Below are 72,089 nucleotides of genomic sequence, written 5' to 3'. Positions count from 1 at the left end.
ATGACATGATTCTTTTTAAAACTGTATTTTGTAAAGTATTTCTAAACATTTGAAATTCCAATATTCTGTATCATTGTTACTACAACCCCGATTCCAAAAAAGTTGGGACAAAGTACAAATTGTAAATAAAAACAGAATGCAATAATTTACAAATCTCAAAAACTGATATTATATTCACAATAGAACATAGACAACAAATCAAATGTCGAAAGTGAGACATTTTGAAATTTCATGCCAAATATTGGCTCATTTGAAATTTCATGACAGCAACACATCTCAAAAAAAGTTGGGACAGGGGCAATAAGAGGCTGGAAAAGTTAAAGGTACAAAAAAGGAACAGCTGGAGGACCAAATTGCAACTCATTAGGTCAATTAACATGACTGGGTATAAAAAGAGCATCTTGGAGTGGCAGCGGCTCTCAGAAGTAACGATGGGAAGAGGATCACCAATCCCCCTAATTCTGCACCGACAAATAGTGGAGCAATATCAGAAAGGAGTTCGACAGTGTAAAATTGCAAAGAGTTTGAACACATCATCATCTACAGTGCATAATATCATCAAAAGATTCAGAGAATCTGGAAGAATCTCTGTGCGTAAGGGTCAAGGCCAGAAAACCATACTGGGCGCCCATGATCTTTGGGCCCTTAGATGGCACTGCATCACATACAGGCAGGCTTCTGTATTGGAAATCATAAAATGGGCTCAGGAATATTTCCAGAGAACATTATCTGTGAACACAATTCACCGTGCCATCTGCCATTGCCAGCTAAAACTCTATAGTTCAAAGAAGAAGCCATATCTAAACATGATCCAGAAGCGCAGACGTCTTCTCTGGGCCAAGGCTCATTTAAAATGGACTGTGGCAAAGTGGAAAACTGTTCTGTGGTCAGACAAATCAAAATTTGAAGTTCTTTATGGAAATCAGGGACGCCATGTCATTCGGACTAAAGAGGAGAAGGAAGACCCAAGTTGTTATCAGCGCTCAGTTCAGAAGCCTGCATCTCTGATGGTGTGGGGTTGCATTAGTGCGTGTGGCATGGGCAGCTTACACATCTGGAAAAACACCATCAATGCTGAAAGGTATATCCAGGTTCTAGAGCAACATATGCTCCCATCCAGACGACATCTCTTTCAGGGAAGACCTTGCATTTTCCAACATGACAATGCCAAACCACATACTGCATCAATTACAGCATCATGGCTGCGTAGAAGAAGGGTCCGGGTACTGAACTGGCCAGCCTGCAGTCCAGATCTTTCACCCATAGAAAACATTTGGCGCATCATAAAACGGAAGATACGACAAAAAAGACCTAAGACAGTTGAGCAACTAGAATCCTACATTAGACAAGAATGGGTTAACATTCCTATCCCTAAACTTGAGCAACTTGTCTCCTCAGTCCCCAGACGTTTACAGACTGTTGTAAAGAGAAAAGGGGATGTCTCACAGTGGTAAACATGGCCTTGTCCCAACTTTTTTGAGATGTGTTGTCATAAAATTTAAAAATCACCTAATTTTTCTCTTCAAATGATACATTTTCTCAGTTTAAACATTTGATATGTCATCTATGTTCTATTCTGAATAAAATATGGAATTTTGAAACTTCCACATCATTGCATTCCATTTTTATTTACAATTTGTACTTTGTCCCAACTTTTTTGGAATCGGGGTTGTATTATTAATTGAAATAATTTAATATTTTTGAATTTATTGATTTTGAAGTAGGGGCGGCACGGTGGTGTAGTGGTTAGCGCTGTTGCCTCACAGCAAGAAGGTCCTGGGTTTGAGCCCTGGGGCCGGCGAGGGCCTTTCTGTGTGGAGCTTGCATGTTCTGTCCGTGTGGGTGTGCTCTGGTTTCCCCCACAGTCCAAAGACATGCAGGTTAGGTTAACTGGTGACTCTAAATTGACTGTAAATGTGAATGGTTGTCTGTGTCTATGTGTCAGCCCTGTGATGACCTGGCGACTTGTCCAGGGTGTACCCCGCCTTTCGCCTGTAGTCAGCTGGGATAGGCTCCAGCTTGCCTGCGACCCTGTAGAAGGATAAAGCGGCTAGAGATAATGAGATGAGATGATTTTGAAGTACAAAAAAAATGCTTTTTAATGTAATTTGACTAATATATATTCCCCGCTCCTTCGGGCGGTATCGGGTCCTCTTCCAGAGGCCTGGGAGTTTGAGGGTCCTGCGTAGTATCTTAGCTGTTCCTAGGACTGTGATTTTCTGGACAGAGATCTTGGATGCTCTTCCTGGGATTTGTTGGAGCCACTCTCCTAGTTTGGGGGTCACTGCACCGAGGGCTCCTATCACCACAGGGACCACTGTTGTCTTCATCTTCCACATCTTTTTTAGCTCTTCTTTCAGCCCTTGATACTTCTCAGGCTTCTCAAGTTCCTTTTTCTGGATGTTACTGTTACTTGGTAATACCAAGTGACAATATACAGTGCCTTGCAAAAGTATTCAACCCCCTTGGCATTTTTTTGGGTTTTGGAATTAAAATGGATTGTTTGAGGGTTTGCATGATTTCATTTACAGAACATGCCTCCAACTTTGAAGATGTGATTTTTTAAAAATTTATTGTGAAGCAAACAATAAATAGGACAAAATAACAGAAAACTTCAATGTACATAACTATTCACCCCCTAATATCAGTACTTTGTAGAGCCACCTTTTGCAGCAATTATAGCTGCAAGTCACTTTGGATAAGTCTCTATGAGCTTGCCACATCTAGCTACTGGGATTTTTGCCCATTCCTCAAGGCAAAACTGCTCCACCTCCTTCAAGTTGGATAGGTTCCACTGGTGAACAGCAATCTTCAAGTCTGACTACATATTCTCAGTTGGATTGAGGTCTTCGCTTTGATTAGGCCATTCCAACACATTTAAATGTTTCTCCTTAAACCACTCAAGTGTTGCTTCAGGAGTATGCTTAGGGTCATTGTCCTGCTGGAAGGTGAACCTCCATCCCAGTCTCAAATCACTGGCAGACTGAAACAGGTTTTGCTCAAGAATATCCCTGTATTTAGCACCATCCATCTTTCCCTCGATTCTGACCAGTTGCCCAGCCCCTGCTGCTGAAAAACATCCCTACAGCATGATGCTGCCACCACCATATTTCACTGTGGGGATGATGTTCTTGGGGTGATGTGTTGGGTTTGCGCCAGACATAGCGTTTTCCTTGCTGGTCAAAAAGTTCAATTTATTCTCATCTGACCAGAGCACCTTCCTCCATACATTTGGGGAGTCTCCCACATGCCTTTTGGCAAACTAAAACATTCTTTCCTATTTGTATCTTAATGTTTTTTTTTTTTTTCTGGCCACTCTTCCATAAAGCCCAGCTCTGAGGAGTGTATGGCTTATTGTGGTCCTATGGACAGATACTTCAGTCTCTGCTGTGGATCTTTGCAGCTCCTTCAGGGTTACCTTTGGTCTCTGTGCTGCCTCTCTGATTAATGCCCTCCTTGCCTGGTCCATGAGTTGTGGTGGGCAGCCCTCTCTTGGCAGGTTTGTTGTGGTTCTTTCCATTTGATGATGATGAATTTGATAATGCGCTGGGGGATCATCAAAGATTTGGATATTTTTTTATAACCCAACCCTGACTTGTACTTCTCAACAACTTTGTCCCTGACTTGTTTGGAGAGCTCCTTAGTCTTCATGTTGTTGTTTGGTTAGCAGTGCCTCTTGTTTAGCGGTGTTGCAGCCTCTGGGGCATTTCAGAAAAGGTGTATATATGGTATACACACTGACAGATCATGTGACACTTAGATTGCACACAAGTGAACTTTATTTCACCAATTATGTGACTTCTGAAGGTAATTGGTTGCACCAGAACTTTTTAGGGGCTTCATAGCAAAGGGAGTGAATACATATGCACATGCCAATTTTCAGGTTTTTATTTTAAATTTTTTTAAATATTTTTTTCTCATTTCACTTCACCAACTTAGACTATTTTGTGCAGATCCATTACATAAAATTCAGATAAAAAAAAACATTTAAATTACAGGTTGTAATGTAACAAAATGGGTAAAAAGCCAAGGTGGGGAATACTTTTGCAAGGCACTGTATATACACACACACATTTTATATTATATATATGCTAGCTGTATGATTAATGGCAGCACAGTGGTGTAGTGGTTAGCACTGTCGCCTCACAGCAAGAAGGTTCTGGGTTTGAGTCCTAGGGCCGGCGAGGGCCTTTCTGTGTAGAGTTTGCATGTTCTCCCCGTGTCTGTGTGGGTTTCCTTCGGGTGCTCCAGTTTCCTCCACAGTCCAAAGACATGCAGGTTAGGCTAATAGGTGGCTCTAAATTGACCGTAGGTGTGAATGTAAGTGTGAATGGTTGAGAGGAGAAAACCTCTATAATAATCCAGTGGAAGGCAATGGGAAAACACTACTGTAATGTTCCCAGAGACTTTGATGGCCATGTCACTGTAGTGATATGCCAAAATGGATATGATTAATATCATGAGTTGGCCTTGTGGTTAGCATGTCCACTTCTTGATTGTGAGTTCTACTCGTGGTTGGGTCATACCGCCAAAGACCATCATAAAAATGGTACCTACTGCCATCTGGTAAGGCACGCCACAATACAGATATGAGTAGGAAGTCAAACTCTCGCAGTTACCAAGGACTGGCCCTCCACTGTAACCCTAGCTATGTAATAGGCGAGAGGCCGAGGGCTACTGAAATGGAGATTGGCACCACCCAATGCACCTTGTGGCATGGGAAGGGTTATATGACCAATACACTGCAGTAACTAGAAGGGCACTTGGTGGAGTGCATACCTCTGCCAAGCCGCATATTATAATATCCAGATGTTTACTACGTTTACATACATATCTGGATTTGCACCAAAATCTAATCAGTTATTCCTTGTTCCATGGCCCACCTTTCCTTGAAATTTCATCAAAATCCATTCACTACATTTTGAGTTATGTTGGGCACAGTCAAACAAACAAACAAACAAACAAACAAACAAACAAACAAACGGAGGTGAAAACATAACCTCCTCCAACACAGTTGATGGAGGTAATAAATAAAACCATATGCACGTGCCATTTTCAAGCTTAAATGATAAAGGCTTAAACTAAAGCTTTATTGGGTTTATATTATTTCGAGATTTGTCCCTTTTGAGCTGTTAGAATCTCCTAAAACTTTTTTTTCTGATTAACTTCATGCTTGGCTTCACCATGAAGCATTCCTCACCTAGAGAAAAAGAAATGCTAATATTAATATCTCATCTTTCTAACTGGCAGGTGCCTCCATATGTCTTTGGAATCACAGCAACCCAATTAGATCTCACATCTGTTCCATTAACAAATCAAGATCTCATCTATCAAACCTGTCACACCCGTCTCCACGTTCCTCATACTCCACATACTTCATCCACAAGTTTCTTTAATGTTATTACTGAACATTGGACACAAAGGAAGCCCAAAGTCATTGTAAAGTCATCCTGCCAGGCCGTGAGAACTTAATTCGTGAAGTGCACAACCTGTGGAACCTAAAGAGGAAAAACTAATCTAGAACATGTGTCAGCTGTCATATAGATGGCTCCCTGTTTTGTTCTTAACATAGCACCCATAACAAGTGTTGCCAGGCAAAACCAACCTCGCCCAGCAGCACTTATTTTATACCTATATGTTGATAATGGTAATATTTCTCAATCATCAGCTGTTAGGTTATAGTCCTATGAAAATCCATGACCTTGAGTTTGACATTTAAAAGTCATTCAAGGTTAAGGGTCATGGTGCCAACTTATAGGAAGCCCATATGGCACTTCCTATAAGTTGATAATGGTAAATATCTGTCTACCATCAACCGTTTTCAAGTTACAGTCCTCTGAAAATCCATGACCTTGAGTTTGACCTTTCAAGGTCACTCAAGGTCAAAGATCATGGTGCCAAATGAAAGGCCATATGAGAGTTCCTATACACTCATAATTGTAAACATTTCTTTATCAGCAACCGTTTTTGAGTTATAATGGAAAATGTTATTTTGACCCAAAGGTTGACCGTTCCGGTGACCTTGACCTTCATCTTGACCTAATAACCCCCAACATTTAATCAGGTAATCTACAGACTATTGGAGCGCAGGTGGCCAAGTGGTTAGAGCGCTTGACCGCTAAGCGAACGGTCCCTGGTTCGAGCCTCGGCTCGACGGGGATCTGGGGCTCGCTCCCTGTCCACCCAGCAGTGAATGGGGACCTGGTGGAAAAACTGGGGAAGTTAAAGGCGGCGAGGAAAGGAACTGGCCACCCTACCTCACTATGCCGATGGCCCAGGACAAGTGCGCTCTCTAACAGGCACTCCCCCAATGTACGAATCGTATATGGGACTCCCCCTTTGCTACAGACCATTGCCCACCTACCCTGAAAATTTGAAGTCAATCGGTCCAACTGTCTAGATGCTAACATAATATCTCATCTCATTATCTCTAGCCGCTTTATCCTTCTACAGGGTCGCAGGCAAGCTGGAGCCTATCCCAGCTGACTACGGGCAAAAGGCGGGGTACACCCTGGACAAGTCGCCAGGTCATCACAGGGCTGACACATAGACACAGACAACCATTCACACCCACGGTCAATTTAGAGTCACCAGTTAACCTAACCTGCATGTCTTTGGACTGTGGGGGAAACCGGAGCACCTGGAGGAAACCCACGTGGACAACATGCAAACTCCGCACAGAAAGGTCCTCGCCGGTCACGGGGCTCGAACCCGGACCTTCTTGCTGTGAGGCAACAGCGCTAACCACTACACCACCGTGCCGCCCGCTAACATAACATTATTATGTTATTGCCTTGTGGCTACGCTATTCTGTTTGTTTATGATGATGTTTTGATGATTGCATTTTTTATTTTTATTTTTTTGTTTTTTTAATATCTTCTTTACTGTTCAGAATAAAGCAATCAAAACAGACAGTAACATACAAACTGCACTGATTACAACACCTCGCCCTGCTTACTCCATCGTGGGCGAGGTAACAAATGACAGATTATTGATTGTTACATGGAATAGCTTAGAACTTCATCATAGCTGGCTTGTAGCTCAGCGTAATATTATGGTAATGATGTGATTAAGACTGCGGTCGACTTACCTCTGAATTGGAAAGTCAGAACTGGGAATTGTCAATTTTGGTTAGCTCAACAAATTAAAGGGGGAGGGCATCGATGTCTCCATATTTGTCTTTTGTTTGCAATAAGCTAGCCAGCTAATGTTTTTTTTTTTTACATTTTCAAAACAGCGAACTGTAAAGTCAATGTTGTAGATTTAACAAGTGAATATCTATATGTGTATTCATCAAACACAAACACACGTACCGTATAACACATTTAAATGCTACTTTGTTTACTGTTGATGTGTGAGCAAGCATGTTGACTTGACATTGCTTGCTGAATTCTAGGATGAGACCATCTCAAATTCCCAAGTAAAAATTCAGAGTTGTATCACTGTAGCAAGAAGTCAAAATTCTGTGACTAATCCATGACGTACAATTTATACAAATAATGATAATATCTTGAAAACCCTAAACTACATTGAGTTTAGTTTAGTTTGTTTTTTTAATCTTTGACATCACACTATTATTGACTCATACCAAAAATACACTGAGTTAGCTGTCATGGCATTAAGGTTAATCAGGGTAGAAAGCGTCAAGGGCCATCCAGACGACATCTTTTTCAAGGAAGATTATTTCAGCAAGACAATGCCAAACTGCATTCTGCATGTATTACAACTGCATGGCTCTGTAGTTAAAGAGTACAGGTGCTAAACTAGTCTGCCTGCAGTACAGACCTGTCTTCCGTTTAAAATATTTGGTGCATTATGAAGCTCAAAATGTGACAAAGGAGACCCCGAACTCTTGAGCAACCAAAATTGTATATCAGGCAAGAAAAGGACAGCATTTCACTTTTAAAACTACAGCAATTGTCTCCTCAGTTTCCAAACATTTACAGTGTTGTTAAAAGTAGAGGTGATGCAATACAGTAATAAACATGCCCCCGTCCCAACTTTTTTTTTTTAAATGTGTTGCTGGCATCGAATTCAAAATGAGCATATATTTTTCAAAAAACAAACAAAAAATTCTCAGTTTCAACATTTGATATGTTGTCTTTGTACTATTTTCAATAAAATATGGGTTTCCACCAATTGTGAATCATGCAAATAATTTTGATTGACATTACATAGCATCCAGGCCTTTTTTTTTTTCTTCTTTTGCAATTGTGGTTGTATTTGTCTCTCACGGTAAGAAACCAAAAAATGTAGGGCACACACCGATTTCAGTCCAAACATTTGGAAGACTTCAGAAACCTCAAGACAAATAAGGGTTACATGTTCATTGATTAATAATACTAATAAGACTAATTATAAACAGGTAAAACACAGATGCTAACAGTGATCGGGGGTGTGGACAAGTTTTTTTTTATATAATTCCCTCAAATTAGTCATAAATATTCATAACTTATGATCTGATGGGCCAGAAGGTTAAAAAGCACTGACATTAAAAAAAAAAAAAAACCTTCTGGGTGGCGATGTGGGGAAAAATATCATGGATGCCTCTATGAAAATATGTTTTGTTATTAAGTATTTACTTTCTCAAAACAGCAAACTGTACAGTTAATACTATACATTTATCCAACTAATGTGTCTATGTTGATTGAAACACAGTAGTAAAAGTAAATACTTCGATAAACTCAAGTGAAATGATATTTAGTGATGACAAAGCAACTGGCCACATTGACATGATCTCATGTGCAACTCAAGGAGGAATTCCAAGTTCAAGGGATGTTTTTCTGGTTTCCTAGTCGGAGGTTAGAAATGATCCCTGTGTCCGAAATCACTCACTACATAGTGGACTATATGAGTTTGCCATTTTGTAGTGCTGTCTGAATGTACAGTGAGAATTATTACACCCTATAAAGTGGACTCGTAGTATCCCACAATGTATCATGAAAAGTAGTGTACAACCGATAGTCACTAACCAAGCAATATATCCCATCATGCATTGCAGTTGCATGTATAAGTTGTGGTGTGAAAATGGCAATAATATTGTAGTGTGTTGGGGTGAACGGATGGAGGAAGAAACACATTATAAACAGACATTAAAGTACAATTAAAAATAGTAAGAGAGCAGAAAATAAGCTAAAATACAATAAGACAGATAAAATACAAGAATAAAAGTTACGGTGCAGAGTGAGGATTTAAAAGTAGACTGCCTTTCAGATTTTTCAAGTGTAGGTCATAAGAAGACATCCAAATATTTTTCTTTAGTGGACCAAAGGCTACTGAATTCAAATCACAGACTTCCAATTTTATTTATTTATTTTTTTAAATAGAACAATTTATTTATTTATTTATTTCCACATGGCCCGAAGTTCTCCGCTATTTTTTCCTGCTTCACCATGACCCAATTCAAGATACTATGTCACGCATCACGTGGTGGGCTTTCCTCGTTCACACAAGGCATTGTGGGATACAAATTTGAAACAGAAGAAAAAAATGGAGGACGTGAGCGTGCGAATGAAACGTGAAAGACCGACTACAGTAACGGAAAGCGAGAAGAAAAAACGTTATGTTACAAAGGAAAGGAAACACAGGACCAAACTAATAAATATCGGTGACAGAATGATGGAACTGTCAGTGCACGGCAGTGTTTCCCACAGACCAGGTAGCAATTTGTGGTGCTCCACTGTGCCGATGAGGGAATCGTGCGCGGTGGTGTCGTGGCGGTCGGTGGAGTCGGTCATTGGGGTGTATGCAAAGTGTTTACAGCGGGCAGTGTTCAAACACACAGTATTTTTCTTCAGAGTCACCTGCTGGGACTATTTTAAAGCTACAAGAAGCATTTGAGATTATTCAGTTCAATCTAAATTCTTTTAAGTTCTTTAAGAGAAGACAGCTAAAACAATTTTTACCAGAACCCTGCCTGGTTTCATTCCTCGACCCAACTTTACATTACAGGGCAGGCCATTAGTTTGCTGGGCTTGATGTTGGTGGAAAACCTGTCTTTTAAATTTATGAAAATTACTCACCAAAATTGAAGTTAAAGTTTAGTTTTTACTAGAGATGCACCGATTGCAATTTTTTGGGCCGATTCCGATTTCCGATTTTCCATGGAGTGTGACCTGCCGATACCGATTTTGGCCGATTCCGATTTCATTTTTTCAAACCACTTCACAGCACACACAAAGACTATTTCCTTTTTATCTTTTCTTTAATAGAACATTCTGCCAGATTTTCAGTAATACATTTTCAACACCTCAAAGGTTGAAAACAAACAAAAAGACATTGTTCTTTGTAAAATATTTCTTCATGTTTGGTATTAACATATTAATTCCTGAAATAGGAAATTCACACTGTGGTGTGTTATGGTCCTCTGGGCGTTCCGTACCAGAGGCGGGTAATGAACCTGTATGGTGTCTGGTAAAGTTCAGTTCAGTAAATATGCCTGCCGGCTAAAGACATGCTGTTGTCCAAGTCTTCCATGAATGGTCTACAAATTACTACACACACACAAACATTTTTTCTTTTCCCATCAAATATCTGGCACAAAAACAACTTCCCCCTCATATATTATTTGCCTACTGCTATGGAACACACTTTCATAAGCCTATTTAGATCTGAAAACTTATGCCTTATAGAACAACCCGTTTCTTCATTCAGTATCAAAATACAAAAATAATTTCCAGTCATACTTATACCATAGCCATTCTATCATCTTTGTCAAATGTGTATTTGTAGAGTAATTTCCTATGGAATCAAGTGCAACCAAGGTCGTAAAACAGACATTTTTTTCTCTCTCTCTTTGTACAAATCTAACTAGATGTTTGGTAATAGGCTAACGTATTAATTCCTGTAATGGAAAATTCAGAGCAACACAATCGCACTAGAAAGCATGTTCAAGCTGCCAGTGGAGCTGCAGTCTTTTTAGTTGCGAATTACGACTATTTCCACTTTCATCTCTATGTGATACACAAGTTTTGATCGGCAGAAAATCGGCATATTTTAATTTTGACCGGCCGGTCGCCGGTCATGGCCGATCACGTGAAATCGGCCGATTCCGATCGGCAGCCGGTCAATCGGTGCATCTTTGGTTTTTACCTTAGTTTTTTGCCTTTTTGGTGGCAATCTTTCAATCATTCTTTAGTTGACATTCAAGGAATAAATTGCAAAAAACAAGCTGGAGGTTTTTATTTTAAATATTGAACTCAACACTTACCTCAACCAATACTAAAATGAAATAAATAGTATAATGTAACAACAAAATAATAATAAAATATCATAATTAGATGTAAGAAACCACTTAAGGTAACACCAAGGCAACTAACAATAATGAAAAAGCATTACCCTAATTGGTGCAAAGCCTGCATGCCCCATCAGAACATTTAATTCTGCGTGGCTTCCTGAAAAAAAAAAAACTCAAGTGCCCTATCATAAGGGAAGTCACTGCTGAAGCGGGATAAACGGGATAATGCAGTAAGGCCGGTTCCTCGCGTCAAGCTGCTGCTGTCTGCACCAAATTGGTTTCTAGCCTGACTCAGGGATGTCCATTTCCTGTAAGCCAAGAAGGCTATGATAAAGCTTATCACGAGCACGACGTAGGCTACGTTTTAAAATAAGGGGTTGGAAGGCGAATCGGGAAGGCTGCGTTATTTTTAATTAGCCTAACAGGCCTACCTGCAGTCCGGGTATATGTGCACCGGCAGGCCTGTGGACACGCCTCTCTGTCTCTCTCTGTGTGTGTGCGCGCGCGTGTGAACAAGAAGAAAGAGCACTATGAATGAACGGAACAATACGCAGCGGAATTTTTTTTTTTTTAATCGTGAGTCTGATTGGGTGGTGATAGGAATCCATTGTGTGGCGCTGCGCCACACAATGGTCTATGTATGGGAAACCCTGCACGGTCAAAGTTAAACCTGTAGATGGCACTGTGATGCACTGTAATGAAACACTGTGGATGCCAGCTGCCGTAAAACCCAAAAGAAGAAGAAAAAGAAGAGGACGAAGAAGGTAGACCTGCACATGTGCACACCGGACTTCCTCTGTCTGCTTGATTGTGTGAAGTGAGCGATTTCATGCACATCATTTGCTCGGGAATCCCCTCAAATTAAATAACTTCCCAGCCACAGAATGGCCTGGATTTTTTTTAAATATTACAAAAATAAGCATATCACAATGACCAAATTTCAGAGGGAACTAAATTTCACTGATTTTATGAAATCGAAAGACCTTCTCAGTTTAAAAGAACTGAAAGATTCAGCAGACACAAAGTACTTTGTATTTATTAATGTGGGAAATATGTATTTATCACAAAAATACATGCATGTATTTAGTATTTTGAAAATCCACCAGATGACTGATCTGGCATGTTTTAATTGTGCAACAGTAATGATATAAATAACCACGCGGCGGAGTAGTGTCCAAAAGTGGTTTTTTTTTTTCCATTTTACCAGAGTTATAGACCCCTTCGCATGTTTGTAAACAAACCGACCGTTGCCAGGATGCCCGCGCAGCCTGGACCCAGAAACAATGGCGCTGCCCATAGACCGGCATTATGAGCTGTCAGATTATGCAAAACAGTTGTCATTACAAGATCGAGAATGCTACATAAATAAGTTAACTCTAACAAGTGGACATCGCCTACCGGATCCGTATTTAATTAAAGAGTGGACGGACGATGTTAGTAAGTTCCCTGGTATACAATGGCCAGATATATACTCGTACCTTATTGACAAGACTTCAGTGTACACCCACGAAAAACTTCGTGCCTACAAGTCTTTAGACGCATATGATTATGTTATGTGCGGGCATGTACAACTTGATTAACAATGGGACATTCATATTCATTTTGTTTTAATCAAATTATGCCAGTGATGTGATGGCAATGTGGCTTTAGCTACAACAGCAAATCCCAACACTAAACAGCAATTTGCAGGAGGTGATGGCATGAAAGGAATGATAGTGTAAAGAGTGCAGCTAAGAGAAATCGGAGCTGTGTAAAAAGCGAGAGGCAGAGAGCAGAAATGAAACTGAACGGGGCGGGAGCTAGGTTAGAGCAGTCACCGTAAGTTGGCATTTAGAGTGAGGGCACACAATTTTACCTTTCCATCCTTGCTTTAAAATTGTGATTTTCGGCAGACACAAATAATGATGGCACAAAATCTGGACTGCTTGAGTGAAGCGAGACCTCTCCTACAAACAAAACTGCATGCAAAGCTAAGTTAACATGCTAACAATATTCATTACATTGTGTAACTATGACCCAGCTAATCAGACAAACGTTACCAAAGTATTTTGCTACATCAATAAACGAAGACTAGAAAGAATAAAAAAGAAAGATTTAATAAATAGCCTGATCTTACCTGTGATGAAGTGGGCGCTGCAAACCCGCGCATTTTTGATGGTGCTTTCATCCCAGTCTACACGTTTGATGGCTTGTAGCCATAGACGTCGGCGATTTTTTTGGAATGGGTGAGATCCTGCTGGAATTCTGAACATTTTAACCCCATCACTGCTACGATTCTGACACCCGAAAACACAACAACTAGGCATTTCTGAGTCTTTTTTGGGTCCAGGCTGCGCGCGCAATTTCCGCTTACGTATGAATGACATTTACTGCGAAGGGGTCTATGAGCTCACTATATAGTTCTCTATACAGAATTCCCTAGATAGTGAGTAAGGAGTAGTGAATGAGTGAGTAATTTTGGACACAGCTTATCTCACTGTGGCCTTCAAACATGGCCGTCGCAGACTAACACCCAACCTGCACTTCACCATTCCCAGTCTCTGGAGCACTGATTGGTGCACACACCTGTTCCATATCACAGGCTCATTACTGTGCAGTATATAAGGACTCTCAATGCATGCACACACACACGGAGTGAAGTATACACTCTATTCCTTGTGTGTAATGTTACCAAGCCTGTCCTGCTTATCTGCTTTGACGTTGTTTAGTTTATTTGGTGTCTCCCTTTTGTCTTTGCCTCTGATATTCTGTTGGCGCCTCGCCTGACCATTGCTTGTTTTTTGACCGTGATTTTGTTTTATGATTTGGACTTGGCTACCAGTTTGCCTTAACAAACTCTCAACCGCACTGACAGCCGTCTGTCGCCTGGTGTTCTTGACAAATTACAAGTTTTAGTTAAACGCATTTTGGTGCATTAATCCCAGTGGATTCTTTAAGCAAGTTTAAAAGTGCCGTAAAGAAAACAGTGGCAGATTGTGCAAATGTAATATTTGCGATTAATATGAGTTAAATTACATTTTGATTTTTAATTTTAATAGTATGTCTTATAATACGTTCTTGATATGATATATATGATAGTCTTTATGAGTCTTTGACTCCATTGTACATATCAAAGATAAAGATTTAAATTGAATTGAGTGGCACCACTATTGGCAGCTGTCTTTTTGGGTAATGTACCGTAGGAAACCATGAAAAAAAAAATTGACATGATAATGTTGGCATGATTTTGGATGAACTGGGTGAGAACTAGAACAAAAATCATCTTACATCTCACCAAATTAGCAATACTGGAGTTATATCATAGTGCCAGAGTGCTTAGAACAGGAAAATATCTTTACAGAGCGAGAGAGAGAGAAAGAAAGAAAGAAATGAGTCATTCTGAGCCAGGAAGTGTGAATGCCATGCACGGCTGAAGAATCTCAAATCAGGAAGTTTCAGGGCAGATTTTGTGCACTGAGCCTCTTTCCAGGTCAGGGACAGGCGGATCTTCTCCTGATTTCCACAGTCTTTTAAGCCTGATATGAGGACGAATGAAGTGGAATGCACCATGTCCGTGTCAGATTCAGAGACCTGAAGTGGATTTTGATGTGTATTCTGGCTGAGGTTCAGGGACAAAGCTGAAAGCAAATAAAAGAAACATAATAATAAAAAAAAAAGTACACAGGACACACAAGCATGACGTCAACCCAGACAAATCCTGCAAAGGTGTTAATTGGTATTACTGTTAAACACAGAATTGATTTGCTAATTCAATTCAACTCATACGGCATGTAATCCCTGACGTCTATGTGCTCTGATTACCACCAAAAATATGGCCTCCGTGTATCTTCACCAGCAAAAAGAACACCAAATTGAATTTCCTTTTAGATCAGACAACACATTAGGACGGATTAGGCACATAGGCTGCGTCAGAGACGAGCTTCAAGTCTCAGATAGATGACCCAAAAGAGGCCGCGTGTCTAATCACGTTTATACTGCTAATCTTTTTTTTTTAAATCTTGTTCATAGTGACAAGTTCAGCAAAATTCACAAGTCATAATAAAAAAAAAAATCACTTCTTAGCTCGTACGAAGCAAAAATCTAAAATATTTTTCAGAATCTTCAGCATATCCAGCATTTACCTTGATGCTTTGCACACTACTGGCATGATCTTAACCAGCTTCATGAGGTAGTCACCTGGAATGCTTTTCAATTAACAAGTCTGTCTCGTCAAAACGTAATTAGTGGATGAGTTTCTTGCCTTCTTAAAAGTAGACGGCCTTTTGATTTCATAAAATCAGTGAAATTTAGTTCCCTTTGAAATTTGGTCATTGTAATATATGTTTATTTCTGTAATATTTAAAAAATATAAGGTCATTCTGTGGCTGGGAAGTTATTTAATTCGAAGGGGATTAAAGCAAATAATGTGCATGAACTCACTTGCTTTGCACAGTCAAGCAGACAGAGGAAGTCCGTGTGCGCATGCACAGGTTTACCTTCTTCTTTTGGATTTTATGGCAGCTGGCATCCAGTGTTGCATTACTCCCATCTACAGGTTTACCTTTGACCGTGCACTGACAGTTCCATAATTCTGTCGCTAAACGAACAGCTGATCACACTGAGGTGCTCGCTGACCGCCGATATTTATTAGTTTGGTCTTGCGTTTCCTACCGTTCAAAAGTTTGGGGTCACTTTGAAATGTCCTTATTTTTGAAAGAAAAGCACTGTTCTTTTCAATGAAGATCACTTTAAACTAATCAGAAATCCACTCTATACATTGCTAATGTGGTAAATGACTATTCTAGCTGCAAATGTCTGGTTTTTGGTGCAATATCTCCATAGGTGTATAGAGACCCATTTCCAGCAACTCTCACTCCAGTGTTCTAATGGTACAATGTGTTTGCTCATTGCCTCAGAAGGCTAATGGATGATTAGAAAACCCTTGTACAATCATGTTAGCACAGCTGAAAACAGTTGAGCTCTTTAGAGAAGCTATAAAACTGACCTTCCTTTGAGCAGATTGAGTTTCTGGAGCATCACATTTGTGGGGTCGATTAAATGCTCAAAATGGCCAGAAAAATGTCTTGACTATATTTTCTATTCATTTTACAACTTATGGTGGGAAATAAAAGTGTGACTTTTCATGGAAAACACAAAATTGCCTGGGTGACCCCAAACTTTTGAACGGTAGTGTGACATCTTTTCTTCTTGCTTTCTTTCCGTTACTGTAGTCGGTCTTTCACGTTTCATTCGCACACTCACGTCCTCCATTTTCTCCCCTGTTTCAAATTTGTATCCCACAATGCCTTGCACAAACAGGGAAAGCCCACCACGTGATGCATGACGTGATATTTTGAATTGGGTCATGATGAAGCAGGAAAAAATAGCGGAGAGTTTAGGGCCACATGGCCTTAAATTCATTAATTGTTCGATTTAAAAAAAAAAAAACCCTAATAAAATTGGAAGTCTGTGATTCCAATTCAGTAGCTTTCAGTCCACTAAACAAAAATAACTGGGTGTCGGAGAAAATTCCTTTTATGACCTGCACTTGAAACATTTGAAAGGCGGTCTCACTTTAATGTGTTTGAGATCAAACAGTAAATAGTAAATAATAAAAATGCTAAATAAATAAATAGCCCTATTCCACAACTATACTAATCTATACAGTATTATGTCAAGAACCAAACAACTAAGTAAAGAGAAACGACATCCATCATTACTTTAAGACATGAAATGACTTTAAAATTAATAAAAAAAAAGAAAACCCATTGAATTAGAAGCTGTGTACAAACTTTTGACTGGTACCGTACACTGGGCAGACACATGCCGGCAGAAACAGTTGATGCCGTTTGTTTTCTTCTGGAAAAGAGTCACAGGATCGGAGCATGAGGAATCAGGGAAGGACATGTGACATAAAACCCAATCGGAAAGCAAACATGAGTGTCTGTGTGAACGTTTCCAAAAGTATCCGGTTCTGCTCATCCATACTAAGACAAGGCCAGAAGCATTTCCAAAAGTCCCTGTTTTAGGGGCTCGAAAACTCCAGAATATTATGGACACCAGGTGTAAAGGGAGCAAAACCGATGCAATTTGAAACTAAAGCGTAGCCTAAAACTATGGTGGCTTGGTGTATGAATGTGTGTGCATGGAGTCTCATCCAGGGTGTACATAGAAAGTAATATAGATAATATAGAAAATCTATGTGAGTAAACATGTTTGTGAGCAATATTTACTTTTATCATTAGGTTAGTCTCTTACATAACTTACCTTATTTCTATTGTTAGAATGCTAACCATCCAGGCACTGTTTTGTGCATTTTCCATTTCCATCTTAATTTTCAGTTTAGCCCCTTATGTAACTTACTCTTGTTCTATTAGGTATTTTTTATGCATTTATTTATTGTACAGTTCTTATTTAATGTACAGTTTATTTTCAGCTTGTATTGTTGTATTTTAACTTTATACTGTATTGTTATGGAGCAATTTCTGCCACAAGAATTTCCTTCAGGATTAATTAAGTCTTATCTTATCTTATCTTATCTTATCTTATCTTATCTTATCTTATCTTATCTTATCTTATCTTATCTTATCTTCATGCAATAACCAAGACAGAAATACACGAGGTACAGAAAAACAAAGAACAAGTCACTAGATGGCTAACATTTAGCATACTAGCTGACAAAAGAATGCTTAAATAAATAAATAAATAACTCCGTGGATGAACCAAACACACCAAATACACGCAGAATTCTCAGTAACAGGTTTTATTCCAAGCTTAAAATACATGTAGTAAGAGAGAGAGAGAGAGAAAGATGGACTTACAGCAGCTCAGGAAAATCTATGTTTTACCTATTGTTTTTTTTTTCTCCTCTAACTCAAAAAAGTTGATTTCAACCCTTGTAGGCATTTAAATTTTTTACACATTGTAGCTTCAACCACTTCTACCAGTTACTGTATTTGGCTCCTGTAGTGGAGTTCAGTGAAAAGAAAGAAAGGAAGAGAATGATCATATTTGCCAATGAACGAGAGAAAAAAATATGGGGCGGCACGGTGGTGTAGTGGTTAGCGCTGTCACCTCACAGCAAGAAGGTTCTGGGTTCGAGCCCCATGGCCAGCGAGGGCCTTTCTGTGTGGAGTTTGCATGTTCTCCCCGTGTCCGCGTGGGTTTCCTCCGGGTGCTCCGGTTTCCCCCACAGTCCAAAGACATGCAGGTTAGGTTAACTGGTGACTCTAAATTGACCGTAGGCGTGAATGTGAGTGTGAATGGTTGTCTGTGTCTATGTGTCAGCCCTGTGATGACCTGGCGACTTGTCCAGGGTGTACCCCGCCTTTCGCCCATAGTCAGCTGGGATAGGCTCCAGCTTGCCCGCGACCCTGCACAGGATAAGCGGTTACAGATAATGGATGGGGATACAGTGGTGCTTGAAAGTTTGTGAACCCTTTAGAATTTTCTATATTTCTGCATAAATATGACCTAAAACATCATCAGATTTTCACACAAGTCCTAAAAGTAGATAAAGAGAACCCAGTTAAACAAATGAGACAAAAATATTATATTTGGTCATTTATTTATTAAAGAAAATGATCCAATATTACATATCTGTGAGTGGCAAAAGTATGTGAACTGCTAGGATTAGCAGTTAATTTGAAGGTGAAATTAGAGTCAGGTGATTTCAATCAATGGGATGACAATCAGGTGTGAGTGGGCACCCTGTTTTATTTAAAGAACAGGGATCTATCAAAGTCTGATCTTCACAACACATGTTTGTGGAAGTGTATCATATGGCACGAACAAAGGAGATTTCTGAGGACCTCAGAAAAAGTGTTATTGATGCTCATCAGGCTGGAAAAGGTTACAAAACCATCACTAAAGAGTTTGGACTCCACCAATCCACAGTCAGACAGATTGTGTACAAATGGAGGAAATTCAAGACCATTGTTCCCCTCCCCAGGAGTGGTTGACCAACAAAGATCACTCCAAGAGCAAGGCGTGTAATAGTCAGGGAGGTCACAAAGGACCCTAGGGTAACTTCTAAGCAACTGAAGGCCTCTCTCACATTGGCTAATGTTAATGTTCATGAGTCCACCATCAGAAGAACACTGAACAACAATGGTGTGCATGGCAGGGTTGCAAGGAGAAAGCCACTGCTCTCCAAAAAGAGCATTGCTGCTCATCTGCACTTTGCTAAAGATCATGTGGACAAGCCAGAAGGCTATTGGAAAAATGTTTTGTGGATGGATGAGACCAAAATAGAACTTTTTGGTTTAAATGAGAAGCGCTATGTTTGGAGAAAGGAAAACACTGGATTCCAACATAAGAACCTTATCCCATCTGTGAAACATGCTGGTGATAGTATCATGGTTTGGGTCTGTTTTGCTGCATCTGGGCCAGGACGGCTTGCCATCATTGATGGAACAATGAATTCTGAATTATACCAGCGAATTCTAAAGGAAAATGTCAGAACATCTGTCCATGAACTGAATCTCAAGAGAAGGTGGGTCATGCAGCAAGACAACGACCCTAAGCACACAAGTCGGTCGACCAAAGAATGGTTGAAGAAGAATAAAGTTAATGTTTTGGAATGGCCAAGTCAAAGTCCTGACCTTAATCCAATCGAAATGTTGTGGAAGGACCTGAAGCGAGTAGTTCATGTGAGGAAACCCACCAACATCCCAGAATTGAAGCTGTTCTGTACAGAGGAATGGGCTAAAATTCCTCCAAGCCGGTGTGCAGGACTGATTAACAGTTACCGCAAATGTTTAGTTGCAGTTATTGCTGCACAAGGGGGTCACACCAGATACTGAAAGCAAAGGTTCACATACTTTTGCCACTCAGATGTGTAATATTGGATCATTTTCCTCAATCAATAAATGACCAAGTATAATATTCTTGTCTCATTTGTTTAACTGGGTTCTCTTTATCTACTTTTAGGACTTGTGTGAAAATCTGATGTTGTTTTCGGTCATATTTATGCAGAAATATAGAAAATTCTAAAGGGTTCACAAACTTTCAAGCACCACTGTGTGTGTGTATATATATATATATATATATATATATATATATATATATAATAACTTAAAAAATACAAAAATTGCATGCAAGAAAAAGTAAGATAAGCTATGGCTGCTGCAACAGACTGACATTGGCTTGGCCCCATGTGAAAATAAATGCAAATAAGTAAGTAAGTAAATAAATAAATACATAAAAACGTGAAAACACAATATTCAAAGCAACATTCACTGCAAGTTAAAATGTGAAAAATTTATAATTTTGAAAAAAAAAATCATAAAATAACAACAATACATTCCCTTCAGGGCGGCACGGTGGTGTAGTGGTTAGCGCTGTCGCTTCACAGCAAGAAGGTCCTGGGTTCGAGCCCCATGGCCGGCAAGGGCCTTTCTGTGTGGAGTTTGCATGTTCTCCCCGTGTCCGCGTGGGTTTCCTCCGGGTGCTCCGGTTTCCCCCACAGTCCAAAGACATGCAGGTTAGGTTAACTGGTGACTCTAAATTGACCGTAGGTGTGAGTGTGAATGGTTGTCTGTGTCTATGTGTCAGCCCTGTGATGACCTGGCGACTTGTCCAGGGTGTACCCCGCCTTTCACCCGTAGTCAGCTGGGATAGGCTCCAGCTTGCCTGCGACCCTGTAGAACAGGATAAAGCGGCTAGAGATAATGAGATGAGATGAGACATTCCCTTCATGTGAAATTGCATGTGAAAAAATGCACATGTGAACACTGTGAAACATAACATTTGAAGTGTCTAAAAATGTACTAAATTCAAGCTTGTGTGACTTTTTCCTGTATAGTGTCGGATAAATTGGGCGATAGATGGATGTAAGTGTTGAAAGAGTTTTTGAAAAAGCATGTAAGCAAACAGTTCCAAAGCATCAGACAAAGACAGAGTTGAAAACCAGCTGATGGTCAAACAAGACACAGAGTGTATCAGAGAGAAAGACAGTGGGCAAAATCCAAAAATTTCAAAATAGTGTCGAAACCAGAAAATTAATACGATTTATTCAATCCACATGTACTGGGTATGAGCAATCGCATGCGCTGATTGGCTACTCTACTCTACTACAAGGATATCAACTCATATTGTGAATAGAGAAAAACAAAATGGCGGAGCGTGTTGCTGAACCAACCGAGGACGAAATAAGAACTCTACTCGAAGACAAAACCACAAAAAATAAAAAAGCAACAAAATATAGAATGAAAGTACTTGATGGTAAGAACACATCTTTTTTATTTTTCAAGAATTATTATTATCGTATTTTTCACAAATTGCAACTGTCATTTCGCCGGTTTGTTTACATTCTAAGTGGAAATGATTTTGTTGGACGTTTTGTATAAAATTTTTATTGATTGAATTTGCAAAAAATAAAAATGCTCTGTTTCTCAAAATCCAGTGAATGTCGGTAAAATAAAACAGCTACTCCACTCAATCTCATCATACATGGCTTATAGTCAAGTCGGTGCTACGCGCCTCGTTGGCTATCAGCTCATGTACGACTTGATTTTGTGGAATAACTGTTAAATATAAAGGCTTGGTAACATTTGAAATAAGGAACAGAGCATATACTTTGAGAAGTCTGTGTACTGTGAGTCTTTATAAGCGTGAGCTGTGATTGCACTCTGATCAGGAACAGGTGCATGGGAATTAGTCCTGATGAGCTTGAGCATGGCACTGCGCGCTTCGAGTGCCATCGCATACTGACGTGACATACAGACCATGATTAAAGTGATAAATAAAAGTCTGTGATGACATCCCATGACAAAAGGTTGAATGTTTCACTTGTGATTTAAACTGTGATGTTCATGTTCCATCTTCCATCCAGAAAATCCCTAAGCCAGCTTCCTGGATCTTACAAGCTAATCTTCAAATCAAACTTTATCCCTTAATACAACGTTCAAGACAAAGAGAACCTTCTCAGTAACGTATCAGCCAGAGGAGCAGTATTCATTTCACAATTTAGATTTCTGAGAAGCCAAAGGATGCAAGCACTTTATCTGATGACCTCTCTCACTGTGATAACCTTGAGACCTCTCTCTCTCTCTCTCTCTCTCTCTCTCTCTCTCACGGACTGTCTGAACGATCTGGGCTTTTTTTTTTACCATCTCTCTCTCTTTTTCCAGCCCATCCACCATCTTTATCATCAGATTCCACTGGAGCGAAGCAAACCGCTCAAGATTGAGTTTCAAGGTTTTGTCTGTGATACATCTCGAACACTCCACTCTGGGCTGATATTGGGTTATTTTCAGAGAAAGTGTCTTATTCCTTAGTTTTGTACTATTCCTATTGAGTTAGTTAAAAGGATCATATGCTCTTTAGCTTTTTACTGCTGATCGATAAAAGTTCTTCACTGTTAAAAGCCTGCTCAGCGCTTACATGGATGTTACATCAGTGCTTTATTTATCGGAAGTGGGTGTTTCATGGAAGATTTAGGCCCACTTTACACGGGGACGGTCTGAAACAAAAACACAAAAGTCCATTTTCGTTCTCACTTTTTTCCGCGTCTACACGACCTTTTTCAAGGAGGAAATCTGCGTCTATATGGTGACGCATAAATGTGTGGAATTCAATTGGATGTGCATGCCAGGCGGCTAGGTGGTGCTGTGAAAGAACTCCGCTATGTCTGCACGCATGCGCAACGTCTTCCGTCTTGTCTGATCTGCACATCTGCGCCGCGAAAACTTTGACTACTCTGGCTATGGTAAGTAAGAAAGTAAGTAAAAAAGTAAGAGCATACTATACCCGCCTCTGTTCGTTAACGGTATATGTGCAGATTCGGTATAGATGTTCGAAGGACTCCTGGATGTTTATTAAAGCTGCCAGAGCAGCTTGAAGGTCCGTTGGATCGATGTAATCAGACATGCTCTTACTTTTTTACTTACTTTCTTACTTCCCGGGCTGGCATGTACAGTATATGACATATGTATGACGTAAACGCGTATCCGACGTGAGCAGATCCGAGCAGAGTTTCGCGTATTGGGTAGTTTAGACGGATATGCAACGAGGGCTGTTTTTAACTTATCCACTCTGGAAGGCGTTTTCAATTTTTTCCGTTTTTCAGCCTCGGAAACGCCGTCCCCATGTAGACGAAAGGCACTTCCGATAAAATATTTAGTCGTTTTTACCCGACAGCGTCCTCGTGTAAACGGGCCCTTAGAATTTGTCTATATGAAAGTTTTGCACATGTTTAGATTAGATGCAATCTTTGTAACTTGACACCTTGAGTGTCTGGTAAAAAAAAAAACTTAAAAGCACAGGGTCTTGAGTGGCAAAAGAGAAAAGCATTACGAATCTGAATCCCGGTGATTCCGCAGCCATCCATGGCCAAGAGTCGAAGAAAGCAAAATTGGCCATGCTCTCAAGGTGGGAGGGGCATTCTGTCTCTCTCTCTCTCTCTCTCTCTCTCTCTCTCTCTCTCTCTCTCGGCACTATACAATGGGTTCATTTACAGTACCAATCAAAAGTTTGGAAACATCTTCCACGTCAAAGGTTTTTCTTTATGTTTATGAATTAAAAGTCACTTCATGTCTTAAAGTAATGATGGATGTTGTTTCTCTTTACTTAGTTAAGCAGTTCTTGACATAATATGGATTACTACAGTTGTGGAATAGGGCTATTTATTTATTAGCTCATCCGGCCGACAAGTGATGAACTTATGCCATCATGTGTTGTCCGTCGTCCAGCCATCCATCGTCGTCCACATTTCACGAAAATCTCTTCTTCTCTCTCAATTCTTCAACAATTTTTATTCTTTTTGGCAGGAAGGTGGGTCTGCCTGGGGTGCATATAGCTTCTAGCCAAATTTTGCATAATTGCAATTAATAATGAAGCTATGGAGTAATTAAGCCCTAACAAGCAGTTTCCACAAATCGCTTCTTCTCCCTCAATTCTTCACCGATTTTGATTCTTTCTGGCATGAAGGTAGGGGTACCTAGGGTGCATATAACTTCTACCCAGATTTGCTTAATTACAATTATTAATGAAATTATGGACTAATTAAGCCTTAATGAGCAGTTCAACAAAAATCACTTCTTTTTGGTCAATTCCTCACCGTTTTGGATTCTTTCTGGCAAACAGGTTGGTATTCCTAGGGTGTATATCACTTCTATATATAGCTTGTATATAGCTTACAACATTTATTGTGCAAGGTGGCCCACTTTAGATCGTTTCTTCTGGACTAGATGGGGCCGGAGTGAGCTACGCCGTCATCGGCGGTCTCGTTTTTCTATTTACTGTTTGATCTCAAATGCATTAAGAAGGCAAGAAACTTGTCCACTAATTAACTTTTGATGAGGCACACCTGTTAATTGCAAAGCATTCCAGGAGACTACCTCATGAAGCTGATTAAGAGAATGCCAATAGTGTGTAAAGCATCATCAAGGTAAACGGTGGATACTTTGAAGAATCTAAAACATGAAACATTTTGTTTAACACTTTTTAAACGCATACTTTCATATATGTTCCCTATGTTATTGTATTGTTTTGATGTATTCAGTATTGTTCTACAGTGTAGAAAATACAAAATACAGGAAAACCTATGAATGAGTCAGGGTGCACAAACTTCTGAATGGTGCTGTATGTGTAAGAGGGTGGATAGTGCTGCTTTTTTTTTTCTAATGTGTGTAATGCTGCCTGTGATAGAGCATGTTCAAAAAGATGTAGTTAGCTGGTTTTATGTGTCTCAGAGGAAGCAAGTGCCAGCCTTCAGTTGGTGTCAGTTGGTAGTTGTGTTATAACAGGGTGAGCTGGTGGATAGAAACCAATTAGGGAGAAAGTGTGTGTTGGGGTGGGATAAGGCTCTCTTCAGAGTTGGAATCGGGCTTCATTCCTCAGATGTAATGACGTTTTTCCATGAAATCCACCTGCAATCTGTTGGACTTGGAAAGTTCCAAGTCAATTTTCCTGGGTTCTGATCTAAACTCAGTCTAGTGATTCTGCTCAGATTAAGAAGAATGGATGGCTACTGTCTGAATTTGAGATACATTTCAAGATAATCTGCTTGAATTATTTCTCCGTGATTAGCAAAGAGAAACAAGTTAGTCATCTGTCTTGTTCATCTTTCATCATGAACACAGGCCCGGCGCCATGGGGGGGCGAAAGGGGGCGTTGCCCCCTCGTGGCTACAGTCCCGCCCCCTCAACGGAGACTCAGATCACTTAATTGTTTTCTTATGAAAATATAATGTATTATAGACGTATTAATAATTTGCATTTTCAAATACGAAATATTAAGTGGTTGCGCATTGCACAAAAATACATTTCACATAAATCACTAGTAAAACTGGCACGGTAGAACAAATCTGATTGGTTGTTATGATTCTTACGTTGCAATCGTAGAATTCAACTGTATTAAGGTAGGATTATTTCAAAAAGCCTGAATTTAATATTAACCCTGTTTTAGACATATGTATCAATCCTAACTACTGGGGACTACTAGTTATTGTGGGTGTATGTGTGAAATGCTGACACAGCCGTGCGCACACAGACCTGTGATAAGGACAAGGGGCAGGGTCGTGCGGGCGGGGGTTTTACATGCACACTTACAAGTGCACTGTCTCTGCAATATGCAGTCAGTTTACGGGAGTAGTCTTTCCCCCACCGAATTAAACCAATTCAATCACAATATTGTGAATCCATTTTCTTTCTTTGTAGGCTAAGTTTATCTCCGTTTATGTTGGTGTATGTGTTCATATATGGTCCGCTTTGTGCGCAAATAGCGTAAGAATATGTGTCGTTGACGTCACCCCCCATGCAGCGGGGGTGAAAATTCATCACTTCAGAGTGTTTTGTCCCCTACACGCCTAAACTGGGATCGTGGATTAAGTGGTTAGCGTTGACTCGGTGCGAGTCAGGAAGGCTATTACTGGTGCGGCCGCGGGGTCTGTTGATTTTTTTAAATTATGATTTTGGCTGCCGAGCCAAGTACCTTAGACTTGCATTGGCGTTTTGTTTTCATGCCGCAGAGCTATTTGTATGTATTTTAAATGTAAAGGACTTGCCTGTAGGTTTGTGTGTGTGGTTTTATGTTTGGCATCTTTCCGGTTGTAACGCGTGTCTGTGAGAAAATCGGAGGGGAGGGTTAACAGGTGGGCACTGGAGTTGATAAAGCGCAACTGCCCTGGTAATATGCCACATGATTTTCCCGTACTAAAGCAACCTTCGGGGCCGTGGTTTTGTGGTTGGCACAGTTAATTGTTTGAAACACGTTGTCAGACCGCCATCACTACTACACACTATATGAAAAATATTTGCCCCCTTGCGATTTCTAATTGCCCCCTTAGTAAACTGTTCCTGGCGCCGGGCCTGCATGAACATGATTTGTAACAATGGTCTTATCTTTTGAGTAAAATTGGACTGAATTACATTATAAATCTAAACTTTGTTTCCTATCTCAAGTTGTTAAAAGACATTTTCACAACACAAACGTGCCACAATAATGACCAAGAGTTTGTGGACACCTGACTATCATACCCATATGTGCTTTGTTGAACGTCCCATTCCAGGTTTGGTCCTCGTTTGGTGTTATAATAAGCGTCACGCTTCTGCAAAGGCTTTCCACTAGATTACAGAGCATAGCTGTGAAGCAGCACAGTGGTGGAGTGGTGAGCACTGTTGCCTCACAGCAAGAAGGTTCCAGGTTCAAACCTCATGGCCGATGTGGACCTTTCTGTGTGGAGTTTGCATGTTCTTCCCGTGTCTGTGTGGGTTTCCTCCATGTGCTCTGGATTCCCCCATAGTTCAAAGACATGCAAATTAGATAAAATACCCAGCCACTGGTTTTGTACAAGATGGTGCATACTTCATGCCGGTCCCAAGCCCAGACAGATTGGAGAGGGTTGTGTCAGGAAGGACATCCGGTGTAAAACCTATGCCAAATCAAATATGTGGAACAGATCCGCTGTGGTGATCCTTAACAGGACCAGCCCAAAGAAGAAGAGGATGTGTGATCATTCAGCTACAAGAGCATTTGTGAGATCAGGCAGTGTTGTTGGGTGAGGAGGCCTGAGGTGCAGTTGGTGTCCCAGTTCATCCCCAAAAGAGGTGTTCTTTGGGGTTGAGTTCAGGGCTCTGTACAGGACACTCGGTTTGGCAAGAATGGAATGGATCATGTCTTCATGGAGCTTGCTTTGTGCATTATTATGCTGGACAACATTTGGGCCTTTTAGTTCCAGTGAATTTAAATTGTAATGCTAACTACTTATTAACTGATTGCGAGGTCTTTACAGGAAGACCTCGGTCTGATATTTTCCCGTAAAGCCCAAGCAAGTGACGTTAATAAGGAGTGTATTACATGGCTTTTTTATTTCTAAGATTAAAATAGACAGTCATTATAATGAGGCATGACGCTGCTTTCAGTCACGTCATTTGTAACATTGTTGAGTCACGCATGCAGAATAAACAGCTAGCGGTTTCAAAACTGAATTTCTGTTAGCGGTTAGCGGATTCTGAATGCTCTTTGTTAAAAATAATAATAATAAGTTCAATTTATATAGCGCCTTTCAAAAAACCCAAGGACACTTTACAATTATAGACAAAGAAAAAATAATAATAATAAATAAATAAATAAATAAATAAATAATAAAAGTAAAAAGTCCACCAAGTAGGGGTCAAGATGTAATTCCAGTGGTGTAGCAGCCACAGTCCCACCAAAAGGCGCATGAAAACAAGTCCCACATCCCCAGCACCGCCGCCGTGACGCCGTCAGCCACATCGCTCGAACACCACGCCGTGGATCCACAAAGTGAGCACAGAAGCTCCGCCACGCAGAGCGCTGGTGTGTCCCAAACCGCCTGCACAGCCGCCGCGACGCCACCAAGCAACATCGCTCGGAACATCACGCCAAGCGTTAAAGTGCAGAGCGCTGGACAACCACGAATGTTAAATGAGCAACGAGCTCACTGCAGTCCATAACTGGGAGCACAGGCATCACCCACGGCGAACCAAGGCCTAGAGGGAACCAACGCCCAAACTGGGTCCGGAGCTACACCACAACCTGCGGACAAAACACTCAAACAAACATCAAACTACACAAACACACAGAAAAAAAAAATAAATAAAATGAAAATTGAAAAAGAAAGAAAATAAAAATAAAATTAAAAAAAGCTCTGGTGAGAAGCGGCAGCCATAATGCGCACGACATACTCTCAACTGGAAACGGAAACGAAAAAAAAACATAGATGACATATTGTTGCTCGTTTCTTGAATAACTCGGTGACTCTTGTTTGTCTTTTGGCCATTTTTTGATTCGTTTTGATTTACAATTCATCTTTTTTTGTCTTTGTTTGTTTTTTGCAACATTGACAGCCAGTACCTTGGAAAGAAAGTCTGTAATCACCCATGGGCATTATGGGAAAATACTATCCACCAAGGAACCAATCAGAACGCACGATTTTACCAGAAGTAGCTTGTGCCATATAATAATATAGTATAAAGGACATTCTATACAATTGTTTGCTTCCATCTTTGTGGCAACAGTTTGGGGAACAACCACATTTGGATGTGGTCATCAAATTTCTCCAAACTTTTGGCCATAAAGTGTATTTGTTTTAAATTTTGATAATGTAAATTTGAGGTCTACTGTAGCTTACTGTAGTTAAGCTTGACAAGTAGATTACAGCACCTCAATGCTTTGTTTGCTGAAATCTCAAAACTTGCACCAATGTACCCAATATCACACAGAACCTTAAAATACTAAGGTCATGATTTAGGATTATAAGTCATAAAAACAACACAAAGCACCACATCAGCCAGACAACTCATCAAATGAACAGACTAACAGCACAAGCCTTCAGTGCAGAGATGATTTGCTCTGGTTATCATCTGACAATGCATCTGTTCATGATCAGATGGAAAAAAAAGGATTGAAAAAAGAGAGCGAGCAAGAGCTTTTGCTGCTGGAACATCTGTGCTTATGTGACTGACAAAAAGCCAGGAGGGAAACCATAATAATCCATGTGAAATCCAATTTGACTTCTCTTGTTGGAGTTGTTTGGCTATGTGCGATTTTAGAAAGGATTTCTCAAAGTTTTTTTTTTTTTCTTTATTATACCCCCACTCTGAAGGAGGGGTATACTGGCTTACCTCTGTCTATCTATCTGTCCATGTCTCCATCTGTTATGGCCCTTTTCCACCACCCTTTTTCAGCTCACTTCAGCCCGACATGGCTCGCGTTTCGACTACCAAAAAACAGCACGACTCAGCTCGCTTCAGCCCTGCTTAGCCCCTAAAACTCGCACGGTTTTGGAGTAGGGCTGAAGCGAGCCAAAGCAAGCCGAGTGAGGCTGGGGGCGTGAGCAGACACTCCCCTGTGCACTGATTGGTGAGGAGGAGTGTCCTCACATGCCCACACACGCCCCGCGAGCACGCTGGGATCTGTAAACACCGCAAACCCGGAAGAAGAATAATTACGAATTACGAGAATTTCTGAAGCCTTATGCGCCTCGCCTCATCTATACGCTCTTGCCAGTATCTGTTGGCGTTGTCGGTGACAACAAGCCACAGCACCAAGACCAGCAACACTAACGACTCCATGTCCTCCATGTTTATTGTTTACTATCCGGGTCGTGAGACTACCGCTTAAAAGCTCACTGATGTCACTGTTTGCGCCGCTTAACGACATCACGTGACGTCCACCCACTTTCGCTAACTCCACCCAATGTGTCCACCCACTTCCAGCCAGCACGGTTCAGCGCGGTTGTAGTCGAAATGCAACTCCAACAGCCCCGCTCAGCTCGACTCAGCCCAACTCAGCACGGCACGGCTCAGCCGCGTTTGTAGTGGAAAAGCTGCATTTGAAACACCCTTTGTCTCAGCAAGAACAAAAGCTTTAGCTTGGGGTTCTATACCATGTATGCCGTTTTCGGGTCTGTTGCACATCGACTTCCTGTTTATCGACTGAATGTATTTACAAAACGTATAGCATGGATTTACACAATTTTTGTTACACTTTTCTCAGCAACTACAAACTACACTGCTCTTTACTTCCTTGTTTCAGGGTTAATTCACTGGGGAACACAATTTTTGTTGAGTTAGGTCTGACAGCTGTTTTTAACTAATTTTTGGGTGCGGAATCCAAAACTGATTTCAGTTTTTATCTATCACGTCAAGTTTTTGAATTATAGGATCCCCATTTTCTTAAAAAATATGAAAAATACTGTACTTAACAGATATGTGCTTGTTTTATAAAAATTTACAAATATTGACATACAATGAAACATGAAAGAAACAGGCATGACTGCAATGTTTATTGAACACTATATTTTTACAAAGGATATGGCTATTGTAATTATAATTGTGTGCAAGTAGTTAAGGTAAAAATTTACATTTATACAGTGGTGCTTGAAAGTTTGTGAACCCTTTAGAATTTTCTATATTTCTGCATAAATATGACCTAAAACATCATCAGATTTTCACACAAGTACTAAAAGTAGATAAAGAGAACCCAGTTAAACAAATGAGACAAAAATATTATACTTGGTCATTTATTTATTGATGAAAATGATCCAATATTATATATCGGTGAGCGGCAAAAGTATGTGAACCTTTGCTTTCAGTATCTGGTGTGACCCCCTTGTGCAGCAGTAACTGCAACTAAATGTTTGCGGTAACTGTTGGTCAGTCCTGCACACCGGCTTGGAGGAATTTTAGCCCGTTCCTCCGTACAGAACAGCTTCAACTCTGGGATGTTGGTGGGTTTCCTCACATGAACTGCTCGCTTCAGGTGCTTCCACAACATTTCAATTGGATTAAGGTCAGGACATTGACTTGACCATTCCAAAACATTAATTTTATTCTTCTTTAACCATTCTTTGGTAGAACGACTTGTGTGCTTAGGGTCGTTGTCTTGCTGCATGACCCACCTTCTCTTGAGATTCAGTTCATGGACAGATGTCCTGACATTTTCCTTTAGAATTTGCTGGTATAATTCAGAATTCATTGTTCCATCAATGAAGGCCAGCCGTCCTGGCCCAGATGCAGCAAAACAGGCCCAAACCATGATACTACCACCACCATGTTTCACAGATGGGATAAGGTTCTTATGCTGGAATGCACTGTTTTCCTTTCTCCAAATATAACGCTTTTCATTTAAACCAAAAAGTTCTATTTTGGTCTCATCTATCTGCAAAACATTTTTCCAATAGCCTTCTGGCTTGTCCACATGATCTTTAGCAAACCACAGACAAGCAGCAATGTTCTTTTTGGAGAGTAGTGGCTTTCTCCTTGCAACCCTGCCATGCACACCATTGTTGTTCAGTGTTCTCCTGATGGTGGACTCATGAACATTAACATTAGCCAATGTGAGAGAGGTCTTCAGTTGCTCAGAAGTTACCCTGAGGTCCTTTGTGACCTCACTGACTATTACACACCTTGCTCTTGGAGTGATCTTTGTTGGTGGACCACTCCTGGGGAGGGTAACAATGATCTTGAATTTCCTCCATTTGTACACAATCTGTCTGACTGTGGATTGGTGGAGTCCAAACTCTTTAGAGATGGTTTTGTAACCTTTTCCAGCCTGATGAGCATCAACAACGCTTTTTCTGAGGTCCTCAGAAATCTCATTTGTTCGTGCCATGATACACTTCCACAAACATGTGTTGTGAAGATCAGACTTTGATAGATCCCTGTTCTTTAAATAAAACAGGGTGCCCACTCACACCTGATTGTCATCTCATTGATTGAAAACACCTGACTTTAATTTCACCTTCAAATGAACTGCTAATCCTAGAGGTTCACATACTTTTGCCACTCACAGATATGTAATATTGGATCATTTTCCTCAATAAATAAATGACCAAGTATAATATTTTGTCTCATTTGTTTACCTGGGTTCTCTTTATCAACTTTTGGGACTTGTGTGAAAATCTGATGATGTTTTAGGTCATATTTATGCAGAAATATACAAAATTCTAAAGGGTTCACAAACTTTCAAGCACCACTGTAGCTCTTTCTGGAGGGCGGCACGGTGGTGTATTGGTTAGCGCTGTCGCCTCACAGCAAGAAGGTCCGGGTTCGAGCCCCGTGGCCGGCGAGGGCCTTTCTGTGCAGAGTTTGCATGTTCTCCCCGTGTCCGCGTGGGTTTCCTCCGGGTGCTCCGGTTTCCCCCACAGTCCAAAGACATGCAGGTTAGGTTAACTGGTGACTCTAAATTGACCGTAGGTGTGAATGTGAGTGTGAATGGTTGTCTGTGTCTCTGTGTCAGCCCTGTGATGACCTGGCGACTTGTCCAGGGTGTACCCCGCCTTTCGCCCGTAGTCAGCTGGGATAGGCTCCAGCTTGCCTGTGACCCTGTAGAACAGGATAAAGCGGCTAGAGATAATGAGATGAGCTCTTTCTGGAGTGTTCTACTTGAGGACTATCGTGTTTGATGCTCCAACAATAGTCAGCCATCATATGTACATCCCATCTACCCTGATAACGTTCTTCCATAACCTTCAAATAGTCTTACTACAGCTAATCAGTGGAATTTTGCTTATCTGGAGGGTAAGCTGTGGAGAAAAAAACTTGACGTGCTAGAAAAAACTGACTGCAAATTTGGAATCAGCATGCCAATTTTAGTTTTAATCAGCATAAAAATCTAACTCAACAGAATTTTTTTTTCAAATTGTTCCCCAGCGATTTGTTGAAGTCAACATTCATAATAAGTGTCCTATTCCTTCAATTGCTTACATTCTGATATAAGTGAGAGTGGAGGGACACATAAGTGAGCAACAGCTCACAGTTGAGCTTGTTTTTTTCTGTTTCCAGTCCAGAGAACCATATGAAAGATGCTCAGTTCTTCTTTATCCCATATTCAGGTTGCATCTTGGCAGTGTAATAATCTATTAATAACTGGTGAGAATATCAACATTTATGTTGTCCATTTTATAATTATTTAAACAGAAGAAAACATCCATGTAAATGTTTGCATCCAATTAGTCTCAGTCTAGTGTTGTAGTCAAGACCACTGAAACTGAGACCAAGTCATGACCAAGACCAAAGTGTATCAAGACCAAGACAAGACCAAGACTTTGAGCAGTTGGAGATCAAGTCAAGACCAAGACCAAGGCAAGGCGAGACCAAGTCAAGACCAGGACCAGACCAGCATGTGTTCACCATATTTTCTTTTAAAATCATATACTAGCTTATATTGAATTTATCACAAAGTTTCTTAGTGTTAATGGTATTTCTTATATTTAACAGTTATTCCATGAAATCGAGTCGTACATGAGCTGATAGCTGACGAAGCGCGAAGCACCGAGTTGTCTATAATCCATGTACGATGAGATTGAGTGGAATAACTGTTTTATTCTATTCACATTCACTGAATTTTGAGAAACAGAGCATTTTTATTTTTATTTTTTGCAAATTCGATAAACAAAAACTTTATACAAAACGTCTGACAAAATAATTTCCGCTTAGAATGTAAACAAACTGGCGAAATGACAGGAGCAATTTATGAAAAATGCAATAATAATTCTTGAAAAATAAAAAAGATACATTCTTACCATCAAATACTTTTATACCATATTTTGTTACTTTTTTTTTTGTATTTTTTGGGATCTTCTTCTTTCGGGTTTTTTGGCAGTTAGCGAACCAATTTAAAAGGTGCATTATCGCCACCGACTGGGCTGGAGTGTGGAACAGGAGATATTGGGTTAAAAAAAATATTCTTTTAGCTATTTCTGTTTCTTTTAAATACTTGAAACCAATTTTAGGGGTTTTGTTTTTGAGTAGAGTTTTTATTTCGTCCTCGGTTGCTTCAGCAACACGCTCTGCCATTTTGTTTTTCTCTACTCAAGGTATATGAGCTGATATCCTAGTAGTAGAGTAGCCAATCAGAGCGTGTGATCACTCATATCCAGTGAATGTGGATAGAATAAAAAGTTATCTAGTGTTTATAGCAGTCTGTATATGAAGTTACACAGTAATAAAATTGTTAAAACAAAAATGGTGCCAAGCCCAGAAACCATTTGCATTAAATTGTAACATATGTGTTGGTAATATCACACGATGCTTGTCTGCTCTACAATATATAATTGTTTAGCAGAAAATAACAGTTATTTGGCCAGCCAGCTGGCAGGTACGTCAGGCAGAACGGCTATTCAAACCCAAAACACCAACTCTTTAAATTACATGCTTGGTTAATCAGCACCAATAACCTGCACGCACACACACACACACACACACACACACACACACACACACACATGCACGCACAAATATAATCACGTATAAATGTCGGCGCCAGTAATGCATCATCTATACACCATCAGTAGGGTGAAGGAGTCAGTTAACAGTCAGTGCGTTTACATGCACATAGAGAGAATCGAATTTCTGCCGTTGCTCGACTGAAATCGAAGTTCAAAATGCCATGTATACACCTTAATTCGGCTGAAATTGAACCGAACTTGATTTCTCGGAATCGAGCTACACGACCTAGATTATGCGATTTCTGCCGAGCTACTTAGTGCATGTAAACCCTATAGAGATCTTGCAGTCACGTGACCGGAAAGTACACAACCGCCATCTTGTCGGTCAAAAACACCACTGAATACTGCTGCACTCGTGTACAGAATGGATCAATTTCAACCGACGGACTACACGGCTCATTTTTCTAATGAACAGATAACTAGATATATGTCTAAAATAAACGATCTACAGATTAGTGACCCTTATGGCTTACCGGACGGAGTTTTCATGACCGGATTTTGAACTGCCAGCGGAATACCCGGACGTGCATAATTACCTCATTAACTTTCCCTCGCTGTTCAGTGGTGAAGCACTGCATGCCTATAAATCTCTGGACAGTTATCTTTACAGAAATTCAGGATTTGTCAGAGACTCAGATGTGGCATCTTGTAAACAAGAATCCTCATTGGATGGGTAAGTCACTTAAGTATTGAGTATAGCACTGACCAGCCGATTATAGAATAGAATAAGGTAATTCCAGCTGTAATTCCAAATCGTCTGTCTTGTTTACATGGATCTGGTGTTGGAGAGGTAGAGGCTTAGCAGTGGAGATTTGAGTGGCTGTTTTCTGAGCTTAGTCAACAGGCCGGCTCTGCAGCCTCGCTTTTGCTTCCGCTCCCGGCACCGCCTCCTTCGCTTTGCTTCCGATAACAATCCACGGAGACCCCGCTGGTCTCGCTATCTCGTCCGGAATGTTGTGCATGCGATGGAAATCGCTACAAACCGTCATTTTCTGCTGGAAACCAATGTCCAGTAAGTCCATACGGTTGTAGTGCATATTGAAGTCCGGTACAGACGAACAACATGCAAAAATACACACAAAAGACATAAAAAACGTGCACAGGTAGGGAGAGCTTGTAGCCGCAGCCGTTGTAGTAGAATTGTATATAGTAGGATTTTCCAGAAGAAAAGGTAGAAGTAAAAGCAGAAGTAGAAGTAGAAGGCGGAATATGGCGTTTGACCTACAAGATGGCGTCTGTCACAATCTGGATCGGCTGTGACGTCACATGCAAGTGCTCCATTGAGCTACGTATTCGAGCTACTTACTTCAGCACCGCCCCTTCCGGAAGTGACGAGTGATGAGACCACAAGTGGGAAACACAACAGCCTCGGTCGGCATGACAACGGCATGAATCTTTTCTTTTTGTGGCATTGTTTGCACTGTTAAAATTTAGCTCACTTACTGTATCACCAAATACATCTGTACAGCTGTTGCATAGCTGTGAATTGTGTACATAAACAAGTCAATGTATTTGTGTGTGTGTGTGTGTGTGTGTGTATAGATGTCCAACATCTGAAGAATGTCAATAAAAACAAAACAATTGAACTTTTTATGTGTTTATTAAGACATAAGTTAAATTGTAAGCAAAAAAATGGACTTTAGAAAAATATTTTTTGTAAGCAAAAAAAAAAAATTTTTGTAAGCAAAAAATGGACTTTAGAAAAATATACAATTGTGCAAAATAAGTTGTCTTACAAAACAGTGGTCTGCACCGGACAGTTTGTAGCCATACAGTCTGTTAGAGCAAGCCTAACAGCTTGAGCACGGAACTTGTGAACACGGAACTGCCAGTGTTGCCAGATTGGGCGGTTTTAAGTGCATTTTGGCAGATTTGAACATGTTTTGGGCTGGAAAACGTCAGCAGTATCTGGGAACACTGCTGATAACTTTGTTTATACTCTTGAATAGCTCTTCTTCATGACGACAACCGGAAGTGTACCAACACGATGGGGCGTGTAGCGCCACCTGTGGCTCGGGTGCACAATGTACCTCACACAATAGCTCGATTTCATCGTGTGCATGTAGGATTGGATTTCTCCGGCACCCTGCTGGGACCTTCAGCTCGATTACCGACAGCAGCTCGATTTGGATGTGCATGTAAACGTAGTCACTAAAATGACTTGATGGGGTAGTTCTTCAGAGAGAGAGAGAGAGAGAGAGAGAGAGGGGAACAACCATAAAGAGGATGAGACAAAACAATAAACCAAAAAGAAAAGCCCCAGACATAACAACATATATTTCAGCTCACGACTAAGTCATAATGACCTCCATGACTGAAAATCTTTAACTTTTAATGAATTTTCTTCTCCATTATGGATCAAAAATCAAGTGATTATATGCAGGCCTGATATAATGTTCTTTTGGAAGGAAAATAGTTTGTTTTTCGCAACTTATCATGAGGCGAAATTAACACTGACTGGAAGCAAATCGTGCTTTCTCTCTCAATCAGCTACAATGTCCTATTATCTCTTTGCCAGGCGTGTTTTATCTGTGTTCGATCTGATTGCTTTATTTGAGCGTAAATAACTCTCTCTCTCTCTCTCTCTCTCTCTAATAAACAGACCTCACCCGAGTCAAAATATCAGTCTAGTCAAATAAATAGCAAGTGACTGGCACTTGAAGTTATCATCGCTTGCAGAAGGAACAAGAAACTAATGAGGGAATTAATGATGCACTTCTCCGACTGTTCATTTTTGTAAGTCTCTTCATTCTGTCTTTCTGACTGCTTCCTCTTGTGTGTGTTCTCTCTCTCTCTCTCTCTCTCTCTCTCATTCATACAGCACCTTGAATACGTATTCCCTCCCTTAAACTTCTCCACATTTTATAATGTTTGAACCCAGAACTGAAATGGATATATGACGGATTTTATGTCATGAATCTACATAAAAAAGCAAAAAAGCCCACAACACTGAAGCGTGGGGTTATTTACGTTTAAATAAAATGTAAAAGTTGTAATTGCATAAATATTCATCTCTATTGCTGTGAAACCCCCACATTAGTTACATAATTACTTAAATGGAGTCCAGGTGTATAATTTAAATTAAGTCACTTTAATAGGAGCTTATTCTTGATTCTAAGATTCGTGTTCTTGCTGCTGCATGCTGAGAAGCTTTTCTGCTCACCACGGTTGTAAAGAGTGACTACATGAGTTGCTATATTCTTCCTGGCAAAAAAAGCTCAAACCACCTTGACGCTGGCCATTTTCCTCTGACCTCTCTTATCAGCAAGGCGTACGGTATGTTTCCATTCACAGAACTGTCCCTGACTCAACACGATGTTTTTTGTTTTTCGCACCATTCTGTGTAAACTCTAGAGACTGTTGTGTGTGAAAACCCCAGGAGATCAGCAGTTTCTGAAATACTCGAATCAAACCAGTCCATCTGGCTCATGCCACAGTGAAAGAAAGTCACACTTTGAGATCGAAATTTTTCCCATTCTGATGTTTGAACACTGTGAAGATTAACTGAAGCTCTTGATTTGTATCTGTATGATTTGATGCATCGTGCTGCTGTCGAGGGATCGGCTGATTAGAGAACTGCGTCAAACAGAACAGCAGGTGGATGGGTGGGTGTTCCTAATCAAGTGGCCGGTAAGTGTATTCAATCAAATGTGGGGAAAAAAAGTGTTAACCCACATAAACCCTAGATTTAACAAAAAACACAAACATGTTATTAATTAGCATCCATGCTACCAGCATGTGGATGTTTAGGACTTTCAAATTTTTTCATGATATTTCATGTTTAAGCTATATTTTAGCTTGCATTGTTGTACCTTCAAAACAGTCTCATCAGTCAAAATCACACTATCATTGAAAATAAAGAAAATGATTGAGTGAATTTTTCCTCATCACATGAGCTTCAGTAAATGTGGATGATGCAGCTTTGTGTTGAACATGTGTTCAGGTAACAGGGTCGAGGGACATTTTATCTTTACTATCCGTACATACTTGTACATTTCTCATGCCACAGTGAAAGAAAGTCACACTTTGAGATCACAATTTTTCCCATTCTGATGTTTGAATATTATGAACATTAACTGAAGCTCTTGATTTGTATCTGCATGATTCGATGCATCGTGCTGCTGTCAAGGGATCGGCTGATTAGAGAACAGCATCAAACAGAACAATTTTATAACAATGTCGATTATAACAATCAACCCTGTTCATCATCCGAAACTAGCGATATGCCAAAGCCTGTAAAACAAAGAAGCATTCTTCGGCCTTTGCCTGTCAATGTGCTAAAGCACTCAGCAGCCAAACGAGCCTGTCGGACCGATAAAACTCCCAAACCATGAAGGGTTCTCTTTCATCTCATCTCATCTCATCTCATCTCATTATCTGTAGCCGCTTTATCCTCTTCTACAGGGTCACAGGCAAGCTGGATCCTATCCCAGCTGACTACGGGTGAAAGGTGGGGTACACCCTGGACAAGTCGCCAGGTCATCACAGGGCTGACACATAGACACAGACAACCATTCACACTCACATTCACACCTACGCTCAATTTAGAGTCACCAGTTAACCTAACCTGCATGTCTTTGGACTGTGGGGGAAACCGGAGCACCCGGAGGAAACCCACGTGGACACGGGGAGAACATGCAAACTCCGCACAGAAAGGCCCTCGCCGGCCATGGAGCTCGAACCTGGACCTTCTTGCTGTGAGGCAACAGCGCTAACCACTACACCACCGTGCCGGCGGTTCTTTTTCAAATATGTATAATGTTCAGTGTACCTCACTAAGACTGTGAGTTGGCCTAGTGACTAGCGTGTCCACCTCTCGACTGAGAGATTGTGAGTTCGACTCGCAGTCGGGTCATACCAAAGACCATCATAAAAATGGTACCTACTACCGTTTGGCAAGGCATGCTGCGATACAGATGTAAGTGGGAAAGTCAAACTCTCATGGTTACCAGAGGACTAGCCCCCCACTGTAACCCTAGTTGTATAGGCGAGAGGCCGAGGGCTATCAAAATGGAGATCGGCGCCGCACCCTTATGCCTAAAGAGTTGGTTAGTACTGGGACAGGAGACTGCCTGGGAAGACCAGATTCTGGCATGAGAGATTCTGGTGTACCTCACAAGCAGCATTTATTGAAGAAAATGCATTTATACTGAACGTGATACGGCAGATCAGTGGGTTTCAAACGTTTTTGGGTTTTTTTTTGTAATGTTTCCTGATATTGTTAGGACTGGGACTGTTTTGGCCTCTAGAGGCCGCTGTTATGTCTTTCTTGTCATGTTTGTTTTGGCCTCTAGAGGCCGCCACTGTTCCTGTGTTTTGTGTTTGTGTTGATTGCCTGTTCGTCTTCATTAGTGTCACCTGTTTCCAATTTATTTTGTGTATAAATACCCCTGTTTGTTCCCTTGTCACGGAATCTTTTTCCTATGCTATTAGTGCTAGTTCCCTCTGTCCCATGTACCTTGCCTGTGTCTTTGTATTCTTGGTTTTTGCTTCTTTCTTTTGGACTTTGTGGATTTTGTTTTGACCTTTTGATCTTCTGAGCATTTGAGTTTTTGCCTCTTCTTTTCTTAGTTGGATTTTGGACTTTGACCCTTTGGATATTTTTGTTTTTTGTACATCTTCTGAGCTTTTGGATTTTCTTTTTGTTTTTTCCATTGGATTATACTTTTTGTTTTTTGCCTGGATTGTATATAGTGTATATAGTATAAATAAACTGTTTTTCACTACTTTCTGCTTTTGCCTCTCGCATCTGCACTTGAGTCATCTCCCTGGTGGCCTAGTGGGGGTTTGCTGGATTATTACACCAGTGATCTGGGTTCAAAACCCTAACAGATATCAAGTTTTATTTAACTAATCACTCATTTATAAATGTTTTGATGCTGTTCATCTGGGCCCGGGATCACAAAACAATTTTAGATTTAAGTTGTACAGTGTGGTAGACTCGGTCTAGACTTTTCCCTTCTCACCAAGTTTGATTTGGATTCTGATTTTCCTGCTGTAAACCCTTGGCATGTTATCCACCTCTTAATCATCAATTTCATTGTCTTCCACAACAGAGCATGGCAAAATCACTCCTCTCACATCCCTCTCACGTAGAATTAATCTGACATTCGGCATATCGCTCAATTACTAACCTCGGCTATCCCTCACAATGCATTGCGGTAAGCAAGTGATAACGTAGTTATGCTTGGGGGCTATTTGGGTGGTGCCGATCTCCATTTCCAGCCTCTTGCATATTACATAGCTGGGGTTACAGTGGAAGGCTGGTCCTCTGGTAACCATGAGAGTTTGATTCCCTAATCACATCTGTATTGCTGCATGCCTCACCAGATGGCAACAGGTACTATTTTTATGAAAGTCTTTGGTATGACCCAACCATGAGTCAAACCCATGATCTCCCGGTCGAGAGGCAGACATGCTAGCTAGCTAGATAGCTTTATTGTCATTCACCTGTACATTCAGAATGCACATTTGAACCAAATTTTATTCCACTGGGTTACATCAATATAACTGCTGCATATAACTATTGACCGGTGAGTGGCCTAGTGGTTAGTGTATCCGCGTCTCAATCAGGAGATCACAAGTTCTACTCACAGTCGGGTCATACCAAAGACCATCATAAAAATGGTGCCTTCTGACAAGGCATGCTGCAATACAGATGTGAGTGGGGAGTCAAACTCTCGCAGTTACCAGAGGACCAACCCTCCACACACATACACACTGTAACCCTAGCTATGTAATGTAGGCGAGAGGCCAAGGGCTATGAAACGGAGATCGGTGCCACCAAACGCACCATGAATGGTGCGAGAAGGACTTTGAGATAACTATTGCACATAATCTAGTAACCAAAAATATAAAATTTTACAATTAGATACTTAAATAAAATAAAATATACTAACTGTGCTACGTACATATATTAAATATATTGCACAATAAAGGATTTATAGCAGTATGTAGGATATTGCACGTAGTCTGGATAGTGAGGTTCTTGTCCAGATATAGATGGTAAGGGATTATTTATTTGCTAACTGCTAGGCCAACTCACAGTAATATCCAAAGAGTGCATTATTCAGAGAACTAACCAAGCAGCCAATGATAATGTTCAATGTGATGCTTCCACCACCATGCTTCACTCTCGGGATGATGTTATCAGGATATTGGGTTTTTGCAAATTGTAAGGCCCTGTGACAAGGCTCATCAGATGATAGAACATTGGTCTATACGTTTGAGTCATGGACATGCCTTATAGCAATGTATAGCCTTGTCATGGCACTATTCTGTAAAGCCCAACTTTGTAGAGTCTTCGAATTATGGTTGTGCTCTGAACAGCTTCTCCCATCTGAGTCATGGCTCTCTCCAGCCCCTACAGGGTTACCTTTGGCCTTTTTGTTTCTTCTCCATCTGTCTCTCTCTCTCTCTTTCACACACACACACGCACACACTGTCTCTGTTGCTGTCCATCTCACTGTATTTATTAAAAAAAAAAAAACTTTTCTCTCTCTCTTTCTCTCCTCCTCTCAGACCTGTATATACACTCTATGCCTTTTAGATGGATTTTTTTTTTTTCGGTCCAATTACTGTGTCAGAATGATTCAGCCCATTGGGGGAAAGAATTAAAAGACATGACCCACTTCCTTATTGACCTCTTATCAACATCTGAAAAGTGGGAAACTTTGGATTGACGCTAAAGCTGAAAGCGAGCTCGCCAGCTCATAAAAGCGAGCCGTATCAACTCGGTGACATTGCAATCGATCTCCGAGAAGTTTCAGGGCAGCTCTCTCGTTTGTTACAATCAGGCCTGGACTTTTCACTGCCTTGTTGATGGATGAGTTCAAGAAAAGGAATTGAAGGGAAAAAAAGACCTAATGACAATATTCAAAGAGTGAAAAACTGGAATTTCATGCAAAGTCCGTGTCTTGACTTCGTCGATGACTTGTGATGAAATGTATTTTCATTATCTATGGACTGAGCTTCGATCTGGTACTGTTTGTATCATGTAGAGACAAATTTCGCTATAAAGAGACTGCTGACATTCCAGTAAACAAACAGACAGTATCTGGATTTTAAAAATTAAAAGCAAATATTGATCTGGTGCAGCTGATATTTCTCCACCTTGACGAGACATACTGCATTGTTCTAACAAGCATCCTGGCATGGACAGGAACCAGGATTTAAGGACCAACAAGCGTCTGAGCACTGATAATATGCAGTGTGAATCTGAGACAATTCTAAATGCGAAGAAAGAGAGCAGAAAGCTGCAATGCAGTAGAAATCAAATATGCTCTATTCTCTCTCTCTCTCTCTCTCTCTCTGAGCTGTGGCATTTGTTATCAAAAGAACATGAAACAGAGTTTGTATTATAGCCCTGAATGATAACCCTAGTATTACATTAAGCAAACTTGGGCACATGCTGTGATAGGAAAATTATCAACAACGGGGTGCTGTGGTTAACCAAAATTACTGATACCACACAGATGCTTGATTAGTTTCCCATAACAGCACCCCCTGAGTGTTTTATTTCTCATATATTACATAAACACGAGTGTTTTACTGGGAAATACGCCATTCATGTTTTTCATACGAGCTCCATCCGGGACATGGAGAATCAAAACCGTGACATAAATCTCTATATGTCACTCGTGAAGAAATCGATGAATTGTTTAGATAAATTTGGGAACTTTTTATTTGTGAATGTGTCGATATAATAAAAAGAAAATCACACGCTGGCTTGAAGAAATGAAGTTTATCTTCTTGTGTTGAAAAACTTGCATTTTTCATATGAAACATCACGGATCTGAGTGATATATTTAAATAATATTGGCTGGTGTTGAGTGGTATATCAGATATATTCCATTCAGCTAGCATGATACTGAACAAGTCGAAGATGAGTAGCTGAATGGAATATATCTGATATACCATGAAAAAAGGCCAGCCAATATTATTATTATTATTATGGCGGCACGGTGGTGTAGTGGTTAGCGCTGTCGCCTCACAGCAAGAAGGTCCGGGTTCGAGCCCTGTGGCTGGCGAGGGCCTTTCTGTGCGGAGTTTGCATGTTCTCCCCGTGTCCGCGTGGGTTTCCTCCGGGTGCTCCGGTTTCCCCCACAGTCCAAAGACATGCAGGTTAGGTTAACTGGTGACTCTAAATTGAGCGTAGGTGTGAATGTGAGTGTGAATGGTTGTCTGTGTCTATGTGTCAGCCCTGTGATGACCTGGCGACTTGTCCAGGGTGTACCCCGCCTTTCGCCCGTAGTCAGCTGGGATAGGCTCCAGCTTGCCTGCGACCCTGTAGAACAGGATAAAGCGGCTAGAGATAATGAGATGAGGTTATTATACATTCCTTTCAGGTGTTCAACGCGTCTTTCTCTTTCAAAATTCTCTCAAAATCTTCTGTATTTAACGAAGCAAACCTGGCGGCCACGTTTGTTTACAAATTGTCACAGTCGCTTGCTAGCACAGAACTTTTACATCTCCGACATGTAACATCATGTTGTCTTGACAACCATGCAATATCGTAAACCATATTCAATGCTCATTCTCCATTGGGTAGAGTGACGTAATACATATACTGTAGGATAAGCGATATGCTAACAATATTGCATGATATTCAAACCAAATGAATGAAACCTGCTAGAAGGGAATAGAACACGTTTTCATTCCATCGAAAAAGTGTCCCATATGTATAATTTATACAATACGTCAGACAATATCATTTCCGCTTAGGCAGACTTCTTGAAAACCTATCGATGGCTGCACAAATTGACTTTAGTGGGGTTTTTTGTTTGTTTGTTTTTTGTAGAAAGTGCTGTCTTGCTGCTGTGCCAAGCTATAGAATAGCTTTAAACATTTGTTTAATTCTTCCTTGGACATTTCAGTTCTGTAAGTTAAAAGTTCAGCAATTAATTCAGTTAAAATTTAACAAAATTTAAGGTTTAAAGAGGAAGAATGTAAACAAACTGGCAAAATGACAGTAGCAATTTGTGAAAAATGCAATAATAATAATAATTCTTGAGAAATAAAAAAAATACATTCTTACCATCAAATACTTTCATTCCATATTGTGGTGCTTTTTTTGTATTTTTTGGGGGTTTTGTTTTCGAGTAGAATTTTTATTTAGTCCTCGGTTGGTTCAGCAACACACTCCGCCATTTCGTTTTTCTCTACTCACGGTATATCAGCTGATATCCTAGTAGTAGAGGATCAGAGTGCACAATTGCTCATATCCAGTGAATGTAGACAGAATAAAGTATATTTTTTGAAGAATGAAAAGTCATATTATATTATCCATTTATAATTATATTTAATTTTATGGGAAAGTTTGCCAAACAAGCTGTTTCCTGTTATTACTTTAAACAGCTATAAACAGTCGTTCCTTGACCAGTTTCTTTTCTCTCTCTCTCTCTCTCTCTCTCTCTTTCTTGACATTAATAAGATTAAAAACAACGTGTGTCATGTTCTTGAGAAACCGGAAAGTTGTCAGGAAAGTATGGAATCAATTTTGTGCCAAAATGTTCATACAATACTTTTGAAATATCAAACAAAAACGACAAATCAAAATACAAAAAAACAAAAAAAAGTCAATTTTTTTAGACTGGCAAACAAATTATTCATGTAATCGTGCAAAATATCAGTCTATTACTCTTCAGAAACCTTTTATTTTTGTTCCGCGTCTTTCTCGGTTTTGTTTGACGTAATTTATTTTGGTTGCGTTTCCAGCTTCCTCGTTTGCGCTCCCTGACTTTTTGCTTGCAGTTTTGGCACAAACTTCACGTGTGGGTGGGCTGTCCAGGAATGCATTCCCATTGGCTAACTTGTGTTTGACTGACAGCTACGCTCAGCCATTCCCTACTCGGATTCTGGCGGACTGTTTGACGAGTGACCGATCCATTGACGGTAAACAAGGATCGAGTGGACTTCAGTGGCGACTACGATATTGAATTTACACTTTGTTGAATTAATTCAATATCATAGTCGCCACTGAAGTCCACTCCATCCTTGTTTACCGTCAATGGATCGGTCACTCGTCAAACAGTCCGCCAGAATCCGAGTAGGGAATGGCTGAGCGTAGCTGTCAGTCAAACACAAGTTAGCCAATGGGAATGCATTCCTGGACAGCCCGCCCACACGTGAAGTTTGTGCCAAAACTGCAAGCAAAAAGTCAGGGAGCGCAAACGAGAAAGCTGGAATCGCAACCAAAATAAATTGCATCAAACAAAACTGAGAAAGACGCGGAACAAAAATAAAAGGTTTCTGAAGAGTAATAGACTGATATTTTGCATGATTACATGAATAATTTGTTTGCCAGTCTAAAAAAAATTGACTTTTTTTGTGTTTTTTTGTATTTTGATTTGTCGTTTTTGTTTGATATTTCAAAAGTATTGTATGAACATTTTGGCACAAAATTGATTCCATAGTATAGGAAAGTTCAACTTCTGAATGTGCGAAAGAACAGATACTGAAGACTCCTTGCATAAATGTTAAACAAACATCTCCACAAAGAACACAAAGCATTTCTAATCTGTTTGTGCCGAGGTTGTGATGCAAATCCCTGTGTAAATCATTATGTATGTTGATAATGTATTAGAAGAAAGGCATTCATATAAACCTGTGGTTTGTACTGTGAAAGTTGCTGTTATAGAAAATGAAACCAACACCTTCTGACCAATCAGATTTGAGAGTTCAATGTCCCTTTGGTAAGAGATTACAGGCTACAACTCAGAGCATATATTTAAAAAAAAAGGAGAGCTGAATTACTCAGGTGGATGAAACAAACTGAAAGGATTACAATCTCAGGCAGGAGGTTTCGTCTTTTCCACTGAGCAATTACACACAGTGAGCAGGTAGAACGGACTTTTTAATTAAAAAGCACATCACACGGTCGAGATAAACCAGAAGGATGCTTCTCTAACAGATTGGTATAAAATGGGCGAGAGGAAATAAATCAACTACATGACTCATACCTGAACTTTGTGTGTATTCAGACAGGGATAATGTCGACGCCCAGCGCTGCTCAGCAAGCCATTTGCTTTTATCTCTGCAACTCTGCCAAATCATGCCAAAGATAATCCTCTTAACTCATGAATATGCAACACTTTAGTTTTATGTTTAAACTTGTTTGTGTTTCACATTCTATCAAGGCTGAGCTAATTTACATATCATTCAGTGAGAAAATTGAAATCAGGAACAATTCTCAAACAAATAATACGTGTCATAAATCTGCTTTCATGAGGATTTCTGTTGATGAAAATTAAACGGACTATTATCCATAAGAAAGTGTTTTGGTTTTTTTTGTTCTCTTCATACGGTATGCCTTCATGCACCTGATGGAACTCATCTCATCTCATTATCTCTAGCCGCTTTATCCTGTCCTACAGGGTCGCAGGCAAGCTGGAGCCTATCCCAGCTGACTACGGGCGAAAGGCGGGGTACACCCTGGACAAGTCGCCAGGTCATCACAGGGCTGACACATAGACACAGACAACCATTCACACTCACATTCACACCTACGCTCAATTTAGAGTCACCAGTTAACCTAACCTGCATGTCTTTGGACTGTGGGGGAAACCGGAGCACCCGGAGGAAACCCACGCAGACACGGGGAGAACATGCAAACTCCGCACAGAAAGGCCCTCGCCGGCCACGGGGCTCGAACCTGGACCTTCTTGCTGTGAGGCGCAAGCGCTAACCACTACACCACTGTGCCGCCCCTGATGGAACTCTTCAAGTGTATTTTAGGGCAGGTTTTCTTCACACTATGCCAATTTACAATGAATAATGGGGGGGGGGGAATAATAACCAGGCCATAATTAGTTATTATCTCATCCAGCTGAAAGGCGATGAGCTCATGCCATCATGTGTCATCTGTCATCTGTCCGGCATCATCCACATTTCACAAAAGTCACTTCTTCTCCCTCAATTCTTCACCGATTTAGATTCTTTCTGGCATAAAGGTAGGGGTACCTAGGGTGCATATAACTTCTACCCAGATTTGCTTCATTACAATTATTAACAACATTATGGACTAATCAAGCCTTAATGAGAAGTTTAAAAAAAAAATCACTTCTTCTAGGTCAATTCCTCGCCATTTTGGATTCTTTCAGGCAAATGCGTCAGTATTTCTAGGGTGTATATAGCTTTTATATATTGTATATAGCTTGCAATATTTATCACACAAGGTGGGCCACTTTAGATCATTCCTTCTAGACTAGACGGAGCCAGAGTGAGCTACGCCGTCATTGACGGTCTTGTTGTAATAATTACCTCCAGCAACTTTGTTGGAAGAGGTTACATTTTTACTTATTTGTTTGTTTGTTCCCAATATAACTCAAAAAGTAGTGAATGGATTTTGATACGGAATAACTGATTAGATTTTGATGCAAAGCTGAAAATGTGGCTTGGCGGAGGTATGCACTCTACCGAGTTAATTATTGTTTCCATTTAGCTTTATGAACAGGGTTAGATTGGAGTGCAAAAGTTTGCACCCCCCCCCCATAGTTTTTGAATGGGGAAAAAGAAATCTGTGCCTCTATTTTATAATCGATTTACACAAAAGTGAAATTCCAAAATGTTAAAAATGTAATGTCGGTGCATTCTGCAACATGACGAATAATTAGGAACATATATTTTTGTTTGAAGTTTTGCTCCATGCCGGATTCGAATGACAGCGTATGACATCTGGCAGAGTATAAAAAGTATGAGAAATGGGTATGTAAATGTTACAGCTGAGTAAATAAAGAGCTGCACAAAGAATACAAAAGAAAGTGGGGTGATGTATCCATCCATCCATTGTCTGTAACCACTTATCCTGTGCAGGGTCACGGGCAAGCTGGAGCCTATCCCAGCTGACTACGGGTGAAAGGCGGGGTACACCCTGCACAAGTCGCCAGGTCATCACAGGGCTGACACATAGAGACAAACAACCATTCACACTCACATTCACACCTACGGTCAATTTAGAGCCACCAATTAGCCTAACCTGCATGTCTTTGCACTGTGGGGGCTAAAGAAAGAAAGCACAACTTTATTCATCACACACTTGTGAAATTTCCTCTCTGCATTTAACCCATCTGAACAGTGAACACACACATGCACAACGAGCACAAACACACATACATACATACCCAGAGCAGTGGGCAGCCATGCTAACAGTGCCCGGGGAGCAATCAGGAGTTAGGTGCCTCACTCAAGGGTACCTAGCCAAGGCCATCCCATATTAACCTAACCACATGTCTTTGAACTGTGGGGGAAACCGGAGCACCCAGAGGAAACCCACGCAGACACGGGGAGAACATGCAAACTCCACACAGAAAGGCCCTCGCCAGCTGCTGGGTTTGAACCCAGAACTTTCTTGCTGTGAGGCGACTGTGCTAACCACTACACCACCGTGCCACCCAACTGGCTAATTGGTAGCTCTAAATTGACCGTAAGTGTGAATGTGAGTGTGAATTGTAGTTTGTGTCTATGTGTCAGCCCTGCGATGACCTGGCGACTTGTCCAGGGTGTACTCCGCCTCTTGCCCATAGTCAGCTGGGATTGGCTCCAGCTTGCCTGCAACCCTGTATAGGATAAGCGGCTACAGATGATGGATGGACGGATGGATGAAGTCTTCCATTAAAAACAATCACAGCAACTTTTGGCAAAGAAAAAAAACTCATTAATATGATGAAAAAGAGTGACTTTCAGGGAGGCATGCAAGTACCAGGAAATGCATGAGAATGCATCTCTGAACATGTCGAACCTGTGAGTTTTCAGGGGCCTAATGCAGCCCCCGAACCCCTGGCCGTTACGACTGGTGTGACGACGTTGATTTTGGTCTAGTTACCGGTAGACCCATGGAAAAGTAGTCAGGTGGCTCATGTTAATATCTCATGTCATGCGACTTCTTTGTATGTATTTTTCTCAGAGTTACTTCCTGTCACACTTTTACAACTGATGATGGTGTTTGGATGAACACTGAAATGTCTTTTTTGGTTTTCTTTGGAATATTCCAGTGATTTCAATAAACTTCATAAACAATACCTTTGACTGTAACAAATTAACACCGACACTGGATGCTACTTCCATAAATGTCACTTTACAAACAATCACGTTACTTGTAAATAACAACATGGCATTTAATCATTTTATTATTATACTTTATGTAGATTATGTAGATCATCTGCCATGGAAGTCTCTGATTAAATTGGTACTAAACAAACAATAATGTATTAGAATGAGTACATTAATATAAATCTGATTTTCTGAGCTCTGTGATAGATTGGCCACCTGCCCAGGATTTACCCCGCCTCTTGCCCAATGTCAACTGGGACTGGCTCCAGTTTCCCCAGCGACCCTAATGGATAAGCGACATAGACAATGAATGGATTTTCTTCTGCACTATTATTCATATTATTTCTACTCTTATGGAAAATGCACTCTCTCTGGATGCACTGTATCTTGCAGAAAATGTCAAGATAATAATTTATAAAGACAGTCGTGTCGAAAGATCTTGAGATAACATTTCATTTAATCCCCATTCAAAGAAACCCCCCGCTAGCTCGATCCTTCTCTTCATCCACAGCCATCACTCTTGTATAGAATCTGATAGAGAATAAGACTCCTTTTTTGTTACGGGTCAATGAATCTGTCAGGAAAGATGTTTAATTCATACATCATCCTCCTGTTTGCTTTCTAAGATTGCAGCTTTTCCTCTAGCAGGGCTTTGATAGCTGTGGAATAAATAACATCCTTGACGTCATTCATTGCCTCTGCCCGAGTAAACAACTGCTTTCGGTGCAAAGTGGAGTGGATCACATTATAGCGCTAATCTTTAAACTCTTACCTCAGTTTGGGCCTTATTCACTACCTGTTAGTGTCACCGCCAGAAAGCAGCTATTCACAAGAACACTAAGTTGTACATTCACCCACCGTGCACAATATGCTAATGACGATGATGAAATCACTGAACTTGTACCTGGTAAACAAATTCTGTATTTGCCTGCTAGACCATTCAGTTATCAGGTTTAAAAAAAAAAAAGTTTTACATTTTATATTATGCATGCTAATTGCATCGCTGATTTGTGATGCAAATGATTATGGCTCTTCTTTTCAGCTCATCTGGCCGCAAGCCAGGCTGGATGAGCTAATGCAATCACGCATCGTCCATCCGTCGTTGTCTGTCCACAATTTACAAAAATCGCTACTCCTCCTACAGGATTGATCAGATTTTGATCAAACCCGCATACAATGTTCCCCAGGTAGGTGTGCATAAATTTGTCAAGATGGTGGCGCCACCTGTCATATTTACAATTTTATGGGTGTCTGAAATTTTTGTTGTGACTCATCTCATCTCATTATCTCTAGCCGCTTCATCCTTCTACAGGGTCGCAGGCAAGCTGGAGCCTATCCCAGCTGACTACGGGCGAAAGGCGGGGTACACCCTGGACAAGTCGCCAGGTCATCACAGGGCTGACACATAGACACAGACAACCATTCACACTCACATTCACACCTACGCTCAATTTAGAGTCACCAGTTAACCTAACCTGCATGTCTTTGGACTGTGGGGGAAACCGGAGCACCCGGAGGAAACCCACGTGGACACGGGGAGAACATGCAAACTCCGCACAGAAAGGCCCTCGCCGGCCCCGGGGCTCGAACCCAGGACCTTCCTGCTGTGAGGCGACAGCGCTAACCACTACACCACTGTGCCGCCCCACCCAGAAGACTCTAAAGACATATTCCAACTAGAGGTGTTCACCAGGTGGCGCCACCTGCTATGGATGCGGCTACAGAGAGGTCATGTGCAATTTCACAAAAATCGCTACTCCTCCCACAGGAGTGATCAGATTTTGATGAAACTCCTATGGAATGTTCCCCATGTTGGTTTATATAAAAGTTGTCAAGATGGTGGCGCCACCTGTCATATTTAACATTTTATGGGCGTTTGAAAATTTTGGTTGACTCGTCACACCAAATACTACTGTACATAAACTGCTAGGATGCTTTCACTGAAATTCACCCAGAAGACTCTAAAGACACATTCCAACAAGAATTGTTCACCAGGTGGCGCCACCTGCCATGGCTGTGGTTACACAGGGGTCATATGCAATTTCGTGAAAATCACTACTCCTCCCACAGGATTGATCAGATTTCAAACTCGCACAACAATGGGCGGTATGAGCTACAGCCTCATTGAGGCTATTTTTAAAAATACTTAACATGAAAGCTGGAAGTCTCTAGCACTGAATTCTGGAAGATAGTTACTGTCCGTGTTCACATTTCACCCTTTCTCCATTTCTAACATATATTGAGTTCAGGTAGGACACAAGTTTGGAAAATGAATGCGTTGTTTATTGACGAAGATCTGAAAGAAACATGGGAAAGAAAGGCCAAGACAGGAAAACAGCTAATACAAAAAGTGAAACACTAGGACTTAAACCACACTAATTATAAATAAACACAAAGCAGGTGAACACAATAGGGCTAACGGTCAATAACAGGACAGGGATGGAATGAAAACAGAGCACACGGTGATGTAAACAGAACACGAACTCAAAGCGAAGCATGAAAATGAAACTCATCGACCAGTCAATAACACTGAATTCCCGTACATGTATAAATCTGTTTTTCAAATGGAAATGTGTCTGTATATCTGTCTCATGCCAGAAATTCAAATAGAAATTTAACCCCCAATTAATCTTTCACAGCTGCTACATTATTTATACTCACTGGTCACTTTATTAGGAACATCCATCCACCTGCTGTTCTGTTTGATGCAGTTCTCTAATCAGCCAGTCCCTTGATGCATCAAATCATCCAGATGCAAATCAAGAGCTTCAGTTAAAGTTCACATCATTCAAACATCAGAACGGGAAAAAACTGTGATCTCAAAGTGTGATTTTCTTTCACTGTGGCATGGGTGTTGATTTGAGCCAGATGGACTGGTTTGAGTATTTCAGAAACTGCTGATCTCCTGGGGATTTCACACACAACAACAACAGTCTCTAGAGTTTACACAGAATGGTGCAAAAAACAAACAAAAAATACATCGAGTTGACTGAGGGACAGTTCTTTGGGTGAAAACAAAAGCCTTGTTGATAAGAGAGGTCAAACGAAAATGGCCAGAGTCAAGGTGGTTCAAGTTTTTTTTTTTTGCCAGGAAGGATATATAATCGCTCTTTACAACCGTGGTGAGCAGAAAAGCATCTCAGCATGCAACAGAAAACAGAAGATCATACTGGGTTCCAGTCCTGCAGTCAAGAACAGGAATCTTAGAATCAAGAACAAGTTCCTATTAAAGCTGCCAGTGAGTGTATATTCCCTATACGTTCATCTCATCTCATTATCTCTAGCCGCTTTATCCTGTTCTACAGGGTCGCAGGCAAGCTGGAGCCTATCCCAGCTGACTACGGGCGAAAGGCGGGGTACACCCTGGACAAGTCGCCAGGTCATCACAGGGCTGACACAAAGACACAGACAACCGTTCACACTCACATTCACACCTACGGTCAATTTAAGCTGTGTTCATATATATACTGGTACGAAAGTGGTATAACTGTATCGATACAAAGTATACCGGTACAGTTTAGTGCATCTGTCCACACTAGCGAGAAATGTTTGCGGTTTTCTTTCACGATAGTTGAAATGCGCGTGCGCAAAATGTTTCTGTGGTTACAGAGTAACTTCCTTCCGAGAATATGGCGGATGAAACAACGTGTGTGTGCTTTTTGTTGTCAATGTACAGTCTGTATTTCTGGTGGTCAGTCGAATCGTATAAAACGCGCAAGGCAGTTGAGAAAGAAACAAAGAAAACGAATCTCCTGTTCCAACTGTTCCTGGCATCGCTCGTCTCCCCAAAGCTCCAACAAACACATAACTTTGTCTATGCTCCATGTAGCTCCACGGTCGTTTTGAGCCATTTTGACGTTTTATTTACAGCTGGAAAGCACGTGCGTATTGTATTGTATGCATAACCCGGAAGAAGTACGGTAGGAATGGTTCATTGCGCATGTGCATTATATTTGTATCGATACAGAACCGCTTCATCTGTCCACACTACAGCAAAGCGCTACAGTACCGATACTGTACCGGTACGAAACCCATACATTTGTGGGTTTCATACCGGTACAGTTATACCGCTACAGTACCGGTATAGTTGCTAGTGTGGACAGGTGTTGCGGTACGAAAGTAGTATCGTATCGGTACAAAATCCCTAGTGTGGACAGGGTATTAGTCACCCAACCTGCATGTCTTTGGACTGTGGGGGAAACCGGAGCACCTGGAGGAAACCCACGCGGACACGGGGAGAACAGGCAAACTCCGCACAGAAAGGCCCTCGGCGGCCACGGGCCTCGAACCCGGACCTTCTTGCTGTGAGGTGACAGCACTAACCACTACACCACCGTGCCACCCTCCCTATACGTTAACCAATACAATTGTTTGGGGCCCCAGATAGTTAGGGCCCCCCCCGCTGGTCAGAAGCAGTTTTATTTTTAGCTAGCTAACAGGCTTTTGATTGAAAACAGAAGGCAAACATGAAGCATCTGTACCCAAACCCAAGCAACACTCAGACAAGAAAGAAGTTCAAAGAAAAACCATTCAAATACTGAAAGTTTGCCAAAGCTTACCAGTTTCTCTACAAACACTAAAACTGACACGGATGAGGTTCTGGACACAGCTACTACATCTTCAGGTGAAGAACATGCTCCTATTTCTCCCAAGGCTTCTCAGCCAGCAGCGTGCCTGACCACGGTGCTAAATAAAGGATTTAGATTTCCCTAATAATACTGAAAACACCACGTCATTTTACTTTCAATAACGACTACAGGGAAATGAAAAATGAAGAACACACTTCAGAATTGGTGAGTTTATTCAACATGCAGTGACTTTGTGGTCTATCACACTGTATTTGAGCAAGGATTTAAATTTCCTCTGGATACCTGAAGTAAGGGCGGCTGTCAGTGTCATTTCCAAATCACAGCTCTTCTACAGACAGAGAGATGATAGTATATACTACACAGTATATAGTGGGAGACTCTTGGAGCTGTATGGCAATTTAAGCATGTTGTTCTTGAGATTAACAGTCATGATTGTGTCAGGAGAGAAGCTGTAGTCAACTCCTGAAGTTGGATACAAATTTCCTGTGCTCTACTATGTTTCGAGAAAGAGTGAATGGCTTGGTTAGTCATGATCTACAGTGGTGCTTGAAAATTTGTGAACCCTTTAGAATTCTCTATATTTCTGCATAAATATGACCTAAAACATCATCAGATTTTCACACAAGTCCTAAAAGTAGATAAAGAGAACCCAGTTAAACAAATGAGACAAAAATATTATACTCGGTCATTTATTTATTGAGGAAAATTATCCAATATTACATATCTGTGAGTGGCAAAAGTATGTGAACCTTTGCTTTCAGTATCTTGTGTGACCCCCCTTGTGCAGCAATAACTGCAACTAAATGTTTCCAGGAACTGTTGATCAGTCCTGCACACCGGCTTGGAGGAATTTTAGCCCATTCCTCCGTACAGAACAGCTTCAGCTCTGGGATGTTGGTGGGTTTCCTCACATGAACTGCTCGCTTCAGGTCCTTCCACAACACTTCCATTGGATTAAGGTCAGGACTTTGACTCGGCCATTCCAAAACATTAACTTTATTCTTCTTTAACCATTCTTTGGTAGAACGACTTGTGTGCTTAGGGTCGTTGTCTTGCTGCATGACCCACCTTCTCTTGAGATTCAGTTCATGGACAGATGTCCTGACATTTTCCTTTAGAATTCACTGGTATAATTCAGAATTCATTGTTCCATCAATGATGGCAAGCCGTCCTGGCCCAGATGCAGCAAAACAGGCCCAAACCATGATACTACCACCACCATGTTTCACAGATGGGATAAGGTTCTTATGCTGGAATGCAGTGTTTTCCTTTCTCCAAACATAACGCTTCTCGTTTAAACCAAAAAGTTCTATTTTGGTCTCATCCGTCCACGAAACATTTTTCCAATAGCTTTCTGGCTTGTCCATGTGATCTTTAGCAAACTGCAGACGAGCAGCAATGTTTGTTTTGGAGAGCAGTGGCTTTCTCCTTGTAACCCTGCCATGCACACCATTGTTCAGTGTTCTCCTGATGGTGGACTCATGAACATTAACATTAGCCAATGTGAGAGAGGCCTTCAGTTGCTTAGAAGTTACCCTGGGGTCCTTTGTGACCTCGCCGACTATTACACACCTTGCTCATGGAGTGATCTTTGTTGGTCGACCACTCCTGGGGAGGGTAACAATGGTCTTGAATTTCCTCCATTTGTACACAATCTGTCTGACTGTGGATTGGTGGAGTCCAAACTCTTTAGAGATGGTTTTGTAACCTTTTCCAACCTGATGAGCATCAACAACGCTTTTTCTGAGGTCCTCAGAAATCTCCTTTGTTCGTGCCATGATACACTTCCACAAACGTGTTGTGAAGATCAGACATTGATAGATCCCTGTTCTTTAAATAAAACAGGGTGCCCACTCACACCTGATTGTCATCCCATTGATTGAAAACACCTGACTCTCATTTCACCTTCAAACTAACTGCTAATCCTAGAGGTTCACATACTTTTGCCACTCACAGGTAATTATGTAATATTGGATCATTTTCCTCAATAAATAAATGATCAAGTATAATATTTTTGTCTCATTTGTTTAACTGGGTTCTCTTTATCTACTTTTAGGACTTGTGTGAAAATCTGATGATGTTTTAGGTCATATTTATGCAGAAATGTAGAACATTCTCAAGGGTTCACAAACTTTCAAGCACCACTGTATATTGAATTTGGACAGAACGTGGTGAAGCCATGGTCTAATGGTTAAAGAAGCAGCTTTGGGACCAACAGGTCGCTGGTTTGATTCCCTAGACCAGAAGGAATGGCTGAACATAACAATGGCTGGTCCCTCAACAGCAGTTCCATTGTCAAGAAAGCCCAGCAGTGTCTCTACTTCTTACTCAGGCTGAGGAAAACCCATCTCCAAGCACCCATCCTCACTATATTCTACAGAGGGACTATTGAGAGCATTCTGAGCAGCTGTCTGGTTTGGGAATTGCACTGTCTTGGATCACAAGACGCTACAGCAGATAGTGATGACAGCTGAGAAGATTATTGGAGTCTTTCTTCCTTCCTTCCATCACAGACATTTACACCACATGCTGCGTCTGGAAAGCCACGAGCATCGTGGCCGACCCCAAATACCCCTCACACAATATCTTCACCCTCCTGCCATCTGGAAAAAGGTACCGAAGCATTCGAGCCTCCACAGCCAGGCTCTGTAACAGTTTCTTCCCTCATGCCATCAGACTCCACAACTCTGAGGGACTGGACTGATACACATGGACTTTTGAACACATCACTCCCACTGCCATCTTTGCATAGTGGACAATGCACTATTGCTTACAGTGGTTGTAATGTCTCTCTCTCATATGCGGGCACACACACACACACACAAGGTTTACACCTATTATTTCCATTTTCATACACTCCCTCAATTCCTCATACCATCAGACTCCTCAACTCGGACTGATTCTCACGGACTGTTGAACACACCACTCACACAGCAATCTTTTGCACAGTGGACAATAATGCACTACTGCCTTAAAATGTTTACAATGTCTCTCGCACACACAAGGTTTACATTTATTTATTCCTGTTCATATACTACCTCAATATGTACACTCAATTCTGCACCTTATGTTGCTTGTGTCTGCACTTTATATTGTTTGCTTCACTTATTGTCCGTTTACTGTTCGTCTACTGTGTCATTTACTGTTTGCAGTGTTGCACTTTATGTTGTTATGTGTAAACTTGTAGTCCTGTGATGTTCAATGTAGCACTATGGTCCTGGAGAAATGTAGTTTCATTTTTAACTGTGTCCTGTACCAACTGTATATGGTTGAAATTACAAATAAAAAGACCTCGACCGGGGGTGGCACGGTGGTGTAGTGGTTAGCGCTGTCACCTCACAGCAAGAAGGTCCGGGTTCAAGCCCCGTGGCCGGCGAGGGCCTTTCTGTGTGGAGTTTGCATGTTCTCCCCGTGTCTGCGTGGGTTTCCTCCAGGTGCTCCGGTTTCCCCCACAGTCCAAAGACATGCAGGTTAGGTTAACTGGTGACTCTAAATTGACTGTTGGTGTGAATGTGAGTGTGAATGGTTGTCTGTGTCTGTGTCAGCCCTGTGATGACCTGGCGACTTGTCCAGGGTGTACCCCGCCTTTCGCCCATAGTCAGCTGGGATAGGCTCCAGCTTGCCTGCGACCCTGTAGAACAGGATAAAGCAGCTAGAGATAATGAGATGAAATGAGAATGAGAAGACCGCGACCTTGAAGTGTCCTTGAGCAAGGCACTTAACCCACAACTGTTCCCCAGGCTGCTCTGGGTATGTTGTAAGTCACTCTGGATAAGAGTGTCTGCTAAATGCCTGTAATGTAAATGTAATGAAGCATCAGCTGCAGACAGAGAGGTGCAGGGGGAACTGACAGGTAACATGTGCTGATTCTCACCTGCGTCTTATTACTGCCAGTCTATTTATGTATTTCTTTGTGCTTTCAGTAACTGCCATAAACGGAGAGAAAAAAAATGTCTGACCTGGCAGAGCATGCAACACACACACATGCACACTTGTCTCACTATCCTTGTGAGGGCCTTCCATTAACATAATTACCGCCGCCAGCTTTGTTGGAGGATGTTAGGTTTTCACCTCTGTTTGTTTGCCTGTATGTTCCCAATGTAAATAAAAAAGATTCAGGAGGTAAATGGAATTTTGTTGCATTTATATTATTCCAGAAATTTCAATGCACTTTCAAAAATGGGTTATCAGTAGCTTTCATTACATTAGAATCAAGCCAAGTCAAGTCAACTTTATTGTCAAATATGCTATACATGCTCGACATACAGCACAGATGAAATTTCAGTCCTCTCTGACCCACGGTGCAAAAAGGCAATGCAATAAATAAAAATAAAAATAATTGAAAAAACAAACAAACAAACAAACAAACAAACAATATGAACAGTATAAACACTCTAGATAAGAACTAGACATAGACTAAACACTCATATATACTGTACATACATATACACACACACACACACACGTAAATTGGTGCAAATAAACAAACAGTCAAGGGCACTTGAGGTATAGCAGGTAAACATGAAATAAGCAGTATAAACAAACTAGCAGCTGTTAAGGTGAGGTAGTGCGGAATAGTGCAAATGAGCGAGGTAAAGTGAGATTTGCGGTCCCTGAGTTCAGTGTGTTAATGAACGTTGAGATGTATGTATGTGTGTGTGTCTGGGGGGGAGAAACTGTGAGGATGACATGTCAGATGCTGAAGGGGGGGCAGGGGGTATACGGGCAGAATCTGTGGCAGGGGGCAGAGGGGGGAGGAGGGGCAGAACAGGGAGGGAGTTGAGCCTCCTGACCACCTGGTGAAAGAAACTGTTCTTGAGCCTGCTGGTTTTGGCCCGGAGACTCCGCAGTCTCCTCCCCGACGGCAGCAGACTGAAGAGGTTGTGAGATGGGTGGATGGGGTCACCTGCAAGTCTGATGGCTTTTCGGGTGAGGCGGGAGTTATAAATATCCATTAGAGAAGGGAGAGAGACACCAATGATCCTCTCAGCTGCTCTCACGATGCGCTGCAGAGTCTTGCAGCAGGACACGGTGCAGGTGCCGTACCACACGGTGATGCAGCTGGTCAGGATGTTCTCGATGCTGCCTCTGTAGAAAGTGTGCATGATGGGGGCTGGGGCTCTTGCTCTCCTCAGTTTGCAGAGGAAGTACAGACGCTGTTGGGCTTTTATGGCCAGTGATGCGGTGTTGTTGCTCCAGGACAGGTCTTCAGAGATGTGCACACCCAGAAACTTGGTGCTGCTCACCCTCTCCACTGCAGCACCATTGATAGATAGTGGAGCATGCTGGGTGTGCTCTCTCCTGAAGTCCACAACAATCTCCTTCGTCTTCTCCACGTTCAGACGGAGATTGTTGTCCTTGCACCACATGGCCAAGCGGCTCACCTCACTCCTGTAGATTGTCTCATCGCCGTTGTTGATGAGACCCACCACAGTCGTGTCATCCGCAAACTTAATGAAGAGATTAGAGTTGGATGTTGGTGTGCAGTCGTGGGTCAGCAGAGTGAAGAGGAGGGGGCTCAGCACACATCCTTGGGGGGGCCCCCTGTGTTCAATGTGGTGGTGCTGGAGGAGTTGCTGCCCACCCGTACAGCCTGTGGTCTCCCCGTCAGGAAGTCCAGCAGCCAGTTGCACAGGGAGGTGTTGAGTCCCAGCTGGTCCAGTTTATGAATGAGCTGCTGAGGAATAATCATTGAATGCAATGATCATTAAAGTCATTAAAGTCTATGAACAGCATTCTGACATACGAGTCTTTTGTCTCCAGGTGGGTGAGGGCTGAGTGGAGGGGAGTGGAGATGGCATCATTGGTCGAACGGTTGGACTGATATGCAAACTGGAAAGGGTCCAGGGCGGGGGGGAGGGCAGACTTGATATGCCGCATGACTAGCCACTCGAAGCACTTCATGAGGATGGAAGTGAGTGTGACAGGGCGGTAGTCATTAAAGCAGGAGGGAGATGGCTTCTTCGGGACCGGGATAATGGTGGTGGTTTTGAGGCACATGGGGACAACAGCCTGGCTCAACGAGATGTTGAAGATGTCTGTAAAGACATCTGTGAGCTCCTCGGCACAGTCTCTCAGGACACGACCAGGAATGTTATCAGGACCCGGGGCTTTTCGTGCATTTGTCATCCTGAGAGCTCTCCTCACGCTGTCTGGGGACAGCGTCAACACCTGGTCGCCGGGAGGTGGTGGGGTCTTCTGTGCCGTGGTGCTGTTGTCTGCCTCAAAGTGAGTGAAGAAGTCGTTCAACTAATTCAGCAGAGATGTGGAGTTGTCACAGGTCTGCGGCAAGGGCTTGTAGTCTGTGATGGTCTGAATCCCCCGCCACAGGTTCCTGGTGTCTCTGCTGTCATTGAAATGGTCAGCAATGTACCTGGAATACTGTCTCTTGGCCACCCTGATGCCTCGTGACAGATTGGCCCTAGCTGTCCTCAGACCCACCTCGTCCCCCGCTCTGAAGGCGGCATTCCGAGCCCACAGGAGCCTGTGGACTTCCCCTGTCAGCCATGGCTTCTGATTGGCCCAAATGGAAATGGTTCTGGTGACCGTAATGTAGTCCATGCACTTTTTCTTGTAGGCAGTAGCGGTCTCCGTGTACTCCTGGAGATCTGTGGAGTTGTTGTAGGTGGCCGCCTGTCTGAACATGCTCCAGTTAGTGGTGGAAAAACAGTCCTGGAGTGCCTCTGAGGACCCCTCTGGCTACACACGTATCTGTTTTGTAGCTGGTTTGGTGACTTTAACCAGCGGCCTGTATGTTGGCATTAGCATAACAGTGGAGTGATCTGAGGCCCCAAGATGGGGGAGGAGTAGGGCTTTGTAGGCGTCTTTATGCATGGTGTAAACATTGTCCAGAGTATTGTTTCCACATGTGGGAAAATTGATATGTCCATAGAGTTTTGGAAACATGCTCTTGGGGTTTGCATGGTTGAAATCCCCAGCCAGGATGAGGAAAGCATCTGTGTGGGCTGTCTGCTGCTCACTGATGTGCTGATAGAGTTCATTCAGTGCTTCACTCCTGTTGTTATTGGAGCCGGGAGAGATGTATAATGCTACCAGCACTATTGCTGTAAATTCCCTCGGCAGATAGAATGGCCGGCACTTAATAATTATAAACTCCACCAGTGGTGAGCAGTGTTTGCAGACCATGACAGCATCATGGCACCAGGCATCACTGATGTAAACACAGAGTCCTCCGCCGCGAGTCTTCCCCCCTTCAACTAGCGCTCTGTCTGACCGGTAGCATGTTAGCTGAGCTAGCTGAATGGCACAGTCCGGGACACTGTTGTTAAGCCATGTTTCCACAAACACAAGGACACAGCACTCACTCACAGACTTAAAATATGAGCGAAGTAGGAGGACATAATTCAGCTTGTTGTCCAGCGAGTGTGCATTGGCCAGAGTGATGGCAGGGATAGCCGGCCAGTGAGGGCTAGCCGCTAGCCTAGCTCGGATACCTCCGCGCTTGCCCCTCTTCTGCTTCCGCATGTTCCGCCTGTGGCACTTCCACTGCGGGCTGGATGCAGGAGTGGGGGTCGGTGATTGAGCAGGCCTCTGGAGCAAACCGTAGCCGCATAGCACTTCCGCGTCCGCTGGATTTATATCCGTGAATATAGTTCTGCGGATGTCGAGCAGAAACTCACGGGAGTATGTGCGCCTTGAGACTGATGGACACGACAAAGACGAACAGATACACACTGTTTTAAAACACGAAAAGACCGTTCTGTCGGGACAGAGAGGAGCCGCTGCGTGTGTGCGCGCCGCCATACCTTTATTGTCACTGCACAAAGAAATTTAATTTATCATAGGAGAGCAAAGCTGCTGCATACGTGTGCACTGCCATTCTTGGGCACTTCAGCCCAAGGCCGTCCCATGTTAACCTAACTGCATGTCTTAGGACTGTGGGGGAAACTGGAGCACCCAGAGGAAAGCCACGAAGACACAGGGAGAACATGCAAACCCCACACAGAAAGGCCCCTGCTGGCCACTGGGCTTGAACCCAGAACCTTCTTGCTGTGAGGCGACGGTGCTAACCACTTACACCACCATGCCGCCCTTTTTTTCTTTTCTTTTTTTTTTTAAGAGTTCACACTCGGGTCACACAGTGGTGTAGTGGTTACCACTGTCACCCCACAGTAATCATCTTCAAATCAAGAAGGTTCTGGGTTTGAGCCCAGTGGCCGACGGGGGCCTTTCTGTGTGGAGTTTGCATGTTCTCCCCGTGTCTGTGTGGGTTTCCTCAGGGTGCTCCAGTTTCCTCCACAGTCCAAAGACATGCAGGTTAGGTTAACATGGGGCAACCTTGGGCTGAAGTGCCCTTGAGCAAGGCACCTAACCTCACCCCTAACTGCTCCCTGGGTACTCTATCATAGCTGCCCACTGCTCTGGGTATGTGTGTGCGCTCACTGCTCATGAATGCATGTGTTCACTGTTTCAGATGAGTTAAACGCAGAGGAGGAATTTCACTGTGCTTGAGTGTGCATGTGACAAAGCCTTCTTCTTCTGTGTGTGTGTCTGCAATTTTTTATATACTACTGAGGACTAAATGTCCCCACATGGAAAGTAAATCTGACAATTTTGACCTTGTGGGGACATTTGGACAGTTCCCAGAAGGAAATTGTTGTTGTTGGCGTTTAACAAAAAAAAAAAAAAGGAACCAAAAAGTTTCCTTTTTTATTACTGAGATTAGGTTTAAGGCCCGGTCACACAGCACTCCGCGTCTATATCACGTACAAAAAGATACAAAAATCAGGTGGACGTGGTCGTAAGTGGTAATTTTTGGTCAATTTTGGCTTTGCCGTGCTTTGTACGGGGTATGGCCGTCGGCGGCTGTTTCACTGCCATAGCACTGCCAAATCACGGGTAACTCAGCGTCGTTGGAAGAGCGGCTTGCTGCGCATATAAAAGCGGTAGGATATGTTGAGCCTGTATCAGTTGGTTCTGTTGGTGCTGGAGCATTAAGATGAGGACATCACAGCGTTGAGGGTTCATGTTCACCCCTTGACATCTAGACTGCAAGTGCCGAGGTCTCAGAAAATTACGGTATTTACATGCCGCAAATCAGAAGTGATGCAGAAGTGATTAGACAGTGATCAATCGAATTTAGAACTTGTTTGAGACGTCGTTTAACGGGCTTAGACAGTGCTATGTACGCGGAAAAATCCATTTCTCAGTGATAAGCCGCTAAACACACGCTATATCCCGTGATACCAACGCGTAACACCCGTCCGATGACCGTGCTCTGCCCGTGATAGACCGCCAAACTTTCGCGTCTTACCACGTCTCCCCAAGTTTTAATAACGGCCGGGACACTGATTATCACGTGTTTTTCACCTGTGTTGCACGTCTTTACCACGTGTGCCGGCCGTGGTTGTCCGCGGTCTAAAGTTTTGAGCAGTCCAAAACTTTTTGCCGCGTCCGACGCCGTTCCGATTTTCCCCTGCGTCCTGTCACGTCTGTATATCGACTGTAACACGTCTTAACTTCGACATCAACACGAACAATATCGTCTGCTTCACGGGAGAGCACTTTTTGACGGGTTTTGGCCGTGATAAAGCCGTAAAGCGCTGTGTGACCGGGCCTTTAGGTGCAGGCACAGCATTAATTAACTGAATTAATAACCAGAAGGGCACTTGGTAGAGTGCATACCTCTGGCAAGCCTCTTATTATCAGCATCAAAATCAAATCACTTGATCCTAGGATAATACTAAAGCTATCCACCAAATTTCATCCAAATCCGCTGAACCAATTAAAAAAAAAAAATACAAAAAAAGCAACAAAATATGGAATAAAAGTATTTGATGGTAAGAACGTATCTTTTTTCAGTAATTATTATTGCATTTTTCTCAAATTTCTACTGTCATTTCGCTGGGTTGTTTACACTCTAAGCAGAAATGATTTTGTTGGACGTTTTGTATAAAGACTTTATTTATTGAATTTGCTAAAAATAAAAATGCTCTGTTTCTCAAAATCCAGTGAATGTGGATAGAATAAAACAGTTATTCCACTCAATCTCGTTGTACATGGCTTAGAGACAACTTGGTGCTATGCGCCTTGTCGACTATCACCTCATGTATGACTCAATTTCATGAAATAACTGTTAACTGTCCAAAGCCTTGGCATGAACCTATCAGTCTTATGATGCTGGAAGTTTTATTGCTCTAAATTCTTCTGCATGATGTGTAGTCATATTAGTATGTGATATTTTAGCTGTCAGGGGAATGTCTGGAACTAATTATTTTTAAGAATCCTTGCATTTATTTCCACTTCACTTCCTGTGCATCATGGACTTGCTCCTGATTCATTTCATAAGCTCCAATCCAATCAACACTGTGTTTGCCCAATTCTCCTTAAGGGGGACTTTCTTTCCCTTGAGGAGGAATAGCTCACTTTCAAAAGAATTGTTACCTTGCTTCTATCACTCCATCATCCTTGAATGGAAAAGCCATTCTTCCAGTGATTCTCCTTCTGCACGGTCACGGATATGCTGTTCTTTTACATTTATTGGGCTTCAGATCCAATCTCTGCCTCAGCGTGCCCACCAAGGATGTGTTGTAGAATTTAACAAACAATGATGAATAGGACATGTCCTCTCCTTTTCTAAATTTGAGTTTGTTTGCTTCTTTGATAAGTAAGTTCTCAAGGCTGAAAGGATGTTTAATAATCTGGTGTAGCATAATGTCGGCTTTGACATACAGTTGTGGTCAGAAGTTTACATACAGTGACATGAATGTCATCTTGGATATGAAGGTCATGGCAATATTTGGGCTTTCAGTAATTTCTTTGAACTGTTGTTCAAATTGTCAAAAATTATCTGTAATCCTCTTTCTCAGATCTCCACTAAGCTCCTTGGACTTTCCCATTTTACTGTACGTTGGTCAATCCAAAGAGTGCTGTAAACAAACCCTTTTTATGAAGGCACAGAGAAGCTACCAGCTGTAGTCAATCATGATCACTAGCAGGAAGTTAAGAGACCTTGGCCTTGGCAAGATAAGAGACATTTTGGAAGTTTCAGCACCTCTGAATTAATAATCTAAGTGAGCGTATGTAAATTTTTGACCCTGTAGGTCAAATCTTGTGTTTGACCCTGTGTTAATTTCAGAAAACCCAAAGAAAATTAAAACTTGTGCACCAAATTCTAGTGTAGTTTTTTTAATTCAACATGTATGCTGTACAATCATTCTGCCACAGAGAAAGAACAGTTCAAAGAAATTACTGAAAGCCCAAATATTGCCATGACATTCATATCCAAGATGACATTCATGTCACTGCATGTAAACTTCTGACCACAACTGCAAAAGTGGATTGCTCAATCAATTACAAAATTATGTAGGTCTTCCCTGGGTGTAAATTAAGTGCCTTTAATTTGACTATCTATAAGATGAATCCTTGTGGTGATATTATGAGTGGGAGAATCGTAGCAAACTGCGAATTATTATAGTAATGGTCAAATTTTAGGCAAAAAGGGTTAACATAGAGCAACCAATAATCAACAACAATAGAACAAGCAGGGGTCAAAACCAGAACACACAAGAAACCAAATTAGTAGGATTGCTGCAATGTATACTGCTCAGAAATGCATGATACACTTGGCAAGACTTCGCAGTACAAAGGGTTTAAATGCTGAAGTGGACCAAAAGCCAAAAGTAAGTCACCCAGTAACAGATCTTTTGTAAAATCAACCAGAGAACACTCATACAGATCTGCAAAGCCCTTTGGAGGGTCTTGGAATCCAATGAGTCGCCAAATCTCTCTGGACACTTAGAAAATCTGTGAGGCAGGAGGTTAGCGAAGTTGTCCAGAAGCTCAGGTTTCACTGAGGGAGAATCTCAGTGCTCCAGGGCCCCTGGTTTGATCCTGACTTTGGGATAATGCCTGTGTGGGCTTCTTCTGGGGTCTTCAGTTTCATCCAACCTAAAAACATGCAGAGAGGTTGATTGGCTACGATAAATTGTCCTTAAGATTAAGATTAGATGGCATTTAGCAGACACTCTTATCCAGAGCAATGCACAATGAGTGCCAAAGTCAGATACATGAAGTGCTGAACTTCTAGACAAGAAAGTTCTATGCCAACTGAAAAAGTGACAGCAATATCTAGTGTAATATTCTGTTGAGGGGCGGCACGGTGGTGTAGTGGTTAGCGCTGTCGTCTCACAGCAAGAAGGTCTGGGTTCGAGCCCTGTGGCCGACGAGGGCCTTTCTGTGTGGAGTTTGCATGTTCTCCCTGTGTCTGCGTGGGTTTCCTCCGGGTACTCCGGTTTCCCCCACAGTCCAAAGACATGCAGGTTAGGTTAACTGGTGACTCTAAATTGACCGTAGGTGTGAATGTGAGTGTGAATGGTTGTCTGTGTCTATGTGTCAGCCCTGTGGTGACCTGGCGACTTGTCCAGGGTGTACCACGCCTTTCGTCCATAGTCAGCTGGAATAGGCTCCAGCTTGCCCGTGACCCTGTAGAAGAGGATAAAGCAGCTAGAGATAATGAGATGAGATATTCTGTTGAAGTACCAATATTCAAACAGCCAAGGAAACAAACCAACCATATAAAGTACAACCCCGATTCCAAAAAAGTTGGGACAAAGTACAAATTGTAAATAAAAACGGAATGCAATAATTTACAAATCTCAAAAACTGATATTGTATTCACAATAGAACATAGACAACATATCAAATGTCGAAAGTGAGACATTTTGAAATTTCATGCCAAATATTGGCTCATTTGAAATTTCATGACAGCAACACATCTCAAAAAAGTTGGGACAGGGGCAATAAGAGGCTGGAAAAGTTAAAGGTACAAAAAAGGAACAGCTGGAGGACCAAATTGCAACTCATTAGGTCAACTGGCAATAGGTCATTAACATGACTGGGTATAAAAAGAGCATCTTGGAGTGGCAGCGGCTCTCAGAAGTAAAGATGGGAAGAGGATCACCAATCCCCCTAATTCTGTGCCGACAAATAGTGGAGCAATATCAGAAAGGAGTTTGACAGTGTAAAATTGCAAAGAGTTTGAACATATCATCATCTACAGTGCATAATATCATCAAAAGATTCAGAGAATCTGGAAGAATCTCTGTGCATAAGGGTCAAGGCCGGAAAACCATACTGGGTGCCTGTGATCTTCGGGCCCTTAGACGGCACTGCATCACATACAGGCATGCTTCTGTATTGGAAATCACAAAATGGGCTCAGGAATGTTTCCAGAGAACATTATCTGTGAACACAATTCACCGTGCCATCCGCCGTTGCCAACTAAAACTCTATAGTTCAAAGAAGAAGCCGTATCTAAACATGATCCAGAAGCGCAGATGTCTTCTCTGGGCCAAGGCTCATTTAAAATGGACTGTGGCAAAGTGGAAAACTGTTCTGTGGTCAGAGGAATCAAAATTTGAAGTTCTTTATGGAAATCAGGGACGCCGGGTCATTCGGACTAAAGAGGAGAAGGACGACCCAAGTTGTTATCAGCGCTCAGTTCAGAAGCCTGCATCTCTGATGGTATGGGGTTGCATTAGTGCGTGTGGCATGGGCAGCTTACACATCTGGAAAGACACCATCAATGCTGAAAGGTATATCCAGGTTCTAGAGCAACATATGCTCCCATCCAGACAACGTCTCTTTCAGGGAAGACCTTGCATTTTCCAACATGACAAGGCCAAACCACATACTGCCTCATGGCTGCATAGAAGAAGGGTCCGGGTACTGAACTGGCCAGCCTGCAGTCCAGATCTTTCATCCATAGAAAACATTTGGCGCATCATAAAATGGAAGATACGCCAAAAAAGACCTAAGACAGTTGAGCAACTAGAATCCTACATTAGACAAGAATGGGTTAACATTCCTATCCCTAAACTTGAGCAACTTGTCTCCTCAGTCCCCAGACGTTTACAGACTGTTGTAAAGAGAAAAGGGGATGTCTCACAGTGTTAAACATGGCCTTGTCCCAACTTTTTTGAGATGTGTTGTTGTCATGAAATTTAAAATCACCTCATTTTTCTCTTTAAATGATACATTTTCTCAGTTTAAACATTTGATATGTCATCTATGTTCTATTCTGAATAAAATATGGAATTTTGAAACTTCCACATCATTGCATTCCATTTTTATTTACAATTTGTACTTTGTCCCAACCTTTTTGGAATCAGGGTTGTACAACTAAATAGAGAACTCAAAACAGCTAACCCCAGACTAGACCATACACAGTCTGGCTTGGTCTAGACTGAAATGCAGTTCCACAGTGGGCAGGGAAAAAGGGGAGAGGTGCAGCCTGAAGAGGTGAGTCTTCATTCTGCTCTTGAAGGTGGTCGGGGAGTCGGCAGTTCTGACCTCAATGGGAAGATCATTCCACACGCAGCTTGCATCAAATTTAAGATCAATGTCTTAAATTTGATGCAAGCTGTGTGTGGCTTGCTTAGGTGTGACTGTGTGTGTATGGTGTTCTGCACTGTTTTAGGGTCTCATCTGGGGTATATTCCTGGTTTGTGCTGAGTACTCCAGGCAGAGGCTTTGAATCCACGAGAGAAATGTATATACTGCTAGCTAACTCCTGTTGTTAATACCATTGCTTAAAGCTCAAAAGTCCGTCCGTCCATCCATCCATCCATCCATCCATTAGCCATATCCTGTGCAGGGTCGCGAACAAGCTGGAGCCTATCCCAGCTGACTACGGGCGAAAGGCGGGGTACACCCTGGACAAGTCGCCAGGTCATCACAGGGCTGACACATAGACACAGACAACCATTCACACTCACACCTACGCTCAATTTAGAGTCACCAGTTAACCTAACCTGCATGTCTTTGGACTGTGGGGGAAACCGGAGCACCCGGAGGAAACCCACATGGACACGGGGAGAACATGCAAACTCCACACAGAAAGGCCCCTGTTGGCCAGTGGCTGAAACCCAGAACCTTCTTGCTGTGAGGTGACAGTGGTAACCACTGCATCACCCGTGAAATTTGGACAAATCTTGCCTAATACAGCTTTATGTAAAGTGTTACTGAAAAATCTGATGTAGTATGCTGCAAGTCTTGACATACAAAATCTTAAACATCCATCCATGACCCATGTATACAAATAAAATTTTACACACTATAAAAGTAATGCATGAGGAATATAAGGTACATCAAGTGAAGCACAACAGTATGCATTTCTCCAGATCATTTCAGCTTCTCATCATGACCATTCATTGCCTCATTTTTTCCACTCTGGCGATGTGCTTTCCGTCCACCCCTATTCTCTGCTGAAATGATTCATTCATTTGGAACGGCTGAGCTGTGCAATAATTTACCATGATGGTCAAAGCTATCTCAACAGCCCGGAGGTTGGGCCGATGAAGCGTGTGGCCCTCTAAATATTTATCACGCAACTTGAAAACATAAGAGTTTAATTATGGCATCAAAAAATGACCTCTATGAATATGTAAATAATTTAACTAGGGAGCATTTTGTGTGGAGTGTGTGGCAAACGTGCCAAGCATTCAAATGAAAGTGACTAACATTTGGGGAGGGATAAAAGCCAGGGCGGCTCAGAAATTGAGTAGAATCTGATGGGGGAGGCGAGTGCTGAATTATTTACATGCGGATAATCAGTTCAATTTCACACGGAGTCACCATCTGGGCATGAGAGAAACGTGGAAGAGTAATGACAGGAAAATGAGGTAGAATCTGAAAGCAACTTAATGACAAACAGCATCATTTGAACCTAAAATTCATTTCTGTGTAGTAAATAAATAGGAAATGAAACAACGAGGGAGACCGAGTCGTCAGATCGCTCTTGTTATGGCTTTCCATGAAACATTAAATCTGCATCCTGTAGCACCTCCGTCATGGTTTTCATCTCTAGCTTAGAAAATTCTTATGCTTTTTTTAAATCATGTCCCGCCATACAGTAGCTTTGGCCTAAAATGCAAAAAGTCTGCTCTAAAAAAAGTATAGCATGGAATTGCACCAACAGTGATTAAACATTTAAAAAGCAAATGGGATAAAAATGCAGACTTGGGCTTTTGCTTCCGTTTTGCCTCAAGGCAATGAATCCTAATTTGCAAGTCAAGTAAAGGGTTATTGTTATGAAAGTTTATGTTGTCCATAAAGATTTCTGTCTGAATCAATGCATTGTTATTGTGAATTGCATGGAGAACTGTGCTTCTTAGTCAAAGATTTATTTTTATTCTTTCTTAAATTAGCTGCAAGTCTTTCTGTCTAGTGTCTTGTGATGCTGAATTACCATTTTTGCCATACAGTTACTGTATTTATGAAAGAACCTTGTCAAAAGAGATTCGTTCCTCTTGATTGATTAATTGATTTATTGATTCATTAATTCGTCCATTTATGAATGAGGGAATGTGGATAGTTGGGTTCTAATATCAATTCTCAATATACTGTATAATTAATATTTATAAAACAAATACATTTTCTGGTCTTTAGTATTTATATAGGAATGTGAGCTTGAAAGTATTCGTAAAGCTGGGACCATGTTCATAACTAGTTAAGGTCACTTTACAAATGCTGCTAATCATTTTAATAACAAACTGGAAATTGTTTAGTTTGTCTTCATATTTACAGACATCATTACCATTTATATCTATTGTATTTTATACATGTTGTTTTGCATAAATTACTGTAAGAGGGTAAGTCAAAAAGTTCTTAGACAAATGAAAAAAAACTTTATTTATGAAAATAACAAAGCTATTTCTCTATATATCCTCCATTTAAGTCTAAACACTTCTACAAGTGATGTTTCCATCAGAGAATTCCTTCTTTGTATTCTTTGGAATTCCTTTTGAAATTATAACATCTGTCTGAGAACGTTTTGACTTACCCTCGTATGTCTCATCTCATCTCATCTCATCTCATTATCTCTAGCCGCTTTATCCTGTTCTACAGGGTCGCAGGCAAGCTGGAGCCTATCCCAGCTGACTACGGGCGGAAGGCAGGGTACACCCTGGACAAGTCGCCAGGTCATCACAGGGCTGACACATAGACACAGACAACCATTCACACCTACGGTCAATTTAGAGTCACCAGTTAACCTAACCTGCATGTCTTCGGACTGTGGGGGAAACCGGAGCACCCGGAGGAAACCCACGCGGACACGGGGAGAACATGCAAACTCCGCACAGAAAGGCCCTCGTCGGCCACGGGGCTCGAACCCGGACCTTCTTGCTGTGAGGCGACAGTGCTAACCACTACACCACCGTGCCACCTTTCCCTCGTATGTCCAAATATATTTGTGTGTCTTTTTTAAATTTCTAAACTCACTACGTTGTAGTTGTCGGCAATTCCTTGTATCTGAGTAGTTCATTTCTTCTGGTCATTTCTTCTGGTCACCCCGCCTTTCGCCCGTAGTCAGCTGGGATAGGCTCCAGCTTGCCTGCGACCCTGTAGAACAGGATAAAGCAGCTAGAGATAATGAGATGAGATGAGATGAGACCCCGCCTTTCGCCCGTAGTCAGCTGGGATAGGCTCCAGCTTGCCTGCGACCCTGTAGGACAGGATAAAGCGGCTCGAGATAACAAGATGAGATGAGGCTTAGTGAGAATGTGGAAACCTCTGATAACCAGTTTGGTTTTAAAAGTAGACTTGGAACAGATCAGTGTGTGTATGCACTAAAAGAAATCATAAGTAAATACAGACGTCAGAATTCCACCATGTTTATGTGCTTTTTAGATGCATCAAAAGCATTTGATCGGATCAATCATGCTAAACTGTTTTCCAAACTCCAAGAGCGAGGTGTTCCACTTTATTTGATAAGGGTCTTGCAGTTTTGGTACACACAACAAACTATGCAAATCAGGTGGGGCAGTAGTATATCTGCACCCTTTCATGTGATGAATGGGGTGAGACAGGGTGGCATTTTGTCACCCATCCTCTTCAATTTATACATGGATGATCTTTCCAAGAAGCTTAGTCAGTGTAAGACAGGATGTATGGTGGGTGAGAGTCTCATCAACCATCTCATATATGCTGATGATCTTGTTATTGTGTCTCCATAGAATGCTGGGCTACAGCAACTGCTTAAAGTATGCTCCAGCTATGGAGTTCAGTATGACATTAA

Source organism: Neoarius graeffei, chromosome 24, assembly GCF_027579695.1.
Source record: "Neoarius graeffei isolate fNeoGra1 chromosome 24, fNeoGra1.pri, whole genome shotgun sequence".
In the NCBI taxonomy this organism is placed as follows: domain Eukaryota; kingdom Metazoa; phylum Chordata; class Actinopteri; order Siluriformes; family Ariidae; genus Neoarius; species Neoarius graeffei.
Note: the sequence above shows the minus strand (reverse complement) of the source record.